Source organism: Sorghum bicolor, chromosome 3, assembly GCF_000003195.3.
Source record: "Sorghum bicolor cultivar BTx623 chromosome 3, Sorghum_bicolor_NCBIv3, whole genome shotgun sequence".
NCBI lineage: Eukaryota > Viridiplantae > Streptophyta > Magnoliopsida > Poales > Poaceae > Sorghum > Sorghum bicolor.
Window position 1 is genome coordinate 67,680,321 of NC_012872.2, and position 58,629 is coordinate 67,738,949.

At 45.3% G+C, this 58,629-nt stretch overlaps 5 protein-coding genes across 5 annotated transcripts; 3 read left to right on the forward strand and 2 right to left on the reverse strand.

Annotated features, from left to right (window-relative positions):
- On the forward strand, positions 3,099–6,359 carry LOC8058922 (pentatricopeptide repeat-containing protein At3g09060). The gene has a single exon (XM_002456603.2). The coding sequence runs from the start codon at positions 3,182–3,184 to the stop codon at positions 5,288–5,290; it is 2,109 nt and encodes a 702-aa protein (XP_002456648.1). The 5' UTR covers positions 3,099–3,181; the 3' UTR covers positions 5,291–6,359.
- LOC8060108 lies at positions 6,494–7,695 on the reverse strand. The gene is made up of 2 exons (XM_002458733.2): positions 7,214–7,695; positions 6,494–7,130 (listed from the first exon to the last, which is right to left on the reverse strand). The coding sequence occupies exons 1-2, from the start codon at positions 7,538–7,540 to the stop codon at positions 6,684–6,686; spliced, it is 774 nt and encodes a 257-aa protein (XP_002458778.1). The 5' UTR covers positions 7,541–7,695; the 3' UTR covers positions 6,494–6,683.
- On the forward strand, positions 13,335–16,948 carry LOC8058923 (coronatine-insensitive protein homolog 1a). Its single transcript, XM_002456604.2, has 3 exons — positions 13,335–14,264; positions 15,318–15,795; positions 15,912–16,948. The coding sequence occupies exons 1-3, from the start codon at positions 13,756–13,758 to the stop codon at positions 16,713–16,715; spliced, it is 1,791 nt and encodes a 596-aa protein (XP_002456649.1). The 5' UTR covers positions 13,335–13,755; the 3' UTR covers positions 16,716–16,948.
- LOC8060109 (transcription factor DIVARICATA) lies at positions 27,309–29,355 on the reverse strand. The gene is made up of 2 exons (XM_021457882.1): positions 28,473–29,355; positions 27,309–28,359 (listed from the first exon to the last, which is right to left on the reverse strand). The coding sequence occupies exons 1-2, from the start codon at positions 28,919–28,921 to the stop codon at positions 27,930–27,932; spliced, it is 879 nt and encodes a 292-aa protein (XP_021313557.1). The 5' UTR covers positions 28,922–29,355; the 3' UTR covers positions 27,309–27,929.
- On the forward strand, positions 38,648–40,159 carry LOC8058924 (extensin). The gene has a single exon (XM_002456605.2). The coding sequence runs from the start codon at positions 38,663–38,665 to the stop codon at positions 39,767–39,769; it is 1,107 nt and encodes a 368-aa protein (XP_002456650.2). The 5' UTR covers positions 38,648–38,662; the 3' UTR covers positions 39,770–40,159.

Genomic DNA, 58,629 nt, shown 5'->3' on the forward strand with positions numbered 1-58,629 from the left:
CGAGCCTCCTCCATGGATGGGATGGGGGATGGGCTGTCGTCGCCTGCTAGGTGGAGAAGACCACCACGCCGTTGGGTCTGCATCGTGCTCTATGGATCAACCACAAGGAGGCCACTGTTCCATGGATTCACCACGGGAAGGCCGCCATGGTTGCCATCGAGGTTGGGGAGGCGCGCTAGGGTGAAGGAGGCATGTCGGGCTCGAGATCCACTAGGGTGGATGGATGACGCCGCTATGGTGAGGGAAGCAAATGTTTAGGGGGGAGGAGGTAGGTGCGCCAGCCACCGGGGTGCATGAGGCTGTCGGTGGTGATGGGGAGGCAACCATGGCCATGCTCGGGTAAAGATGGCAACGGGGAATTCCCCGTCGGGGAATGCCTTCCCATCCCCGTCCCCGTGGGGGAGAAAATTTCCCATCCCCGCCCCCGTCAACGCTTACGGGGACAGGTTTTGTCCCATCCCCGTCCCCGCACGGGGATTTTGTCCCCGACGGAGTCCCAATCCCCACGAAGACGTCAGTCACAGTCGTAAAGATGGCAACGGGGAATTCCCCGTCGGGGAATGCCTTCCCATCTCCGTCCTCGTGGGGGAGAAAATTTCCCATCCCTGCCCCCGTCAACGCTTACGGGGACAGGTTTTGTCCCATCCCCATCCCCGCACGGGGATTTTGTCCCCGACGGAGTCCCCATCCCCGCGAAGACGTCAGTCACAGATCAAGATGGCAACGGGGCCCCGATCCCCGATTCCCCGCAGGGAATTCTTCTATTAGGGGATGTAAATGGGGCTAAATTATCCCCCATGGGGATTAATTTGGTCGAGATTTTGTCCCCGCCAGGAATGGCGGGGGCGGGGATGGTTGTTGTGTCCCCGTCCCCGTCCCCGGTCCCCGATCCCCGCCCCGTTGCAGGAATGTTGTCAATAATTGAGAGGACTGCGGCAACTTGACACAACGATTTAGGCCCATATAAAGGCCCAACAAAAGCGTTACTATATATACCTCACGCAAACCCTAAGACCCTGAGGCCGACCAAGTCCTCAGCTCAGCACCCCAAGCCGTCTATCAGCCGACAACCAACACTATCCATGCGACGCTCCTTCCTTCGTCTTCCTCCGTCCAGCAAGCTAGCAGTAGTCAGGGGCTACAGCTCAAGTCCGTCCTCCTACAAGCATTGGCAGCACCACAGCAGTCCGCTCACTCCATACTAGCATATCCCCACACATACACACCACTGCAGGAGCGCGCGAGACGGCCGCTGGTTGCTGGAGATTCAGATCGAGCACACAGCCCCACGACGACAAAGCCATAGAAGCTAGCTACGTATCCAAGATGGTAGCTACGGATCTATGACTAGTAGGTACAAGTTCAAAAATACCAGCACCACTTGGCTTAAATGCTTCATCTTCTGTGCTCTTTGGGTTTGATAGATTCACGACAAGGAAATTTCAGAAAGAGAAGTTGTGTTAAGGTGTCGTTGTTCTTATGCCATGGCTGTTGTGTTGAAAAGGGCTCAAATTTGATGATGTTTGCTAGATTAATGTAATTTTAGGATAATCTCCTTGATGTAACCGTGTTCTCTGTGACTGACGTCTTCGCTCCGTCGGGGACAAAATCCCCGTGCGGGGACGGGGATGGGACGAAACCTGTCCCCGTAAGCGTTGACGGGGGCGGAGATGGGAAATTTTCTCCCTCGCGGGGACGGAGATGGGAAGGCATTCCCCGACGGGGAATTCCCCGTTGCCATCTTTAGTCACAGAGAACACGGTTACATCAAGGGGATTATCCTAAAATTACATTAATCTAGCAAACATCATCAAATTTGAGCCCTTTTCAACACAACAGCCATAGCATAAGTACAACGACACCTTACAAGAAGTCAAACACAACTTCTCTTTCTGAAATTTCCTTGTCGTGAATCTATCGAACCCAAAGAGCATAGAAGATGAAACATTTAAGCCAAGTGGTGCTGGTATTTTCGAACCTGTACCTACTAGTCATAGATCCGTAGCTACCATCTTGGATACGTAGCTAGCTTCTATGGCTTTGTCGCCGTGGGGCTGTGTGCTCGATCTGAATCTCCAGCAACCAGCGGCCGTCTCGCACGCTCCCGCAGTGGTGTGTATGTGTGGGGATATGCTAGTATGGAGTGAGCGGACTGCTGTGGTGCTGCCAATGCTTGCAGGAGGACGGACTTGAGAGCTGTAGCCCCTGACTACTGCTAGCTTGCTGGACGGAGGAAGACGAAGGAAGGAGCGTCGAATGGATAGTGTTGGGTTGTCGGCTGATAGACGGCTTGGGGTGCTGAGCTGAGGACTTGGTCGGTCTCAGGGTCTTAGGGTTTGCGTGAGGTATATATAGTAACGCTTTTGTTGGGCCTTTATATGGGCCTAAATCGTTGTGTCAAGTTGCCGCAGTCCTCTCAATTATTGACAACATTCCTGCAACGGGGCGGGGATCGGGGACCGGGGACGGGGACACAACAACCATCCCCGCCCCCGCCATCCCCGACGGGGACAAAATATCGACCAAATTAATCCCCATGGGGGATAATTTAGCCCCATTTACATCCCCTAATAGAAGAATTCCCCGCGGGGAATCGAGGATCGGAGGCTTGTTGCCATCTTGATGCTCGGGTGTGGAGAGGAGGAGCCGAGGTGGGAGAGGATCAGCCGGTGGATAATGTGTGAGAGAGAAACACGAGAGTGGATGAGGATGGATCAAGAAAAATAAGATATGGTATGACGCATGCCACGTCTATCCGAAAAAAATAAGACACATTAGACGCTCTAATTACAGTATTACTATAATTTATATTATCAGAAAGATCTTTAAATTTAAAATTTTAATAAATTTATTTGGAAATATAAATAATGTACGTATTTTTTTATAAATCTAATTAAACTTACTATACAAACACTTAAAGTGATAGTTATTTTGGGACGAAATTAGATCTTTAGGCTCTAATATATGTACTCGGATTCACGTGGAAAATCCTCAACAAAACACCAGAAATCCACAGATACTGCATTCCTGGATGTAAACTCGAATTCACGTGGAAAATCCACCAGGTCCTCAAAACAACAAGGCACCGCCGTGCAGGGGCAGCCGGCAGTGCCCAGGTCAAAAACAGCCGCGCTCGATCGGAAGCCAAACGAGCACGAGGCGAGGGGCTCCTGACGGCGCGATGCCGCCGGCGCGGCCGGACCCTGAGCCGCCGCCCATCCACCGCCTGCTAGAGCTGATCAAGTCCGAGCGCGACCCTGCCAACGCGCTCTCCCACCTCGAGCTCCTTGTCTCCACCCGCCCGGCCTTCCCTCCGCCGCAGCCGCTCATCTTCCACCTCCTCCGCCGCCTCGCCACCTCCTCCCCGTCGCACCTCCCGAGGCTGCTGGGTCTCCTCCCGCGCATGCGCCATCGGCCGCGCTTCTCTGAGTCCGCGGCGCTCGTTGTTCTATCGGCCTTCTCCCGCGCCCTCATGCCCGACGCGGCCCTCGCCGCGTTCCGCGACCTCCCCTCCCTCCTCGGCTGCAACCCCGGCGTCCGCTCCCACAACACCCTCCTTGACGCGTTTGTCCGCGCTCGTCGGTACTCCGACGCTGACGCATTCTTCGCCTCTCTTTCCCACGGTGCCTTCGGCCGCCGCATCGCCCCCAACCTCCAGACCTACAACATCATTCTCCGCTCTCTTTGTGCCCGCGGAGACGTCGATCGAGCAGTGTCGCTCTTCAGTTCTTTGCGTCGTCGTGGAGTGGCCCCCGACAGAGTAACCTACTCCACCCTCATGTCGGGGCTGGCGAAACATGACCAGTTGGACAATGCACTTGACCTGCTCGACGAAATGCCGAACTATGGAGTGCAGGCTGATGCTGTTTGTTACAATGCGTTGCTTAGTGGGTGTTTCAGAACTGGCATGTTCGAGAAAGCCATGAAGGTCTGGGAGCAACTGGTGAGGGATCCTGGTGCAAGTCCTAACCTTGCCACATACAAAGTGATGCTTGATGGCCTGTGTAAACTTGGGAGGTTTAAGGAGGCGGGGGAGGTATGGAGTAGGATGATGGCTAATAATCACCAAGCAGACACTGTTACTTATGGGATCTTGATTCATGGGCTGTGCAGATCTGGGGATGTGGATTCTGCGGCACGGGTCTACTCAGACATGGTCAAGGCTGGGCTTGTTCTTGATGTCTCTGTGTATAATTCACTCATTAAGGGGTTCTGTGAAGTGGGAAGAACAGGTGAGGCTTGGAAATTCTGGGATTCCACAGGTTTCTCTGGCATTCGTCAAATAACAACCTATAATATAATGACGAAGGGGCTGTTGGACAGTGGAATGGTCAGTGAAGCTACAGAGTTGCTGAAACAATTGGAGAATGATGCTTCATGCTCCCCTGACAAGGTAACTTTTGGCACACTGATCCATGGTCTGTGTGAGAATGGCTATGCTAACAGGGCATTTGAAATCTTGGAGGACGCACGAAATAGTGGGGAAGAGTTAGATGTGTTCTCATACTCATCAATGATAAATAGATTTTGTAAGGATGGAAGAACACATGATGCAAATGAGGTATATAAGAATATGGTGAAGGATGGTTGCAAACCGAATTCTCATGTTTACAATGCACTAATAAATGGTTTCTGCCGAGTGAGCAAGATTAATGATGCTATTAAAATTTACATTGAAATGACCAGCAATGGTTGTTGCCCAACCATCATCACATATAACACACTAATAGATGGTTTGTGTAAGGCTGAAAAATATCAAGAAGCTTCAAGCTTAACAAAGGAAATGCTAGAGAGAGGTTTTAAACCAGATATCAGAACTTATGCCTCTTTGATTCGTGGCCTTTGTCGAGACAAGAAGGTTGATGTTGCCCTTCGTATTTGGGATGAAATTCTTGATGCGGGTCTTCAGGTTGATGTAATGGTGCACAACATCTTAATTCATGGTCTTTGTTCTGCTGGGAAAGTAGATGAAGCCTTTTGTATTTATTTGGAGATGAAAGAAAAGAACTGTTCCCCAAATCTAGTGACCTATAACACATTGATGGATGGATTTTATGAGATTGGTTCTATTGATAAAGCAGCATCCCTTTGGACTGCCATTTTAGATAATGGATTGAAACCAGATATTGTTACATACAATACAAGAATTAAGGGTCTGTGCTCTTGTAATAGGACACCTGAAGGAGTCCTCTTATTGAATGAGGTGCTTGCAACAGGTATTATGCCAACTGTCATTACCTGGAGCATATTAGTAAGAGCTGTAATCAAATATGGTCCAATTCAGATATGACACCTTGTAATTCTTCATGGTACGAAGACTTCTTGTGGATCTAACTAACCAAGGATTAGCATCATCATACTGAAAACGTATGCACTATATGGTTTTGTTTAACAAGGTATGAGCTTATGATAATTTTTTTTAATATCATGTGTATGTGTTTTCTACTCGCACCCATAATTTTGTCTTCAGAGGCATGTGTCTTTTCTTAAAATAGTATTCACTTTGGTTTAAATTAGGGTGGCATTTCTTTAACGTGTTGAGAATATAACACTTTTACCATGTTTTGGCTGCTGAAGCATAGCTCTGATGCAAGGTTAAACACAGCTTGAGTTTATCTGATCTCAGGATGGAGAAACCTGTGGTTTATTGGCCATACTACATGTTACTCTTGGATCCTGAAAATTGTATTGATATATATTTCTTTAATGCATCAAGAATGTAACATATGTTTTGACTGTTGAAACAATACATATCTGTGATGCAATATTATTAAAGACATCTTGATTTTATCAAATCTCAGGTTGGAGAAACCTGTGGTTTATTGGCCAAGCTACATGTTTAACATTTTTTTGGATTGGAAAAGTTGTATCAATATTTTTCTAACGCATCAAGAATGTAACACTGTTACTATGTTTTGGCTATAGCATTGCTGAAACATATCTCTGATGCAATATTGAAGACAGCTTGAGTTTATCAGATCTCAGGTTAGAGAAACCTGTGGTTTATTAGCCAAGCTACATGTTAAACAATTTTTTGGATTATAAAAAATGTACCATTTTTTTCTAACGCATCATGAATTTAATACTGCTACCATGTTTTGGCTATAACATTGCTGAAACATATCTCTGATGCAAGATTGAAGGCAGCTTGAGTTTATCAGATCTCAGGTTAGAGAAACCTGTGGTTTATTAGCCAAGCTACATGTTAAACAATTTTTTGGATTAGAAAAGTTGTATCATTTTTTTCTAATGCATCATGAATTTAACACTGCTACCATGTTTTGGCTATGACATTGCTGAAACATATCTCTGATGCAAGATTGAAGACAGCTTGAGTTTATCAGATCTCAGGTTAGAGAACCCTGTGGTTTATTGGCCAAGCTACATGTTAAACAACTTTTTGGATTATAAAAATTGTATCATATTTTTCTAACGCATCAAGAAGTTAACACTATTACCATGTTTTGGCTATAACATTGCTGAAACATATCTCTGATGCAAGATTGAAAACAGCTTGGGTTTATCAGATCTCAGGTTAGAGAAACCTGTTATTGGCCAAGCTACATGTTAAACAATTTCTCGGACTATTAATGACTAAAACATTGTATCCATTCATGCTACTTTATACAGTTTACATTGCCTGTGGAAGATTACATCCTACTGCTATGTCTGAAACTCCTTTTTTATTCTTCTTTTTTCTCTGTCTTCTCAGCTTTCGGTGGTGAGATATCCTGCTCGTAGATGATCTGAGCAACCAGGCCAATGAAAATTAGACCCAGAGCAGCAACCTTCCTCCACTCCACCTCTGCTGTTGCAAAGATGGCATTGGCAATTGTAATCCCGAGTATTCCCATCAGCCCCAGGTAAATGTTCATACGAGTTTTTGATCCTGCACTCTCTTTTGCAATCTCTTTGACCTTCTGTGCTTCCACCTTGGCTTTCACCTTTATTTCCTTTTTGTTCCGAGGCTTGACCTTGCCAAGGCTTTGGAAGAACATTCCTTGGTTTTTCTCCTTTTCAATCCAGTCTTCAAAGTCCTCTAACACCTTATCGTTCATTTCTATCTCTTGCCTTTGTACCTCAGCCGTCTCCTCGAATGCTTGCATCTTGCTGTCGAGCCTCTCCAATATCTGCTTCATCAGACACCGCAGTTCTTTGTCATACAGTGAATAGCAGTAGGCTGTTCAACTTTTGATTGCACAGAGATGCTCACCTGGTCACCAACCGCATCAAGTTCTTTCATAGCGTTCTGTCCAATCAGGTCGAACTCGGAGTCGGCGTCCTTGGCGAACTTGGTCAGGTAAGCAGAGCGCTCATCCAAGAAGTCTGTGATGCGCACCTTTTGCGCCTGAAGCATGGCGATCTGCGCAAGGACCTCCTGCTGGTGTTTGTCGCCACCAAGCGGCGGGGGGCTACCGGCTTCAGCATCTTCAGAACTGCTGGCACAAATGAAAGATCTCTTCCTGCCCAGCAGAGCACGCCGGAACAGAGAGGATCTGCGCAGCGAGGGGCATGACTGAATGGTATGGAGAGTAAGCATCTCCTATTCTCCTTGCAATTCTGTATAGTCGCTTTGCTGTTGCTGGTGTTGATTTGGCAAAAGTATCTTGCAAAGGGATTCTGCCTGCCTCTCGTCGCTGGAGCCCGGGAACCATATCTCTTCTGTTCCGTGACAAGACCAAAATGCCCTTGCGTGCCGGGTTTCCTCTCAGGTCCGTGTTCACTTTCTGCAGGAAGTGGACCCTTTGTTGTCCAGTAGTACTCCAGTTGTAGCCGCCGAAAATATCGAGCCCCACACCATGTCATTAATCGGGCCAAAATGGACGCAGTTGGCCATGATGGGCTCAATCAAGTATACTGAAAGATAGCTGGGCCGTAATGAATGACCACGTACAAGTCCCTGTCCGAGAAATACTACTGTAGATTCTTCTAAAAAAAAATACTACTACTATAGATCATGATTGAAGGCGCAAACTGCAAAGTCGTCCATACATCCACGGGCGACATTTTTTCTTTGGTATGGCATCATTCTTGGTTTGATGTAGACCTTAGTTTGATGTCACCACTTACCAATGCTACTATGAAATGAAATGGTAAGGTCGCACTTATTGCCATCACAGCATGAATTTTTCCACACGAATTAAAACCCGAATGATGAGTTATTGTTGGTGGGGGTGGACTTTCTTTGTTTGTCGCTTTTGATCCATGTGTTTGTGAAGTGGAAATGAGATGTGCCCTGGTACTGGCTGCTCCCTTTCCGTCTGCCAGGAGCTCCCTTGTTCAACGCAGTGATAATCTATCTATATATACTATACCCACATCATGTCACGACTAAATTTTTTTGACCTCATAACGTAATTCCGCAAAAACAAACGGAGCCTATAAAACTCGGAATCACGAGACGATATTCTCCCTCTGCAATGCAGTAGTGCTGCACACCACAGCCCACATGATGCGAATCCTTCTCCTTCAGGCTTCAGCAGAATCGTCGGGATCACACGTCGCATCCATTCTAGGTGAATTCCTCTGGCCCCCTGCAATCCCTCACATGCGCCCCTGCTGCCTGTGCTCGGGACACCAGAAACGGCCGCAGCAGCCCTGCACGGTCATGAGGCCTGGCGCGCTATGCCCATTGGCCATTGCCCTTCCCTCCGTCTGTCATGAGGGGCTCACCTGAAAGCACAAAGCAGGAGTAACGCCGCGAGCAGACGAACATGGCAACATGCAGATGCCAGCGACCAGCGAGCCGAGCGCAGCAACTTGCATGTGTCCCTGCTCCCTGGAGTCCTGGACTGGAAGAAGGCGCGAGCTTATCGGTTCCGGGGCTCAATGCCTGCCCGCCATTTGGACCGCCCGACGCGTCGCTGTCGACGCCACCAGGCGCCCAGCTCAGCGCAACGCACAGGCGCACAGCATCTTCTGCGGATGAACGACCAAGGCTCGTTTATTTTCAAAAAAAATTATAAACTTTTTCAAAATTTTCCATCACATCAAATTTTACGACGCATACATAAAACATTAAATTTAGATAAAAATAATTAAATATATAATTAGCTTATAATTTGCGAGATAAATCTTTTAAATCTAGTTAGTCTATGATTAAATAATCTTTATTAAATACAGACGAAAATAATACAGTGTCCATTTTTTTTAAAAAAATTGCAACTAAACACAGCCTGGACGCAACGGCTTGGAAGTTTGGATTCATCACTAACCGTAGATTCTCAGGTTTCTGAACTCGCCGGCGATGGTGGTGCTCGCGGGGCACGAAACTCCAAGCGTAATAAAAAAAAAGGTGTACGTACTGCGATGTGCGTCGCTGCAGTACGGGCTTTGCATAACACTGTGCTTGAGGTGCTGTTCATATCCGTGAGTACTCCTGTACTGCAGTGTCGTCACTAGCTGTGTTAGTACGGACTTACTCAAAAACCAAAAGCTTGTTAACCTTCTTCGTCATATCGAATCTTACACAGTTTACATAGTTTACTTGTAAATCGTGAAATGAATTTTTTAAATTTAGTTACTCTATAATTAAACAATATTTGTCAAATAAAAACGAAAGTGCTACAAATTCAAAAACTTTTTAGAGTTACGATTACGAAACGGCCAGCTGGGTTTATTCTCATCGAAATGGTCAGTTGGACTAATTTCCCTCGCGAAACGCGGTCACTTGGATTAATTTAAGGCCTGACCGTCATGTTCTTTCTTCCATACTAATAATGGCTCAAATAAAAATGTCAACGAAAAAATTGGTGTAAATACGTACGGACAATGCCCGCCGGCGCAGCAGCAGCCTATGATTCGTGGTGATATTGGACTTTTCAGAACCCGGAAATTCGGGTAAACACTTCGTACTAGTAAGTACGTTGTACTTGTAGCCGTAGCTGCCCTTTCACGACCAAAACCTTGCGTATTATAACTAGACAGACGTATCACATGAAGTCATATCTACAGTGTGCAGTGTGTAGATCTATATAGTGGTGGAACAAGCGATTTTGATTAAGGGTATGGACGGAGCCAGCGGTGGGGCTAGAGGGGCTCCAGCCCCCCTACCGCTGCTGCGCCAATGGAATTTCTAGTGATTTCCTTCTAATTGTAAACACAAATGTATAAGATAGGGTGGGCTGAGACCTTTATTTTTTATGATATATTTTGTGAACCTCATCCTTCATTGATATTTTCAATATAAAACTAATTCAAATTATTATATTTTTTCTATTGTGAAGGATTATAGTAGAGGTAAGTCAATGTAGTACTTTTGTTGAGCCCCTCCTATTTTTTTCCTGGCTTCGTCCCTAATTAAGGGGAATCGATTATACTTTTTAGTATGATAAAATATACATAATTATATGGTTGAAGAACTTTTTAAAAAATATTACACTATTTCTTACCAAAATCATCATATTTTAACAAAAAAATAAGTGAATTTGATATTTTATGCTATAAATATTAATATTTATATATGTACTTTAAGTAAAACACTGTGTTGGGGGGCACCGCCCCTGCTAGCCTCCTAGTTCCGCCAATTTATATATATTACTGCTGTTACTTAACACTTCATCTATTTTAAATTATCGGCCGTTCTGACTTTTTAGATAGTTGTTATTGTTCAGTATATATACATTGTATCTAGATATATATAATAACAACTACAAATTTAAAAATGCTAGATTAACTTAAATTTTGAAACAAATGGAGTGTTAAAGAGCAAAGTGATCAATCTATCTGTTATTTTACATTTTTAAAAAGTGCACGCGCATCTCTTGTGATCTATATTTGATATTTTTCTGCGAGTGATCTATATTAGATATGGACTCATGACTCATCTGGGTTAGAACCTGCATGTTTGTATGTCAAATGGCGCTACGCAATCAAATTCTAATACATATTGGAATAGACGACGCAACTGTTACAAAATCTTCCAGTATCAAGTCGTTAAGTTACTCATGCAACAAGGTGCATATTTCGTTACGATGGGCACGTTTGCTAGCTACGGACAATATGTGTTCTCTATGCTGTTTTCTTTGTTTGCTTGCACAACCGAATGATAAAGATATGCCATGATGATGAGCAGGAGTGCAAAGTCAGACCTCATCGAAGCGTATAGCACTTCACTAAATTCTGTGATTAGTCTACAGATATATATATTCCTAATTTGTCCTCTGAGAATCATGACCCGTTTGGAGAGAAACAACGAATTCTCAAAAGTAAATTCGCTTCAGGAAGAAAACCAGGGAACCTTTTCCCCATGTCTCAAACGGGCCTAATCGAACGCACATGAGGCCTTACTTAGTTACATCAAATTTTATGGCATATGCATAGAGCATTAAATATGGGTAAAAATAAAAACTAATTACATAGCTTGTCTGTAATTAAGATATGAAACTTTTAAGTCTAGTTAGTTTTTGATTAAACAATAATTGTCAAATAAAAACGAAAATATTATAATACTCAAAATCAAAAAAAATTCGAAACTAAACAAGGCCTAAAATAAGATGATAAAGATGTAAAATACCCTATAATATTCCACTTGATTCGTGGATCTCTGCAAACATTTGTTTCTTGCCTTTCACCTGAACCTGGCTGGTCCACTTGTCAGCCTACGTGAATGCTGACGACAAGGCCGTTGTTCGTAGAAGAGGCCTGACGCTGCGTTCACGTGGGCCGACCGGCGGCGATGGCAGGCTTAGGCAGAACGGCGGGGGGACCACCAGACTGTCGAGGTGGTTGGTGCGCCTGAGAAGTGACGCCGTTACTTACGTCAAAAAAAAAACAAGTGACGTCGTCTAGTGGATTGGATTCTCGCCAATCGAGGTCCGATTTCAACAAACCACGGACACTGCTTGAAGCAACAAGATATTTTGTGTAAAGATTTACAGCTTTCTATTGGTTGCAATGATGAATTTTTATACGATCAAGTTGTTGTTGGAGTATTTTCTTTAAAAAAAAATGAATTCACTTGCAACTTGTTTGGATCAAAAAAATATTTTGGATGAACTGAAATCTACTCCTTCTGTTTCTAATTATTAGATGTTTTTTCTAGATAAATTGTTTTTATTATATATTAGATATGTGTATATCTAAGTACGTAGCAAAAACTATTATATATATCTAAAAAAAATCAAAACATCTATAAATTGGAATGGAATGAGTACCAATTTATAGACTAAAATCCTATTTGGATTCATAGTGATAATAATTAGTTGCTAATAATTAGCTTTGTTGGATCAAAATGGGCCCAACTAATAGTCTAGCTAATTATTAGTTGGATACTAACTAACAACTATCACTATAGTTGTGCAAAAACTAACTAATAGTTAGCTACCTAATATTAGCTATGAGTTATTAGCTAGCTAACTATTAGTTGGATCTACACTATCTAGTTGGAATTTGACATTTCAAAACTTTTCAAAGTTTAGGTATAAACATGTCTTAAATTTAGGGGTAGGAGATAGAAATAGGTTATGTTGATTCTTATGCTATTTTGTACTCTGCAACTTATACCATACTCCCTCCGTCCCTTTTTAATTATCTCTTGCGCTTCCTGAAAAACAACTGCCAGCAATTATATATTTAAAAATATTAATATTTATAATACATAATTAGTATCATTAGAAAGATCTTTGAATATAGTTTTTTAACAAATTTATTTGGAGATACAAATGTTGCACGTATTTTCTATAAATCGAGTCAAACTTGTGGCACGCACACCAACAACGACAATTAAAAAAGGACAGACGGAGTACTCTTTAACACCCCCCCTCCCACCTAAAACATGGCAGTGTAACTTTTGTTGGATAAGTTAGGCGGCCATCTGAATACTTAGCGAGAGAACTATCACATAATAATGTGCTACTATATTGAATAATGTATAGGTGTTGGTACAAGTTAAATGCTTGATATCATCATCTCATAGCCTGTAGAGTGGTCTCCTCTAAGTTTTGTATTATCATTTTTAGCCATGGCGGTCTATAGAAAAGGACACCTCTAAATTAAACTTAGGTGGTCAGGCAACTAGATACATGCATGTAGAACAGGTCCAGACCAACGAAGGGGATCCATTGACAGCAGATGGTACACAGCGCAATCTTGCAGAAGAAAAGACGGGCTTATCTACTAATAATTGTATATTGCGAACCAAATCCATTGGCTGCTAGACATCATACCACATGATTAGTCATACCGATTGTTTTTTCCTCCTTGTCTTTTCCAAGTTTCACCCCCTGTAATTAGATTAGATTCGCACATAAAAACAAATTCAGTCGTTGCTACGGAATGGGCATACCGCATAGCATAATTGATTTTCTCACATCACAGACAGGAGAGACAGGCAGACACCAAGCTGGTTGTGGTGCAGCTCACTGAGCACTGTGCTGCGCCCCGCGGTCGACGCCATTTATCACCTCACCACCTCACCTCCTCCACCCGGGTGCTTACGTGGCGCGGCACCACCGGCTGATCGGCGCAGGAACGGAGTAAACGCTGGCAGCTCCAATCCCCGTCGCTGCTCTGCTCCTCCTCATCCCTCCCCCTTGCAGAGGCGACGCAGAGGCAGAGGCTGGTTTGCTTCTCCCTCCAATAATTCCCTTCCGCCTCTCCTCCCTCCCGTCCTCTCACAAGCTAGCCCACACACCCGCAGAAATCACAGCGGGAGGAGCAGCAAAAATCTCCATGCTCACCACGCTGGGCCTAGATCTCCGGCGAGCCGGCCTCGCGCGGTAGCCCGATCCGCTCCCCGATCCGCTCCCGGGCCCGATGGGCGGCGAGCTGCCGGAGCCGAGCCGGCTGAGACGCGCGCTCAGCTTCGGCTGCGGCGCCGTCCCCGAGGAGGCGCTGCACCTCGTGTTCGGCTACGTGGACGACCCGCGCGACCGGGAGGCGGCCTCGCTCGTGTGCCGCCGCTGGCACCGCATCGACGCGCTCTCGCGCAAGCACGTCACCGTCGGCTTCTGCTACGCCGTGGAGCCCGCGCGGCTGCTCGCCAGGTTCCCCAGGCTCGAGTCGCTCGCGCTCAAGGGGAGGCCCCGCGCCGCCATGTACGGCCTCATCCCCGAGGACTTCGGCGCCTACGCCGCGCCCTGGGTCGCCCAGCTCGCCGCGCCGCTCGACTGCCTCAAGGCGCTCCACCTGCGCCGCATGACCGTCACCGACGAGGACATCGCCGTGCTCGTCCGCGCGCGCGGCTACATGCTACAGGTGCTCAAGCTCGACAAGTGCTCCGGCTTCTCAACCGACGCCCTCCGCCTCGTCGCCCGCTCCTGCAGGTAATGGGTAACCTCCGTGTTTCTGTTCATCTGCTGATCTGCAACGCCGTGTTTCTTCAGCCTGCTTTCCCATTACGGTGTGCTGGGAAAGTCAGCTGGGTAGTTGCGCACTTGAGTACTTCATCTTTTCGTACTCCTAGAGAAATCATGATTGATCCGGCGGAGATGTTCCTAAAACGGAGTAACAGATAAGCTCGAGCCGTGTGTCAGTTTCTCCAAGTAGTCAGCTCGCCCGCTTTTGGATTCTCCTTCTCTCTTTTCTGACAAATTGGCATGGGCAAGCTCTGATGCGATCTTAGGTCATAACATGCAAGAATTTTCTTGACTGTAAATCTATAAGAGCTTTGCATATGCAAAAGACAAATTCATAATACTGCTGGGTTGATCACTAGTCCAGTGTTTTTTGTTTCCTTGAGAAGTCCCCAGAGGTGTCGACAAAATGGCTGGTGATATATCACTCCCAGGAGGGCCAGGAGTACTTATGTGCCACGTTGATTGGAACTGAACATGACTACTCTGTCCCCAATGAAACATATTTTTGACCAAAATTCAGTTGCAGCTTTGCGCGTTGTTGATTTCAGTTATCAATCAATTCAATCGTGAACACATCTCATATGGTACCATGTCTTGTATTTCAGGCAGCATCATTTCCCCTTCTCTCTTCTTCCCATAAGTCTTTCAGATGGTTTAATTTTTTATTTATTAGTTTGAATTCTGTAACGATGTTGTTGAATCGGTTGGCTAAGGAAGTTGAATAATAGATGTTCATGGAAGTTTTGTGTTTGATATATACATGAATACATCTCCATCTCAAATGTTTACTATTATTTTTTTGTGTGCTGAAGCTACTTTCCTTTTTTATACTGGAGGCAAGAAACCATGGCGGATGCTCTGTTGTAATTGCGAGTCATTTTTCCTCAGGAAAAAAATTGCTCCGGTTTCTTTAGCAAGTCTTTTTTACATATTATTTACTGACGCACGGTGAATTTATCATTCTAGTTGCTATGACTGCATGATATCACAACAGTAACATGCCATAAATCGTATTGACAGATCTCTGAGAACTTTGTTCCTGGAAGAATGTACAATTGCCGATGAAGGGAGTGAATGGCTCCATGAACTCGCTGTCAACAATTCTGTTCTGGTGACACTGAACTTCTACATGACAGATCTCAGAGTGGAGCCTGCTGATCTGGAACTTCTTGCAAAGAACTGTAAATCATTGATTTCTTTGAAGATGAGTGAGTGTGATCTTTCAGATCTGATTGGTTTTCTCCAAACCTCCAAAGGATTGCAAGAATTCGCTGGAGGTGCATTTTCTGAAGTTGGAGAGTACACCAAATACGAAAAGGTCAAGTTCCCACCTAGACTATGCTTCTTGGGGGGTCTTACCTTCATGAGTAAAAATGAGATGCAAGTTATCTTTCCATATTCTGCAATGCTTAAGAAACTGGACTTGCAGTACACTTGCCTCACCACTGAAGATCACTGTCAGCTTATTGCTAAATGCCCCAACCTACTGGTTCTCGAGGTAATGTTTTTATACATCTTTAATTATACTCATGTGTTCTTCCAAAAAAAATATACTTGCGTGTCTAAAATAAGTGAATATCTAATTTCAACTGACAAGATAGATGCTCTCGACAGGTGAGGAATGTGATTGGGGATAGAGGACTAGAAGTTGTTGGTGATACATGCAAGAAGCTACGAAGACTCAGAATTGAGCGGGGGGATGATGATCCCGGTCAAGAAGAGCAGGGAGGAGTCTCTCAGATAGGTTTGACAGCCGTAGCTGTTGGCTGCCGTGAACTGGAGTACATAGCTGCCTATGTATCTGATATCACAAATGGGGCGCTGGAATCCATTGGCACGTTCTGCAAGAATCTCTATGACTTCCGGCTTGTTCTGCTTGACAAACAGAACAAAATAGCAGATCTGCCACTTGACAACGGCGTCCGTGCTCTATTGAGGAATTGCACAAAACTTCGGAGGTTTGCCTTCTACCTGAGACCGGGAGGGCTTTCAGATGTAGGCCTTGGTTACATTGGACTGTACAGTGGAAACATCCAATACATGCTGCTCGGCAACGTTGGCGAATCTGACAATGGATTGATCCAATTTGCAATGGGATGCACCAACCTGCGGAAGCTCGAGCTGAGGAGCTGCTGCTTCAGCGAGCGAGCTCTGGCAGTGGCCGTGCTCCAGATGCCCTTGCTGAGGTACATATGGGTGCAGGGGTACAGAGCCTCTCAAACAGGTCAGGACCTCATGCTCATGGCCAGGCCATACTGGAACATTGAATTTGTGCCTCCCGGTCCCGAGAGCGCCTATCGTGTGATGGCAGATGGACAGCCTTGTGTTGACACCCATGCCCAGGTTCTTGCGTATTACTCCCTTGCTGGAAGGAGGCCGGACTGTCCTCAGTGGTTGGTTACTTTGCATCCTGCGTGACTGTAAATACATCAAGCTGTCCGAGTGTGGTTATTGTACCAGCTGCTTGTGTACCGTAATAAAACTCTAGTACTGTAGTGGAGGTGTAGTGCAATAAGTTGCAGTTGTTGCTTGTACTAGTATCTAATCCTAGGAGGATGTATACTAAGTTGTTCTATGCTTTCCTTTTCCCAGAATTGTATCTTGCTCCACTGTAAATATCAGAAATGGCCTACTAGTTTTGGACTTTTGACTGTGCTAGATACAGAAGTTGGAATCATGGATATCAGGTGCATTGCATGCACTAGAAAAGATGAGCCGAGAGCGACTACGTTTTGTCATTCTCAAGAATTGATAAAGAGGCAATGCATTTGGACGTGTACTAGAATGTCTGGACTCTGAAGCTCGAGTCCAGGTCCAGCACCAGGAAGACGACGGTCACTATGAAACGGATGGGTCCGTCCGTCCCTCACTGGCCACTTGGAGCCCCTACGTGAAGTAGTACGTGGTCTCGGTGGGCAGCGACATGGGCCGCCGAGTGGCGGGGGACCTGTCATCTGTGCCCACTGCCCACCCAGCCACCGCGGCACCGCGCCCAGAAGGGGATAGCGTCGCGTTTCCAGAGTAGAGCAACTCCAACCCACCTCACAAGTGTCTCTATTCTAAATCTAAAGACTTCATTCAAAAAAATTAACTCCAACCCACCTCCTACTTGGACTCTCATTTTCTATGCCCTTCTAAATTATAGTTTCAACCTCTCACATCTAGAACCTCCTATCCTACTTGTTTAGGAGGTGGGTTGGAGTTGGATCTTAATTTGAACTCCTATTTTTTTTATCATAACATGTAAATAAAAATTTAAAAGCTTAATTTAGGAATTTGGAGTTGGAGTTGCTCTGGTGCTCGGTGACTAGCAGTAATAATGGCTAGCGAACAAAAAAAAAAGTAGCCCCGCCGCTGAATCGACAACTGGGGGCGGCTTTCCTCGTCGGGAAAAGGACGTTTCTGTCAGCTTGCCCATGGATTCTGGGGCACCATTTCATGAAGAACCCGGTTGATCTGAACATGCCAAGAGCAGATACGGGGTTAGGAGCAGCTGCAGTCTGTTGTTACGTCCACTTTTGTAACATTCCAACTGAAAGATGTTTTATATAGTAATAATTTCCACCTAGGATTCTAGAATGTTACTCTATCGATACAAATCTTGAGAGTATAATATAGACGAGATGGAAGGATCTGGCTCTATCTGCTCCATGCAGGGAAAGCCGAATCTCAACAATGGCAAAAGTTGTGTTTGGTGTAAAATCAGAGAGGAATTAGAGAGAGTTCTGAATTTTGCACAGCGCATAAAAAGGTTAAAAGCATTCTATGTGCATGCCATATAGGCCTTGTTTGGATGCCCGGTAATTGGACCAAAACACCTGTAAATACAGACCCTATTTTATCTACGACACAGGCCTAAGTTCATTATTTGCCCACTTATTTTACATTTAATTTGGCCCAAAACCAGTGTAAAAGAAATGTCATCTCCTGGCGTCTACTCTCTCCATCGCAAAATATCGTTTTAGGTTTTCGTATCACAAATTTAATTAGATTTATAAAAAATACGTGAAACATTTATATCTCTAAATAAATTCATTATAAAACTAGATTTAAAAATCTTTCTGATGATACTAATTCATAAGTATTATTATTTTTAATGTATATTTAGTTAAAGTTATTTCTCGAAAAACGAGAACAACCTTAATTTTGCGAGGGAAGGAGTATCCTCGTGATACATTCACTACCACGGTGAAGCCGCGTGGATTCACGTGCCGTAACCCGCGACTAGACCCCCGTTCGCACGAGCGAGAGCCCCCACCCCAAAGCTCCTCCCGCATCCCCAACACTTAGCCCGAGCAGACGCGCACCGCCGCCGGCCGCCATGCACAACGTTCGCTTGAGCATATGAGCCGAATCTGCTGGCCATTCAACAGTTTTTTTCTCTCATAAGAAATCAGTCAACAATACTTTCTGTCATGGCTTATCAGCCAAATGAACAAGGCAACTAGTATTCGTGTCCCGTCCCCGGCGGCCTTCGACAATCCCTGTCCCACATCACCTTCGCCCAGCCACATGAAGCAGTGGATGATGCTAGAGTGGAGGCAAGGAAGTCGTCAAGCCGACATCCTCTCTAGGAGTCCCTCTCGAGCGGCCGCAATGCGCGAGATGCATCCGCGTCAACGTGAAAATACAAGATAAGACTTCTCTATATCAAAGGGGCCCGCATTGTGGGTGTAGATTAATCTTAGCAAGGAGCGGGACTTGCTGGAGCAGAGAGATCCAAGCTGTTGGCTTGAGATCTGCAGATGGTGCCCTCTTTGATCCTTTTTCTCTCTATCATTTGCAGGTATTGCTTGTTGTAGTTCAGTAGTGCATAAATAACCCCATGTTAGTTGAATTAAGGGGAATGATCTATTCGAGGATTTCATTGGTGCATTTTATTGAAGAGAATGATGATTTCTTAGGCTTCTTGGGAATCTGGCGATGAGCGCCGTGCCATCAGCATGTGTAGCCGAGGGCGTGACCCCCATGGTAGCAGAGCTCGGCCGTGGAACAACCCCACGACGACGGCCGAGCCGTGGTCGGCCAGGGAGCGCCCCCCGTGACGGCGGCACTTGGCCGGGGAGCATCTGCGTGCAACGATGGCGGGGCAGGCACGCTCGTGCCGCCAGGGGGTGCCTCTCCGCGATGGTGGCGAGCGATGGCACATCCGCGCATGTCATGGGCAAGCTCGTGTAGCAGCGGCGCATCTACGACTATGACAATTCCGCGCGGAGACGAGAACCAAGGAGTGAAGGAGGCGAGGATGACGATAATCAACATGGTCAGTGAGCGCATGGCCACTTCTAGCAGCGGCTGATGTTGCAAGCGCCTTGAACGTAAACCGTTTGCAAGCTCGCTACGCATGCTCGTAGTGCTGGTTGCTAGCTCGTCGTGCCGCTCTTTACCTCTCTGGCTAGCCATGCACGCTCGCCTCGCTCCAACCTCTAGGTCCTCGTTGCCCTCTGCCAACCGTGCTTGCCACACCCAGGCCCGCGCCGTCCGCACATGCTTGCCGCAGCGCTAGTCGCCGAGTGCAGCGCACCAAGCCCGCAACATCCGGTCACGCTCGCAGCAGCTCTTGCCGTGAGCTCCTACGTTGTCTTCATAGGAGAGAAGCCAAACCAGGTTGAAAACGACTGGAGCCCTTGATCTTGCATCGATGGAGATGTAATGAAAGTTACACCGTGAAGGGATCACACAGGAGCTCCGGATAGTGGAAAATCCTTTCTCAACGAGCTTACCATGTCCACGTACCACATTCGTCGTATCATACCTATATACCGAGAACTTTTGTGACTATGAGCACACGACATTAGTACCTCGGCTCGCCCCTACCGGATCTCCTTAGGTATTGATTTTTTTTCTTCTTCCACCTCCGTCCTCTCTAAGGCCTTGTTTAGTTCACCCTAAAAACCCAAATTTTTTTAAGATTCTCTGTCACATCGAATCTTGCGGCTATGCATGAAACATTAAATATAGATGAAATTAAAAATTAATTACACAGTTTGTCTGTAAATCGCGAGACGAATCTTTTAAGCCTAGTTACTCTATGATTGGACAATGTTTATCAAATAAAAATGAAAGTACTACAATATCGTTTTTTCAAAAAAAATTGAAACTAAACAAGGCCTAATACGGAATCTTACAGTTATTTTTCATGAACACTATTTAATTTGTTTAACACACAATTAATTGTCCATGTCAATACTAATTGGCAACGAGTACAGTATTTGCAGCTTTGTTTTCAACTGAATTTCAGTTAGAAAAGAAATACAACACTGGAAGAATGATAAATTACAAAAACTCAATTTAGAAATTGATTTATAGTTGACAAAATTTTTATTTGAAATTATTTTCAAGGAAAAATACGTAATATACGTCGGTCGATACCAATGTGGCCGGTTGGCCAATACGGCCCTCGGCCCAACCCAATTATCCCCTGCATGTGCGTCGCTCGCCCTGCTTGCCCCACGGCCCGGCCCCGGCCTTGTCACTACCGCGCCACGCCGCCGCCACGCCCGTCGGCGACGAGCCTCCGTGCCGCCTGAGAGAAACAGACGAGCAGAGTCCAGAAATGTCAGCTCAGATAAACAGGGCCCCGACACAGCCGTGCGCTGGCTCGCTGGCACCGCGCGTCCCACGCCACCTCCACACCACCGCCGCGCTTGCGGCCGAGTCGCAGACCCTCATCGCGCAGCTCCTCGCTTCGGGACTCACCGGCAGCGCTGACCTCTCCTTCAAGCTCCTCGTGCTGCACCTCGGATGGAATCATGGAACACTATGCATGCATGGTGGACTTGCTGGGTAGATTCGGAAGCGTGCGGCAGGCCTATGATTCATCCGAGGTATACCGGTGAGGCCAAACTCTGATGTGTGGGCCGCGCTGCTCGGGGCGGCTACATTGCAACATGGCCAACATTGCGTCGAGGGAGGTCTTCGAGCTGAGCCGTAAGGGGAGACCGGGCGCCTACATGGCATTCTCCAACACACTTGTGGCAGCCGGGAAGTGGGATGGCGTGCATGACGTTAGGGAGATGATGAAACAATGAGGCGTGCTGAAAGACACTGCCTGCAGCTGGGTTGGCTCTGAGAACCCGCGCCGCTTGTCGACTGATGTACAGGTAGAGTTTTTACCTACCCATACCATGTCAAATTTCTCCTGTAACATTCTAACATCAATCTATTGGACAACAATGCATTTTTGCAATTCATATGATATAGAATCTATGACAAGTGTCATGTTGCAGGCTTGCAACTGAGAAGTAACTTCTTTGTATTCTGATAATCAGTAAGTAGCTTTCCAGAAAAACCAGATAGCTCTGTTTGTTAACTTAGTATCTTAATTTCTCTTCCTTAATTGTGTTGGTTCTATTCATATCATATTCATACATCATGATCTCAATGAAATTAGTGAAGAAATTATTTTTATGCTTGATCATGTTACTGCATTGTGCAGGCTATGCCAGTTGATATATAGGATATATACTCATATAGTAGACTAACGATTTGTACAAGTCTGCAACAAATCTCTGCAACAAATCTGCAAACTGAATTTTCATGTGTTTCAACTTCATTCTTCATAATGCAATTATGTGTTCAATGTAATACAAGGATATATAGGGAACACTTGCGAATAATAGTCTGGTTGTGTCAGTAAGCTCAGTTTGTACACTTGCGTGCTCATGGAGAACCTGCAGGTACCTTACTGGCCGCTGCTCAAGTACTGGTAGTAGTAGGACTACGTGGCCGGTCTCGATGCCTTGTCTGATGCTTCATTTCTCTCTGTTGCGTGTGTTTTGATTTTTTAAGTCAAGTGCGCACTTCACTAGCTTGAGGATGCGATGCCATAACGTTTGCCTGGATAGGATATAGAGGTTGGGACACACTATCCAATATGATGTTAATCACTTTGCGGTAACTGAGAGAGACATGCCAAATACTGCAGCGTTTCTTTAATTCAGACATTTGGATAAGGACAGCATCACAGTAGGTTTATTTGTAGGGTTAGTATCTTGGAACCCTAAAATTTTCATTCAGACATGCGTGTTCTTACTGAATCCATTACAAAAAGGAAGGCTAATGTGCTACTGATATCTAGCTAGTAAAATCATTTTTTCCACAGCTACTAGCAGCTAAGGCTCTTGATCGACGCCGAAGAACAGCTAACTGTTCAGATGTTGTAATGCTAGCTGCTGCCGGCAGATCAAGCAAGCAAGCTACATATATTTCTGTTAGACTAGAACTTGTTGTTTGCTTGACCAGAGTACCCCACATGGCTCTGTTTGCTGCACCACCTACATTTTGTTCACCAGAGAGTCCAATTTATTTTCAGAAAGTGTTGCATTTTAATTTGTCCACATTTTCTAGAACTAGTAGACAAGCTCATTGCTTCTTTTGCTTATTTCTTTGCAATTTTGACAATGTTTCATGCTCAAATTTGTAATTTTGTGCTGCAGGTTAGAGGGTGCAAACATGTGAAGATCTTCAAGGTTATGCATCTATGTTGTTCGTGTGTTATCTCTGGTAGTGCTTAAATTATGGCATTGGCCAACTTTCTGCTGGTAACGCGATCCACTTTCTGACAAGATTTGAAAAGAGAAACTTTTACCTTATGATGAAACCAGTGTTTAACATGTAGGAGTAGGCTATTTACCACCATTTATCGCACAGATTTGTTGCACTTGTATGCCACCCTTTCACCCTCTTGTATACGTGGTTAACTTTAGCTGACGCTATGGGATGCTAGATGGCATTTATCATGTCCTTTTGATGGACCTCGTTTTCCCATTCCATTTCACGCTCGAAACTACTCCCTCCAGTAGTCCAGTTGCATTATTTACTATTTAGTTGTCATTTTGGACAAGCAAATTGACTTTCAATTAGTTCTGGCTTGCTGTCAGATACATCAAGTTCTCCTAACAGCAGAAAGTGATTTTGTTGTGCAGGCATCCAAATTAGCCAACCTGGGTATTCAGAAAGGTCGAACCTTTGATGATGACTAGCACAGTATCAGCTTCAACAGCTCTCATTGTATAATTCTTGCAAATTGCAGCTCTGAACTTTCAGCCATGTCAAAGGATGGTCTTCCGTGGACTGTGAATTATCAGACTTGAACTTGTGCAAATATTTATCTTTGTTGAAGGGATGACATCCAAATGTCAGTCGCGTCAATAGGAGGTGCTGAGTAAGGCCACATATTCCCCATCGAGCACCAGAAAACGAGCAGAACAGAAAAATGTCGAGGGGCGGTGCGGTAGACTAGTAGTTGAGTGGAATAATCTGATCCATGCTTGTATGTTTGTTCTTAAACACTGCGCCTGACCAGTTATCTTGTATGGTGAGACAAGTTCGAGCAATAAATAAAAACCATTCTTTTTTAACAAATATATGAACAAAACCATTCTGTTTGCACAACCCGGCAGGGAGCAGGAAGCTATTTCTACCTGCCCTGCTCAATAATTCTGCTGTTTGACGTTGTTTTGATGCGAAGAGTGCAATATTTAAGGTGCTCGCAAGTCGACCATGGAGAAGGGGAACATGTCAACTATGGTGGAAGTTCACAGTTCGCTGTAGTACCTGCTAAAGATGCTCTACCTGCTATACCAAATTGGAGCGCAGGTACACGCACCACTTCCTCAGATAACGGGCGTCAAAAAACGGGGGAAAAAAAAGGCGCTACCTCTCTACTAGTGCGCTCTAGGTATATATATAGGTAAAAACAATGTTGTTCAGCAATTCCACATGGTTACTCTTTCTTTATTTTTTTCCCTCTCGGTTATTGCGACAGGCACGTCTGGGTGGCCCAGCGCTACAAAGGGGGGGCTCGGAATCTGGAATCTCTGCCCTGCGCCTCTATTTCCTCAATTATATCGTCCATTTGCCGAATCCGAACATTTGCCTGCCTGAGGTGGAAAAAAAAAAGGCTAACGCGGACATGACGCCCGAAAGCTCCACGACCCCCCTGGACGCTTTGCCATGCCACCACTTTCACCCACGCCCAATGGCAGCGTAAAGACCGGAAAGGAGCAGCACTAGCAACGCCGGCCGGCCGGGCGCCTTGCTTTCACCTGGCACGAGCAAAAGTCGCCGGAGCAGGGCGCAAAGCAGAAGCAGCAGGCGAATCGCAAGTGCTGGCTGCGACCCCCCGTTGCCGTCTCCCGGGACGAGGGAGAGGACGTCCTACTCCTACGCCGGAATGGAATTGGGGTGGTGAAAGTGAAAGAGAAAGCGACCGCGCGCAAGTGCAAAGCTTCCGGGCGCAACGGGAGGCGCCCAACGCAGCAACGGCACAAGCAGCAGGCGCACTTGGCCCGGCCCCCGGCCGGCGTCGCGTTGGATTCGCATGAATCTTGCGTGTGCCCGAGCCCGAGTGCTCCCGGGGCCCCGCGGCTACTTCAGCCCCACTGCCGCTGCCTGCGCCGCGGCAAGTTGCGCGGCCACAGCAGCCTGGCTCTGGCCCTCGGCGTGTGGCTGGAGCCAGCTCTGTGTAGCGTAGTAGTGTGCATGGGACAGGGCACGCCACGGCAATAAAGGCGAGCGCGGTTAAACAAAACGGGGGTGGTTAGCGGCCGGGGGACACCAGCCACCATCGTCAGATTCAGAGATGCTCATGTGGTAGCATCAGTGTGTGGAGCACCCGGGATTTTATTTTATTTTATTTTATTTTATAGATTTCAGGCGCTTTTACGCTTTTGTCCTGAGACCAGACGAGACAGCCCATTTGCCGGCTCAGGGCTATCAGAACAGTGCGATCTGGGCACTGAATCGCAAGCGAAACTGGAGTGGGAGCGAGATGATGATTCGTGGCGGGAGAAAGTAGACTGGTCAGGTCAGGCGCCGGCGAACGGTGGTGACATGACACAACTGCAATTTCCGTTGCGAAGGCCGAGTCAGACGCCACATGAGGCAAGTGCCACGGACACCCCTTTGCTTCTCAGAGAAACAGGTGGAACATAACGTACCGATCGGCCATGGTGTTTTGGCTTCCATACTACCGCATATAATAACAATGGTAGAATACACTAGTACTACCGCATATAATAACGGCAACAATCGAGCAATGCCTCGCTTTTCTTGTTTTTAGCATCTGGTTGCAGTTTCCCACTGCTGGGAATGGAATGAGCCGGCTTCACAGATCACAGTGTGCGCCACTGAACACTCAAGCCACGAGTGGATCCGCACGTCTGGCGACGGTCATGTGCTGGCGTGTGTGTGAATGATCTTGAAACGAGCTGCTGGCTGCACTGTGTGCGCCCACTGAGAATGTTGCAGGAAGGTACTAGTAGTACTTCCACAGGGGCCAGATCATGCATCCATGTCTTTGCTTTCGGAAATGAAATAAGACCTTGTTTAGTTGCTCCGAAAGACAAACTTTTTAAGGTTTTTTATGCATTAAATATAGATAAAAAATAATTAATTATATAGTTTGCTTATAATTTACGAGATAAATCTTTTAAACCTAATTAATTTATTAAACAGTAATTACTATATGAGCTCTTTTACAGTGGTTGGGGGTACTTCTTGGTTCCTATAGGTTCCTAAATAAATTATTAGCACTAATTAATTTTATGAGTGGAAGGTTAGGATTGTAATTGTGGCTCCCCCGCACCCCTCTCTGCGCACAGACACACCCGAAAGACGTATCGCCGCGGCCTTGCCTCGCCCTCTCCATCACGCATCGTGCACGCATCGCAGCCGCCTCGCCATCGCGCATCACTGCCGCCTCGCCCTCATCCTCGCACGGCACCACCGTCGGCCTACCCCCAGCCTTGTGCAGAGTGTCGCTACCAGCCTGCCTCGGCAGATCGCCACCGCCGGCCTGCCCTCGGCTTGCCTCCCGACCACTATCGCCGCCGCGCGCACCAGCGTCCTATCCCGCCGCTGGTGCGGCCTGTGGAACTGCGTCCCGGCGCTCTCTTTCCACGTGGGAGCACGGACGCCGCCGGATCTCGCCTCCAACAAAGACTTCACGGGATGTACGCGGTGCCGCCGTTCGCAGAGGACTGCAGAGGATGGATCGCGTGCCCTGGATGCCGCAACCCTGCCCTTGCGCTCGCCCTTGCCCTGGCAGCCGGCGCCGCAGCAGCACGGACTCACAGTTCACAGTGAGAAGGGAGAAGAGAGATGAGAGAGTGGCTAGATCGAGGAGGTAGAGAAAACATGCGACTTCAATTCAATCAATCATCCCTATACTAGTTTCTAGTATAATGTTTACCATTCTACCCTTAATTATATAAATAAATCTTAAAAATAGAATTATCCTAATGAGTTTCTTCTACTAATTTTAGTATACACTTAGTGCATATGGCCCCACTGTTTAGTATGCACTTGGTGCCTCTTCGATTGGTTCCTCTTGGTTCCTTTGCCTTTTTAGCCGTCGGATCGGCTCTCGTGGACCGTCCATTTTTCGACAACCATTGTAAAAAATCTCTTACTATATATATAAACAAAAATATTACAGTAGTCGAACGAGATTATTGGGGAATGTGAGTGATGCCGGTGGACCTCCAACTCAGCGCCTACTACTACTGCGTGCCAACCACTCACTATCAGGCAACCACAAGGCGCTTCTTGGTTCTTGCGAGTTGCGACCTTCACTACATGTTTTCTTCACACTCATGAGTTCTTCTAGCTGAGCTGGAGAAATCAATCAAACCTTCCGGCTTCGATGCTGCGACTGGCCAATCTGGAGCCAGATCGGGGGAGTTTCACAGAGCCAGGGAGAGGGGAAACATATGCGCATGGGCACAAGAGCAAGATGCATGCCTCCGAATATTTTATTTGAAGATTAAACCGGGAGGAGCAGTAGGTCACATGCATGGCAAGTACGGTACTTCCACACGGAGGAGGAGACGACACGAGGTTGACAAGGGAGGAGTTAACTATAGCCGCCCAGGCAGACTTCACGGCGAGACGAGAGTGAGACCGACCAATCTCCAGTTTCTGTTGCTTCTCCAGCGACGGCAAGCAACACACGAAAGCTTGAGAAGTCATCAGGCAGAGGCCCTCAGGGCCGATCAGCCGAGCACATCTAAACTTTCTTTTTACTGTAGAAGTGTCGAACAACATATCTAAACTTCGAGGAGTAACTGGCAAAGCAAACAAATGGCGGACAAAAACCTTGCGAGACCCTACAAGCATCACACTACAAGTGTTACATACCCCCATCTGGTTGGAGATGTTGCACACCAAAAATACACTACACAAATCTTCTGCCCCCGTATGTGATCGATCCTGTGGATCCCTAATCCAAAGCCGCCACTGCCGGTGACGCTGGAAAAGGCTTTTTATGGAATGCTTTATTATTCGGTACCGACGTACCGTGCAAGTTCTTGGGCTCTGTACGTACTTGTTGGATTATGTACACGGAACTGAAATGGACGCTGCAACGGCACGCCCATGGCCTCTTGTTCTCCATGAACACAGTCACTCGGAGCTGCCGCGAGGTGACGGGCAGCTGAACGCCGAGACCGTGCCACTCTTCATCCTCACACGGGACGTGCCAGCCATCTGATTGATAGGAGTAGTACACCTGAAGCACGAGCACGACGACCTCCCGCCTGCGAGATGCCCGGAGTCGACCGGAGATGAGGCCGGCGGTGTTGAGATGCATGGGAGGAGCGGTTCTCGCCGCAAGAACCGCCCGACCCGTCACAACTGCCCGCAATGCATCTGCAGGAAGACGGAGTCGTCGAAGCCCAGGCCGAGGCCGGCCACGAGCGAGCTCTTGGGCTCCAGCTTCACGTTGACGTAGGGGTGCGTCACGCCGCCGAGCGCGCCAGCTGGGAGCGGCGCCATGAAGGGCTTCACGTCCACCAGGGCGGCGACGGAGGGGTTGGCGGCGGTGACCGCGGACGGCGGCGAGGGCGGCGTGGCGTTGCCGCGGTCTTCGTCGGGGAGGTTCACGGTGGTGATGTCGTGGATGCTGGACCGGCGCTTGTCCTTGCCGCCAGAGTTGAGCCGGATGAAGTACTTCTGCGCGTGGCTGGCCACCTGCGTCGGCGTCCGGGTCGTCACGTACTTGCGCGAGATGTTCCGCCAGTCCCCTCTCCCGTACTTCTTCAGTCCCATCAAGAAAAGCCTGAGAGACGAAACGAAATGAATTCGCCATTTTTAGCAGATGGAAAGAAGAAAACACAAGGCGAGCCGGATCCATCGACGACGGTACCGGTTCTGGTGGGCGTTGTTGCTTACTTGTGCTCCTCCTCCGTCCAGGGGACACCCTTCTTCCGCTCCTGGTCCGACCCGCGCGAGCGCTTGAGGCAGTAGCCGCCGCGCCTGAACCCGCCGCCGCCGCCGCCGTACGCGTCCCAGTCCTCGAGGGTGAACCCGGACGACGGGACCGAGCTGCTGTAGTGCGGGAACGGCACGAGCCCGGCCTCGATGTAGCCGACGTCGTTCTCGAGGTCGTGGTAGTGGTTCCTCACGTCGTCGGCCGTCTTCCTGGGCAGCAGCTCCGCCACCTTCTCCCACCGGTCGGGCGCGTTCCGGTCGATCAGCGCCAGCGCCTTCTCGAACTTCTTGTTCTCCTCCGCCGTCCACGCGTCTCCTCTCCGCCAAAAAACCGGGTGCGTGTCAGGCTGCCAGAAACAGGGCACCGTCGGCGGAAACAGCACCGGCGTCCACGCTGCCTCCGCCATCATCTTGGCCGCTGCGTGTCTGCCCACCTGAGCTGGAGCTGTCTGGCTGGCGGCGAAGAAAGACGAGGGAGAGAATTAGGGGGAGGTGGAAGGTAGCGTGAGTATATAGTGGAGAGAAGAATCAAATTCCCCGGCGGATGCCGAAGTGGCCGGAGTTTATTCCGGCTCCACCGTTGGAGGCCTTAAAGAAAAGGCGAGCAACTGAGCAAGGCAGTGGATGCTTGTGATTGGGTCTTGGACTCTTGGTGGAGTTCGTGGCCTCTCAACTCTCAACCATGGCCGCTTTCTCATTGTAGATCCCTGGTAAATTCGATATTTTTACTTCAGTTGCTTTGCTTGGACTTCACTGATCTTGATTCTCTGTTTTGGGTCGCCAAGCTTTGGCGTAGTTGCAGATGGTGTTGCGTTCTTGCTTTTGTTTATTGGCCTCGCCAGCTGCTTCTCTCTCATGCTTGCTTTTCTTTATTAATCCTTGTTCTAGAGTTTCTTATTTATCATTGTCATAGCTAGTTTAGCATTTTTTATTTATTTGTGTTTTTCTTTTTGCAAATGGAAGTAAGGAGTGAGAAGAAAGCTATTGTTTGTGTCCAAAGAAGAAAAAAAAAAGAGACTCTGAATGCCTTATTCCCCGAGGTACTTTTGCATTTTACTAACTTTGCATGTTGATGTTCTGTATATGTAGGAGTAAGCCAAAGAAAGCGCTACACAAATTTTAGGTGTAGGAAAAATGTTTTTCATCAAAATAATCACCATAAGTTTAGCACAAGTCTAAATCCAGTATAAATTGGTAGCAACTAAAACTATAGTGTTTCTGCTTCTAATATAGTTTGGCACCAGAATTTTTCTACCCCGACACAAACAAATCTGAGTAGCCAATTTTTTGAGTAAGTGGGGTACAAAAGTGTGGAGAAGAATATAACTTTTCCATTATATAGCCTTAAGGCTGTGCAAGGGGCGGGTTTGCTGCGAGTTAGAGTGTTTAAGTTCGAAATACAAGCTCATAGAGTACCTATAACCTGATAAAAGCAGCAACAGACAAAATAAGGAAGCTCTACATATATAGTCAGCTAAAATGTGCATCATACGAAAATATAAAAAATTAAGTATTATCCAAAAAATTTCTTTGACGTAAACACGATAATAGTTTGTAGTTTGACCTGGGGATTTAGCTTCAGTAATGGTTTTCTCCTGTGGTAGCTAGTACTCGATTCATTGAATTGCATATTATTACTAGATTCTTCACACCCACCCCGAGAGAATTCAGGAAATAGCACTGATTTCAATCGGAAAATAGCACTCTTGAAGCTTGTGAATTCACAAAACAGCACTGGTTTGACCAAATGATATATGAAAACAACAGATCAGGTTCCACACCAAAAAAAAAACACTCCAGCTACCTTTTCCAAACTGCCTCTGAACAAACTATGGCTCCCTTTTACCATTTTAAGCACATATACAACACATGCACAAAACCTAACATGTTGAAGCAAATTAGGACGCTTAGCAATAATAAATGCATATTTTCTTAGAATTCGTAATTATTATCATAGGTATGCTCAACAAACTAAATACATACTTTATTCTGAATTTCACATGACAAATGGCTCTCATCAGGGTACATACCCAATATTTTGTTGCCTCTCACGTGTGGAGGCACAAAGGGAAAGACGCGGCATGATTTAAGTGTAGTCATAGATTTTATTTTGTGTACGTGTGTGTAGAATTGGTGTGATCTGGACATGAGTAGATATTACTGTTGTACCTAGACGAAAAATGTAAAAAAGCACCCTCTAACTGATACGTGGAAGGGTAGGAAGAGGAAGGGTACAATTCTTAACGTCCATGCATGTGAAGCTTTTAGAATGTTGTGTGCAGTGCAGCGGGCGCGAGTTCGAATCTCAAGAATCGCACTTGTGGCTCTCATTAGGGTACATGCCCAATATTTTGTTTCCTCTCACGTGTGGAGGCACAAAGGGAAGGACGCGGTATGATTTAAGTGTAGCCATAGATTTATTTTGTGTATGTGTGTGTAGGATTGGTAACTAAGTGTAGCCATAGATTTATTTTGTTTATGAGAGTAACTACGCGTACGTGTACAAAGGAATTTCCCTCTCTCTCTCTCTCTATATATATATATATATATATATACTATTGAGAGCATAGGGCTTCCAATAATTAGAGGGAGCCTTAGCCCAAATCATATGTACATGGTTTCACCCAACCAACATTGCTCGACCTGTCCCTGTGCGTGGTCATAGCCCCAACCCAAACCTAGCGCTCAAATTTATTTGAATCTTGTTTTTTCTCTCTCCTCTTTGTCCTCTCACACCACGGGAGCAGCGAGATCCAATCGTGCTCGCCGACCTCCTGTGGCGGCGCCTCCCGGCCACCCCGGTCGCAAATCAGCATCGAGTGGTGACGGCGATGGCCCTATGCATAAGGCGGCCCTGGGCGGCGGTGCAGCTCGCCTTGCGAGCGCGGTGGTCGGCCAGCCGTGTGGCCCCAGGTGTCGGCGCGGCCAGGTGCCTGCGTCTGCTCTTCCTACATGCGGAACCGACGGGGACCTGACATACGGCTGCCTCCATCCAGCGAAGTGAGCTGCAAGTGCAGGATCTCTGCAGAACGGTGAGCAGCAAGATTCCGATGGTGTTGATTTGTTGGATTTTGGTGCAGATGCAGCACCACTGCTCCAGGACGCATCCATCGTCAGCCCTGGTGTAGCCCTGACGCATCCGTCGGCGGCGACGGTGAGGCCCATCCGGCTGAAGGTTGAAGACAGTACGGTAAGTGATTTCTGGTTATCAGTTATAGGGCCTGCTTTACAGTTTCAGTATTTGACTGTTTATCTTACTTCAATTTGCTCTCCAACCTTGTAATCCAATCCATATGGCTTGAGGCTATCGGGCATGAATGATCCATGTAGGCCGTAGGTAGCAAGTAATCAAGGACTAATTTTCTAAGGATTGAGATGACCCTGCACACCGTTGCCTCTTCGACTAAGGATTTGGTGAGTAATTGCTGCCTCGATGACATGCGCTGCTGGTGTTCGATAAATTGACTTGCTGCTGATCTACTAGATGTTTGCAGGATGGCTGCTTGCTCTGATTGCCTCTTGAATAGTAATAGCTTATAAAAAATTATTTTCCTTTCAATTGCAAGCTGCAACATGGCATTGTGTCCAGGCCAAGGAGGCCACCGTTTTGCAGCAATCTGTCCTTGCATGTTCAGTTATTCATACTTCTTTTTATACATTGTTCAAAAAAATTCTATATATTATCAGAGCATATTTCTATACATTATTGAACCACATTTCTATACATTATCGGAGCACATTATGACCTGATTATAACAAAAATTTATATCGTTAACTATTCAGGTCAAGGAGGCTATCGCTACGGTCCTTAAGGACGTCCTCCTCGACGACGACGACGACACTGAGGACCAATCTAGCAAAGGTAGCAAGATGTTGCGTCCAGGCCATCATCGTGCAGCAATCTTTCACGGCTCATTGTAAGTTATTCATACTTATTTTTATACATCATTGAAACAAATTTGTATGCATTATCAGAGTACATTTCTATACAAGAACAACATGGTTTTCTATTTGGTTGCTGCCTTACAGGAACAACATGGTTTTCTATGCAATATTGAAACAAAGTTGTTTCTGTGCTTGCATACATAACTTTCTATGCATATCAATGATTTGACAATCTGACTAAATAAAATATTTTTTGATGCATAGAGATTTTTGGGTGCATAGAAATAGATGCATAGAAATTTTTGGGTGCATAGAAATTAAAATCTTTAATACTATGTTTCTATGCCTTTCTTACCATTGCCCCCGAAGCTTCTTCATATCTAGTGCCTAGCAGGCTACTCTCGCTTCCATGCTACCTCACATGCTGCAAGCCACTGAAGCCACTACAGGATTTTGTATTTATTGACTTTTTTAATCTATTTAAAGCACTACAAGATTTTATGCAATTTAGGTACGACCATTCAGCTGTTTGCTTGTTTCCAGGTAAGTTCTTGCAGTTTAGGCACAAGATTATGGTCGATTACAATTGACTTATTACTGCAGTTCTATATATTATTGGAGCAGCTATCTATGCACTTCTATATACACTTCTATGCATTGTTTACATTCTTAAAACACTTTAGCATATATTTCTACGCATACAGATCTGTGTTTGTAGACCTAGTAAAAAACTTGTATGTATGTTTCTATGCACCCACACACAACTCAGGGAGAGGATTCTAGCCTTCTAGGCTTGTTTCTAGGCTCCTCTCGACGTGTGTATTTGGAGATTGTAGCTTGTACATCGATTAATCTGCATAAAAATTATGGCCCAATCTAGATCTTTTGCGAGCTCCATTAGTCCAGTTTACTTATTGATTAACATGCATAAACAATTGTTCCTAGTTTTTTATGCATTCTAATTTAGGATCCGACCCTAGCGATGTCATGTGTGGTCCAACAGCATGCTCCGTGTGGCGAGAGGATCCGTGCACGAGGAGGGGGCTGCTTGCTTGTTTCCAGGTAAGTTCATGCATTCTTCTTTGTAAATCCCAATTTCAAACCAATTTTCATTCCTTTTCTATTCTGATCATTCCACTCTAGGACAATCAACTAATCATTGCTTGAACTGGAGCAACAAGAACAAGAGGAAGAAGCAAGACACACTGAATAGAAGGAAATTGAAATCTTATTTTAGGATGCATAGAAGTTAAAATCTTAATTTTTTTATGCATAGACATAGACTTCCTTTTCATCTAAGCTTGAGCCTTTTTTCTATGCTTAGGCCTTGTTTAGTTCACCCCCAAAATAAAAAACTTTTCAAGATTAGTTATCCATGTTTCTTTTTATTTATTATTAGAACTGATTTCTATGTAATATTAGAGTACATTTTTATACATTATCTGAGCATATTTCTATACGTTATTGTTAGCTTCTTTCTATGCATTCTTAGAATAATTATCTGTATACTTCTACATAATTCTATACTTTGCTGGTACACAGTTCTATATATTGTTCTATACATTGTTTAGGTTGGGGTTGTCACAATGATGGTACAATATCGCCTAGAAGGGAGGTTATTTTGGGTTCTATGTGTTGATTCTCTATTATTTATACGTCCCCCAGAGTGACAATAATGGTTTGGATTGGGGTTGTCACAGTTATGAATGAAATATCTCCCACAGGGTAGGGTTTTATTAGATGTTTTACATTATTTTGTGCCTGCAAAAACATATTTATATGTGTTTCTTGTAGTTGTATGGTTTTCGCGCATAACAAAATATGTTTCTATACATTTCTTTGTCACCATAAGGTTTTTGCGCCCGCTCAAACATGTTTCTATGCTTTTGTTGTGGTGTAGGATGGTTGGAAGGATTTCTCTATTTGGTGTGAGGTCAATGGTGGCTTGGACATCATAGGACATGGCTTGCGACATCCGCAACTTCCTTAGCTTGTGACAGTTGCGTAGTGTGATCTTCGATATAGTTGATGGGTTAATGTAAAAAGTTGTTTTTCCATATGTTGCGTTGATATGCTTGGATGATATGAGCGAAACTATTGGTTTCTATGTAACCTCTGTTGGGGTTCAATATTTGGTTGATTGAGTGTCTATGTATATTATGAGTTGGAAAAATAATAGATAGTCCACATATAGTGTGCAGTGTTTTGAATGTTTCATCCTCTAGAGGGAAGCATTGTGTAAGGTTTCTATGCATTATTACTCTACTAAATAAACATATCCTGGTGAAAAGCATGGTGTGGGTATGGGTAGTAACAGTGTTGGCTGTAATAGGCCCCCATAGCAAGAAGCATGATGTTATAGACAATCATGTTATGTTAGGTGGAATGTCCATCTTGTGGAGAGGTTTTTACGTAGCAACAAAGTTAATTTTTATTCATTCAACCACTAATTTATAAAACTTTTATGCGCATCTTGACTATTGATTTTATATACCTAATCGGTCATCACATGCCAGCATTTAAATTTCAAATTTTAAAGAAGATAAGGTCATCTCCATATTGAGATGTTTTTACGCGGTAACAAAATTAATTTTTATTCATCTAACCACTAATTTCTATTCAACATTGGCGCCAAAAACTTTTCTACGCATTTTGATCCGTGATTCTATGCATCCAATTGGCCATTACGTGTCACGATTCAAATTTCAAATTTTGAAAAACATGAGGTCATCTCCATGTTTCTTGCTCATAAGATCTTTTCTTAGATGGATGCATAAAATTATGTCTCATAATGCGCAAAATTATGAATTTTATTTTTTTTCAAAAATATATTCACAACAGATCTTAAATCATGCACAAAAATGTTAGGAGTTCAATAGTGAAAACCGTTTTTGAATCAGATGTTTCGTTGAGAAATTATCGTGAAAAAATAGAAGAGATTAGAGTGGACACACGTATGCAGGTATGTGTCAGTATGTGTCAGGCTATGTCAGCTATTGTTAGATGTAACGTTCAGATTACAGAGAGATTTTTACGCAGTAACAAATTAATTTTTATTCATGCAACTACTATATTTTATGCAATGTCGCAATAAAAATCTTTCTGTGCAGTCTGACGTAAGATTTTATGCATCCGATCGTTTAGGTCTCCACAGATCTCCCACCTGCGCGCGTGTCAGCTTTGTGAGGGCAAGGTGGGATGGCACAGGTCCCCCACTTGCGCGTGTGTCAGCTCTGTGAGGGTTGGGTGGAGTGGTTGGTTGGGGCTTCCAATACCTATGTGTAGCCCTGGGCTCCCAATATACCAACTATATATATATATATATATATATATATATATATAGGGATATTCCTTTGTACACGTACGTGTAGTTACTCTCATCTTCAATAACTACATTATGTATGTATTCATACTTGTTTATCAGTTTGAGTATGTTTATATACTCATATTAAGATACTCTAGATGTTACCACGCGAAAATTTTTCAAAAAAAAATATATTTTAACTATATTACTAAAATGCCACTACTATATTATATACAATAAGTATAACCATATACTCTATGTATGTATGCATACTTAACATACATATCACTCTAGATGGTCTAGTATGATCATATACTTTGTCTATATACATTTCGTCCGGTCATATACACCTTAAATCTAGAGATACATAGATGAGAGTAACTACACGCACGTGTAAAAGAAACGCGTCCTATATATATATATATATATATATATATATATATATATATATATATATATATATATAAAGAGGCGAGTACGCGTCGGCATCTATTTAGCAAACCTAACTGATGGACCATCTTAACAGTGCACATAAATGATTTGCATTGGTGCCTTGCAGTTGCAGGAAGGAAATTGTTTCTCGTCGAGCCTCTCGCCCTCTTATGGTATTATCGTGATGCTTTGTGTCACTGTATGCAACCAATAAAAGATTCTTTAGACACTACTGTCGTTCGCGCAAGTGGTAATATTCAAGTATAAGATACATTGGATTATTTTGCTAATGGCGTGTTTTGAATCCAGCCGGTTCAAATGTTCCTTTTCTAGGAGCTCTGTTCGGCTGGGAGCCGCCTCCTGGAGCTATTCGTAACTGGATTGCTTTATATAAATGTTTCATCAGCTAAAATGATTCCTGGAGCAATCCAGGCTAATCGAACAAAAGAAGCCACCAAGCGAAAACTCTGCTTTAACAAGTTAGTAGGTGGATCCGCTTGTGTCATTGAACAACTACACAGACGTGCGGTTTTTCTATTGGCCCCACACTCTAAACACACAAACATGTATTAGCGAGACACTCTTATAAGAGTTTGATCTCATGAGCTAACCGTAACTTAATTTGTTAGGTTTTTATGATGGAAGCTACTGTATTCATTCAAATCTAAGGTTCTGATTTAATAGAAGTGGTTGTACGTATTTATTTATTTGAGGCTAATATTCTTTTAGTGGTACTATGTTATGTGCTCATTCAACAGGGAAAAATCTACAAGATTTTAGAGATTTATTGGCCACTCATAGAGATAAGCTCTGTATGCTGATGAGTTTATAAGAGCGAGTGTGAATACATACGTACAGTAAGTAGCATTTGCGTATGTTTGTTAGGCCTTGTTTAGATGCAAAAAATTTTAGAATTTTGACAATGTAGCACTTTTGTCTGTATTTTTAAAATAGTGTCCAATAATAGATTAATTAGGCTTAAAAGATTTATCTCACAATTTACAGACAAACTGTACGATTAATTATTTTTTATCTATATTTAATACTTCATATATGTGCCGTAAGATTCGATATGACATAAAATCTTATAAACTTTTGAAATTTCAAAGAAATCTAAACAAGCCCTTAATCGAAAAAGAGAGTACGTTTGAGCTCAGCACATTGTTTCGGAGCCTTGGAAGAATCGGCATCGAACAAACTACCACCCACAACGGGTCCATGCGCCTCTATATTCTGGCACCGACCTCGCAACGCCCGCCCGGAATGTCTATCCACTCCGCGACGACGATAAAATCGACGTTCCTTTCAGTCACCTGTCACGGCAATTCTTAACGCTGCAGCTGCAGAGTATAGATACTCATCAGGTAAAACCCAACGCAACCCCAATGATGGAATATTGATGAGAACAATCGCTAAGGTCTGCACCAACCAAAGTTGGGCGAGACAAACGTTTGAAATGGCAGCAAGAGACTATCCTGCAACAGTAGGGTTTTGGGTAGTTATGGTAAAGCAAAGCGGCGGCGGGTGACGAATGGCGAGTTGGCGACGTGATTCTTGGCCTTGCCTTGCTGCTTGCGACCGCCGAGTTGGGGTCCGGGACTGCGCCACCGTACCAACGTGCGGAGCTCGACCCCTCGCTGTCACGGCCCACGCATCGCGGGAGACCCCGGCCGAAACTGATGTGACCAAGTACCACCCACCCTTCCCTTAAAAAAAAAAGAAGTACCACCCACCCCGAGTCCCGGGTCCCGACCCTCGCATTCGCGCGCTCGCTGACGCGGTGCGGGCCTCTACCCTCAGCTAAACTCGTCCGCCCCCCGCGTGTGTCGGGTAGAGATTGGGGCGCCAGCAGCTGACATGCGACCTACGATTTGACGAGGACCTGTTTTGTCCGGTTATTATAAGCGGTTCTGGCTCAAAATCACGACAAGCTCCACCAGCGCACATCATGCGAGAAAAAACCACATAAAACCGATACACTCTTCGATCGCGTTTTCATTCATCTTGTTTCCAACTTCATTCCTTGCTCTTGTCTGTTGTAAAAAAAAAAACCTTCATCCCTTGCTCCTTCCTCTGATGAGCACACTCACGCAGTCACGCATCACATAATCTATTTTTTATGTTTTATTTGTACGAAGTGTTCTGACTTTTCAATTTTGCTCGACTGTTAGTTTAGCTTGCAAGATGCCGGCCTCTGGTCACGGCTCCAGTCTGCACAGCACCAACTTGCTCTCGGCTGCGTCAACAATTTCATTCATTTTTTTTGTGCCCGTAGCAACACAATTTCATTTTTTTAGTACATTACATTGCCCGTAGCAAAATATTTTTGAGAACTAAACAGGCCTAAATAATCACAAATGGAGAAGAAACAGAGGGCCTCAATACGATGCTTGCCACTAGTAGAAAAGTAATGGGCCTTTGAAATGGGCCCTTCCGTGCACCGGCTTTGCCGGGATCAATGGAATCTTAAGAAAAAATGGGCCCTGCTCTCAAATCTTCATGGTTGCGGGCTTGTAGCAGATATTTAGGGATGCTGGGACGCGGCACGATCCGTCAATCGTCGCCCACACTCGCCCTCACCCACCCGGCCACCCGACCTGCCTGCAAAAGTGCCAACTGCCACCCACTGCCGCGCCGCCGCGCCATGGCTTCCCCGTCCCCCTCCTCGCCCCTCCACCCGCACCAGCACCAGCACCAGCACCCGCCGCCTCCGAATCCTCACCACCAATTCCAATCCCCACCACCTTCGATGCCACCGCCGCCGTCAGCGGCGCTGCCTAAGGCGTTCGACCTGGAGGTTACTGTCGTCTCCGGGAAGCACCTGAAGAATGTCAACTGGCGCCGCGGCGACCTCCGTGCCTACGCCGTGGTCTACCTCGACCCCTCCCGCCGCGCCGCCACCCGCCCCGACGATGGCGGCGGGTGCAAACCAACCTGGAACGAGCGCCTCGTCCTCCCGCTTCCGCCCCACCTCTCCCCGCACGACCCCTCCATCCTCCTGTCCCTCGACGTTTTCCACTCTAAGCCCTCCGATTCGCCCAAGCCGCTCGTCGGATCCGCCCGCTCTCCTCTCCGCGACCTCCTCTACCCCGCAAACCCTAACCCTAGCCACGATCCCGCAGCCTCCGCTCTCGTCAGCCTGCCTCTCCTCCGCCCTTCCGGCCGTCCACAGGGAAAGATCCGCGTCCGCGTCGCCATCCGCGAGCGCTCGCCGCCTCCTCCTGAGCCGCAATACCCTCCGCCTTCCAGCTCCCCATACTACTTTCCACCGCCTCCTCCCGCCTACTCGGCCCCGCCGCAGTACGGATCCGACCAGTACTATCGCCCCAGTGGGTACTACTCTGCACCTGCACCTCCACCACCTCAGTATGAGTACACTGGAGGGCCCTCTGCACCGGTGGACTACAACAGGCAATATGAGCAGAGAGGGAGGACTGGGGGCGGTGGTAGTGGCAGTGGGAATGGAAGGTATGGAGTAGGCACTGGGCTTGCGGTCGGTGCTGTGGCTGGAGCTCTCGGGGGTCTAGCAATTGATGAAGCTGTGAAGTATAAGGAGGAGAAGGCTGCAGAGCGGGTGGAAGAGAAGGTTGTACCTGCTGGGAGGGATGATTACAGCGAGTATCGTGGTGACTATTGAATGGAAGTTTGTGTGAGTGTGGCATTAAGAAAGCACTGTGAGTTGATTCTTCTTCCATGCATATGTGGGAATAAAGTCACAGTGTTATAGTCTATGGTTTGCTCCATGTATGTATATATATTTGTGATGTTTTGGATTATTCTGATACCTATAACCTACAAGGTTTTATGATGACAGATTTTGTGTGTAACATAAAGGTCTCACGGTTTGCTTTGATGGTGTACTTGTGTATTGTTGTCTTGATGTTGGGTGTTATCTTTTCCAGCAATTGTATTGTACTGCTCTGTTTTCCTTTTATTTGGTGTGTTGAAATTGTTGTATACTCATCAAAGGCAGCATTGCTTTGTAGTAAATTCAAAGTTGGATATAAACATTTGTTTGTACAGCAAACTACATATGACTATGACTCCTGTGAGCTTATTTCTTATTTGATTGATGTGCTTCTGCAACCAGGAAATGAGCTGGTACATGTCAACTGAAAGTTTGGAAAAACTCGGTCATACATTGTAGGGGGTATGATCCAAATTTGGGCAGAGACTAGGCATAAGCTACAAGGATTTATTTATTTATTACCAAAAAAACATGTTTTTCATATACCTTCGAAACACATATCCGTGCACTATTCAGGAATTTCCTTATGTTCTTTTCAATTATTTTTTTAATTACCCATTCCAAGTGCTAATAAATCGTGGTTTCACTGAGCCTCAATGCCAAATAACTATGCAGTATGCATTTATTAAGCTTCGGTGGCACTGTTTGGAGCTAAAACAAATCAATAGGTCTTTGTTCTTTAGTTGCTGGATGGCCTTTGTAGTTTGCATATTGCAAGCTTCGCAGCTTAGTGCTGCAAATTATTTCAAAGGATCTTCATACACTTTTGCTCAAAATAGTTGCTGGCGTGTATAAGGGTTTGTTTGGTAGGGCTCCTCCGGAGGAGCACTGCAAACAACCCCTAACATAAAAAAAAAATCTGTCAATGATCATTTTTATGTGTGCTGTTTTTGTTTGAGTTTTTAGACAATCATTTGGACATAAGGAACTAAGTACTGGCAATGCTAACACTCAACTTAGTATGCATCAATGCTTCTAGACGGTGGTGTTCTAACGTTTCTGGGCCACTTGCAGCCTTAGACCCTGCATATGTTTTCCATTTATTTTTTTTCTTTGAGTGATAGTGTGATACAAAATGGGAAACTTTAACACTACTTACTGGTCTTGGTATTTCAGCTTATGATTCCCGAACTTCTCAGTTAATATGTGTAAATTAATAAAACAGGAAGCTAATTTGTGTTCGGTTCGTGATGGACACCTTTGTTTATGGTGTAATTGTGGTTGTTATGGTGTTAGTTTTTTTGGTCTGTATTTCTCTTTTTTTAATATGCAGATCGGCAGTTAACCAGTCAGCTTCTCTTTAAAAAAGGTGTAATTAAGCACATTCAACTGTAAGATAAAAAGGTAGATATTTTTAGTTAAATTTCCTGCATGCTTTCAATTTACAATTGCTATGGCCCTATTTGGCACAGCTCTAGCTCTGAGCTCTCTCAGATCTGGAGTCTATTTCGCTAGGCCAAACAACTCTGTACCAACTGTTCCCAAAAAAAAAAAAACTCTGTACCAACAACTCCATATTCTCAGATTTCTGGAGCTAGGAGTACCCAGCTCAAGAATTCTGCGAGCCACAAATTTCTTGGATCTGGAGCTCTGCGAAACAGATCTATATATCTGGGAAAAACCACAAGTTATTTCTGTGATCCGAATGACTACAATGGCTGAGGGTATTAGAAAGATACATGTCACCATTGGGAAACAGCACGATGTTTTGTTCTTGCAGTCTTCTTCCAGTCCACTCATACAATAGTTTGCTCTTCACTATTAATACATTGCCCATTTATCTCTCTCACGAAGTTTTTTTGGTTCTTGTGCCTAAGCTGGCTAAGGTTACAGTCTGCTTATCCTCTCTCTCATTCCTTCTCTTCTCCATCTCAGCATTTAGCCAGCTTACGACCCACTATAATACTTGCTCTAACTGGAAACTAATGCATGGATGAGTTACTACTACAATCCGTAAAATTTGTAGTTAGCATTTAATAATCCACGACTGCAGACTAGGAGCCTAGGAAGATCTCCCTGCCAACCTTTGAGGGCCTGAGTAAGGGCTTGTTGGACTAGTGTTTTTTACTTGAGCTCTTAAATTTTTGGTTTAGGGGTCTGTTAGTTATGTAGGATGTGTTTGGTTCGTGTTTTAGATTTGGCCGGGCTAGGAAACTAAAAGTCATTCACAGTCTATGCTTGGATTAGAAATGACATGTTTGGTTGGCTACTTTTTTTTTTTCATCTAATCATTGCGTCTTTCAGTTGGTATGGTTACCCCCTTTAGGGGCATTTTGTCGAACACTTGGTAGGCAAGGAGCTCCTTGTCCTCTCGCCATGGCCGCTCCCTGCGATGGCACCATCCATCCCCTTGCCATGGCTGCACCCTGCGGTGCTCCTCGTCTGCCTCTGCTCGCCCTAATCGGTGAAGTAGTGACGATGCGAGTAGGAGACGGACGTCGGGACGTGTGCTCGGCAAGGAGACAGTGGGCGCGGACCTCCGACGAGGATCTCCAAGGACGATGCGAGCTTGTGTGGACTTCCTACGAGGACCTCTGACTCTCTGAGGACGACGCGAGTGCGAGCGGGTGTACGACGAGGAACCACGAACCAGGAGGTGATGTGACGAGGGCCTCTGTCATGCCGGTGTCCAGCTTGCTGCGTTCGATGGGTTCGTTGCGGTCACCGAGAGGTCACAGGTGGGCTTTGTCACGGTCACCAGGAGGTTGCTTCGCTCCACCGCGTCTGCCTCGCTCCAACGCGCCCTCTCGCTCCCTCTCGCTGCAGCCTGAGCCTGCGCTGACAATGGCAAGGAGCAGCGCGAGCCCATGCATCGCCGGCGGAAGGTGGCGTGAGCCCGCATGGCCGGACCGGCGGCAACGGGGAACGGCGCGAGTCGGTGAAGAGAGGTGACACGATTCCCCCTGTTGCTTTGGCTAAGCCTGGCTACGAGAGAACGATCACATTTTACATTTCCAGTAAGCCTGGCTAAGGGGCTCTCTCTGCACTAGCTAAGCCGGCGGTCTTGTTCGCATGAGTTGAGTTTATTAGCCGAATCTATCAGCTATTTAGTAGGTATTTTTTCTTACAATAAATCAGCTAACAGTAGGCAACCAAACATCTGATAGCTGCATCTAGCATGTCTGGTTAGAAGCTAAGCCACCAAACCAAACACACTCGTAGAGAGTAAGAGTATTTTAAGACCTTTACATAAGTAGTTCGATGCGACGAAGAAACGACTTTCTTAATGAGTAAATCAACTATTTAATCTATTTTTCGACTCCGGCGGTCCGGCCTCTACATCTACCGGCTGCTAACGACACGGTTTCTATTCAATTGGTTTGGTTTCCCCCCCTTTTTCTTAGCTACTGTATATAACTAATGCAGGCCCATGCTTGGTATTCACTTGCAATATGCTGCCGTGGCTCGCATGCAGTCGTCAGTCGTCACACACACAGCCCGGCGTGGCGCGGCCATCGTCGCGGATAAAAGAAAAATACTTTTTTTAATACAGCCATATGGGCCGACCTGTTTTATGGTTTGACGACGACCGTATGGCCCAGTCTGTCGATTATTCCGGCGTCGACACGTCGGCCGGGGAGCTCCTGATAAGCACCACTCCCCCTGCATCCATTTCTCCCTCACAAATGATGACGCACGTGACCTTTTCATGCCAAGAAATGAAAGAGAAATCGACGTCTTTGCGTGTCCGATTCTGGCGGATCTTATCCCCCAGCCCCTTTTCGCCTTTTCCCTCGGCAACCTGCACCACCCCCTTGCTGCTGCTAGAGCTACGGGTAAGGGTAACCGGAAACGTTCAGTGAACCTGTCGTTCCCATCCCAGGCGCGACGTTGCACGTACGGCTGCACCTGCACGCTCGGTCGCTCGCTGATGCTACTGCGCTAGTCGACTGGAGTGCTGTGCTGATACGACGCTGCTCGCTGCACCACACGCGCGTCGGGTTTGACCGAAAAGGAGCGGACGCGCAGAGAGCACGAGCACGACCCAGCCGTCGACTTCGAGATGAGACGACGACGGGCGATCGAGCGACGTGAGACCGTTATACTACGGCCGATTCGTTTCGCGCGCCCGAAAGCGCCTCGCGTCGGCTCAATAATTTCGCAAGTGGACCGGCGTTTGGCTGGTTCCGGTGCTACCCACGACGCCGCGACGGGCCTGATCACGCTCCCATACGCCCGATCGCCGGCTCTTGTTGTGCGCCTCTACAGGCGGTCAGGCCGGCCATCGACTGCTACTGTACCAAGTGCTCGTCCAGAAAATGATTTAAGCGCTGTTTGGATCCCTCCGAATTTTACTAGTTTTTAAGAATTTAGTTTTTGGAAATTGTGTGGGATCTAGACAGGCTAGATTTTACTAGCAGTTTTTACCAGATTCTTAAAAACCAAAAATCTGTTGATCACTCGTTTTTGCTAGTTTTTTTTTTTGAACGAAAGCTTTTGCTAGTTTGAATGACCCATATAGAGCAATAAATAAAGTTAGATTTTATTGCATTTGATTCCACCTCCACCGTGGCCTTGTCTAGCCTGACTCATCCTAGGGGCTGCGGGCACAACCTTTGAAACATTTTTTAAGGCGCAGCTGTATTTTTAGTGTTGGTGTGGGTTTCGGTAATCCTTGAATTACCATAACTTCACACTGACTGTAACAAAAATTTTTATTCTGCTTAATGAAAAACATGCTAAAGCCCCTAAAGATGTGTATTTTTGTGAAAGATAGTAATATAAGGCGTTGGAAGCCAACTTATGTAGATAGAGCGAGGGGCGAAGCTACGTAGTAGCTTGTGGGTGTCCAGGCATCCACAAAATTTTGAAAAACCACTACTAGAAACACATTTTTACCATAGTTGTGGATTAAATTTTTACACATATAAAAGAGAGGCACCCCCATCTAATTCGTTCTAGCTTCGCCGCTGGATATAGGCATGCACATTTGCGATGGTGGTGTCGTGAAGCGCCCCTGGTAAACCAGGAACTCAAATGTGATACAATACTAGTCCCAGGAGGCTAGTAACACATTTATTACATCAGATAAGTTTCAGCGCAGTAGTCTTGGAAAGCGTGGACAAGGAAGGCACGCTATAATAATAAGACACCAAAATACAACACAGGTCCAAAGGACCCAGAAACAAACGATATCGCCATCGAACATCTGACGAGTCCCAATGCCACAGGCTTAGTTGGGTGCAGACACGACCTTACTCGAACGCCACTTCGGGATCGAAGTCCGGATCTTCCTCTGTTTAATAAAGCAAGGGTGAGTACAAAGTACTCAGCAAATCCAACTTTACCCTACGGAAGGGGATAACAGTATATATGCATATGGTTAAATCAAGGATGAGGCTTAGTTTTATTTGCATAAAGCTATCTTTTTACACATGCAAGGTTTCATTTCACAAATACTGTTGTAAAAGAGCTCCTTTTCCACATATGATAGTATTTCTAAAAATGGGGGTTTAATCATAATTTTAAGTGTTGTTGAACCCTTGTTCCCACAACACCATGGCAGTCAACCATTTATTTCCAAAATCACACTCTCTCACATGTTTTCACTCATCCCAACCCATCTAGTTGTTGAAACCAAACCATAACCTGTCCGAGACCGCGGACACGGCTATCCAGATAGATTTATACTCTGCAGAGGTTGTACACTTTTCCCACAAGTAGGATACCATAACTTACACCGTCGTGCAAGCACAGATCCATCAAAGTCATTACCCTCCATAGCTAAGTAATGGCGCTCACCACGGGAACACTAAGGCCACATCTCATGATACCACAATAATTCACAAAGCTCTTTTCATATATTTCCACAATTTCACATACATCACTTAGTGTCTCGTTGCACACCTGTCTCCAGGTGATTGCCATACTAACTAGAGGGATTTAGACTAAGCCTTTCCCATGCAAGGCGAGTGGTTGTACGATAAATGAGTTAGGCAAGATGAATCATCAACTCAGTCCTTAATCGAGACAAGGCGGATATCTTCACGCTTAACCCCGCAAGGTATAAGCCACAACACCAGGGCATCCCCAAAAGAGATCCCATCCGCCCCATCTCCATAGTAATCACATCTATAACTTGTTCATTAACCCTTTCACAATACCCACAATTTATTTTCACCACTCACACCTTTTACTTTTAAAATCATTATATTTGATAAAATATAGCGATGAGTATCCAGGATGAGTAATAAGTCCTAAGCATACTAAATAATAATATTTCTGTCATAGCATATTATTTGTTCCTAGGTTCGAACAAGACAATTATCGGGTAATATCAATTCAAGGATGGCTATTCAACAGGTTTTAACTAAGCAGCGAAAATACTTCGTACATATATCGTACATGCAATATTTAAAACGGCTTCTACGGGTTGTGTTTAAAAATAGGATCAATATGCATCAAAGGGGATCGGTTGGACTTGCCTCCGTCGGCGTCCTTGGCAAACTCCTGCTGACAGTCCGGGTCCTCGGCGTCAAACTCGCGGTACTCGTCTCCAATGTTCTCGTTCTCTGGCTCGTTCACTCCGTCAACTAAAATACGCGACGAACGATACAGACAACAGGCACAGATAAATAATCATATAAATTCAAATGAGCTCCAAAAATCATGAAATTAATATGGGAGGTAGATCATGATTTTAGATGAATTTAGGAAAAAGAATTATTAAAATCAGAGTTAGCATGTGGCATTTGTGAAATGGCCGGAATTTAATCATGCGAAAAAGGCTAACGATGATTAAGGAATTGATGCTTCACGTGGGCATTTGTTTGGCTGGTAGTGCATGTTGCATGCATGCATGTACTATTTGGAGTTAATGCTTGGCCCACACATGCATGTTTAGAGAGAAATTAGCAGGGGTCATTAGAACTCTTCTGTATGTCATGGTTCTATTCGTGGAGTTCTTGACAGTGAACCGGTACAGACAAATACATGGAAAAATACAGAAAAATACTACAGAAAGACAGAGAAGAGCAAGGAGATGCTCATGAGCTGCTCACCTCGTCTTGCGACGACAGTCGAGCTCGGCTTGTGCGTATGGCCGTATACGGTATACGCGAAGTGAGAGCGAGTGAGCGAGTGAGTGAATGTGTTTCTCGGGTGGTGAGAGTGAGCACCCGAGGCTGGCTTTTTATAGGCCGAAGGAGTGAGGTTATGCCTCTGGTGCTCAGCTTCGTGCCATTAGAATTGCTACTGTAGTGCATGGCTACACAGGACGACAGGACGGTGGACGGTGCCTAATTTTCATGCAAATGGCAATGTCTCATTTGCATGCACGTTGCATGCAAATGGACGGTGCCTAATCACCATGTCCTTTGCATGCAGGTGCATGCAAATGGACGGTGGCATGCTTGTCCTGCATGCATGCATGTATGAGATATATATTCGTGTAGGTGCACTGATATGTTTTCTCGCATGTAAGCTTGTTGGTACTTGCTATCTTTTTGTACAGCAAAAGAGGCGCGGGAAAAGGCAAGAGGTGGGGCCCGCATGCCGCGGTGCGCGCGCGAGCGAGTGCGCTCGGCGAGGGGGCCGGGCGTGAGTGCGCTGCGGCGCTGATGGTGGTGGGGTCGGCGCACGCGCCGTTGCCGGGTATCGGGCAGAGCGAGCGAGCAAGAGGGATAAGTAGCGGACATATGATGCTCATGCCATGCGGTGCAGGTTATATTTAAAGATGGATAATTAGAATGGATGGAAAAAGAATTAGATGGAGATACTATAGAGCTCAAATGATTTATAGTTTTTGAAATATATTTTGAAAATAATTTTTTAATGCGAGTGATTTTTGAATGTGAATTTTTGGGATGTTACATGTCGTCCATCGGCCACATAGGCACGTACAACTAGCACTGAGTTAATACTGAGCACAATGATCAACCAGGCATCTTGTTATCTAAAATTTTACTTGGTACGAGAGTAACACTGAACAAACACAACGTTGTGGCCAAGGCGGCAGTGGCAAGTCTGGTGGCCGCAGGATTCGAAGACGCGGTCTAGTTGGAGCTGCGGCCAAAGAGCTGAGACTAGAGGATATTCATACTTTACAGGTTTGGGAGAAGACACAAGATATTTCGTAAGGACAGTTTCATCATTTTGGCTTCATTTTGGTTTTTGTGTCCAAACTTAGATGTGCAAATATTTGTTGGACGGAGGGAGTACTCCGAAACCACTTGCCTCAAAGATTATATTTTCTACTAGTATTTTTCTTGCCAACTCAAACAACCTAGTTTGGCTCTCTAGCCCTAGCAAGACAAGCCTTGTCCAACCAGGCAAGGCAAGCAATGCCAGCTGACAAATCAAACATGTCGTAAGTCAGTTTAGCTCTCTCATAGAAACAAGAGAAATCTTGCCTATATTGGTTTGAAGGTACTCGGGTAAAGGAACGGAACACTCAAAACTTGCTTAGAATCCTCGCTCGACTAGGTAACATAGTACCAAGCAAAGGAACCAAACAAGCCTTTAATATTACTGGTATCTATGGCTTCGAGTTCCTCGTGCATCTGTTTTATCTACTAGAGATAACGACCCATCTACAACGTGAATGTATTAATTTGGTCCGTTGTATAAGATCCGATGGCCACAAAGTAGTCGCCTAATGTCAAGAGTCATCCTTATGGACCTTACTGCTTGTTTGGTTCAGCTTATGCAAGAGGGATAAGTAGCGGACATATGATGCTCATGCCATGCGGTGCAGGTTATATTTAAAGATGGATAATTAGAATGGATGGAAAAAGAATTAGATGGAGATACTATAGAGCTCAAATGATTTATAGTTTTTGAAATATATTTTGAAAATAATTTTTTAATGCGAGTGATTTTTGAATGTGAATTTTTGGGATGTTACAAACCTACCCCACTTAAAAGGAATCTCGTCCTCGAGATTCGGCTGGGTCCTAAATAGATGGGGAAACTCTTTTCTCAGGGCATCCTCTCTTTCCCATGTTGCTTCTGCTTCTGTGTGTCTACTCCATTGAACACGACAAATTCGGACTGTGGTCGTTCGAGTTTGCTTGGTGACTGTGTCTAGGATTTTTATTGGCACTTCTTGATATCTTAGGTCATCTTGTAAATCAACTGTATCTGGCGATATTTGTTCCTCTGGTACTCTGAGACATTTCTTCAATTGGGAGACATGAAACACATTGTGTATATCTGACATTTCTTCAGGTAGCTGAACACGATAGGCTACAGCTCCAATCCTCTGTAATACTTGATATGGTCCAATATACCGTGGTGCTAGCTTGCCTCTAACTTGGAACCTTCGAGTTCCTCGAATAGGAGAGACTTTGACATACACAAAATCTCCAACTGCAAAACTTAACTCCCGCCTTCTTTTATCAGAATAGCTCTTTTGACGTGATTGTGCCTCTTTCAATTTTTCTCTGATTTCAGCTACACGATCTTCTGCTTCTTTTATAAGGGCTGGTCCAAGCAAAGTTCGTTCTCCAACTTCTGACCACATCAATGGGGTTCTACATTTTCTTCCATATAGGGCCTCAAAAGGTGACATGCCCAAACTAGCTTGGTAACTATTATTATAGGAGAACTCTGCATAAGTTTGGCTTTTCTCCCAATCTTTACCATACGTGAGCACACATGCTCTTAGCATATCTTCCATAATCTGATTTATTCTTTCAGTCTGACCATCTGTTTGAGGATGATAAGCTGAGCTAAAATCTAGCTTGGTTCCCATAGCTTCATGCAAACTTTTCGAGAACTTAGAGGTAAATTGGGTACCTCGGTCAGATACAATCCTACTTGGCACACCATGCAATTTGACTATGTTATCCACATATAGCTGGGCTAACTTGTCTCCACTATATTTGGTGCGTACAGGTATGAAGTGAGCAACCTTGGTAAGGCGGTCCACTATTACCCATATTGAATCATTTCCTTTCAGAGTTTTGGGTAATCCATTCACAAAATCCATGCCTATCTCATCCCATTTCCAAACAGGAATAGGCAATGGCTGAAGCAAGTCTGCTGGTTTCTGATGCTCTGCTTTAACCCTTTGGCATACATCACATTGTGCAACAAATCGTGCCACATCAGCTTTCATGCCATTCCACCAATATCTTTCTTTTAGGTCCATGTACATCTTGGTGGCACCAGGGTGGATAGAATAAGCTGAGTTATGGGCTTCATCAAGGATTAATTCTTGAAACTTTCTCTCCTTGGGCACACAAATCCTGTTTTTATACCACAATACTCCTTTGTTATCCACTCTAAAGTATGGAGCTTTATTTTCTCCAGTTTGCTCACGAATCTTCATCAGATCCTTATCCTTATGTTGTGTCTGCTTGATTTCTTCCACAAGAGTTGGCTGCACCATTAGACTGCCATTTTGAGGTTGGCGTACTATATGCATGTTCAATTGTGCTATCTCTTCTTGTAGGTGAGTGTTCTTAGGCACCAACTGCTGACCATATGACTTTCTGCTTAGGGCATCTGCTACCACGTTGGCCTTTCCTGGGTGGTAATGAATCTCAAGGTTATAGTCCTTGATTAATTCTAACCATCTTCTTTGCCTTAGGTTCAAGTCTGGCTGTGTGAAGATGTACTTCAAACTCTTGTGATCAGTGTAGATTTCACACTTGTTTCCAATGAGGTAGTGTCTCCAAATCTTGAGAGCATGTACTATAGCTGCTAACTCCAAATCATGGGTAGGGTAATTTTGCTCATGAGGTCTAAGCTGACGAGATGCATAAGCAACCACTTTTCCTCCTTGCATGAGAACACATCCTAAACCTTGTCTTGAGGCATCACAGTATATGATGAAATCTTGGTGAATGTCTGGCAAGGTTAACACTGGTGCTGTTGTTAGTCTCTTCTTCAACTCTTGGAAACTCTTCTCACATGATTCTGTCCAAGTGAATTTCTTATCCTTCCTAAGAAGCTTTGTCATGGGTCTGGCTATCTTGGAAAATCCTTCTATAAACCTTCGATAATATCCAGCTAATCCAAGAAAACTTCGAACCTCACTCACATTGGTGGGTTGCTGCCAATGGGAGACAGCTTCTACTTTCTCAAGGTCAACTGCAACTCCTTCAGCTGTCAAGATATGGCCTAGAAATGCAACCTTCTCAAGCCAAAATTCACACTTGCTGAATTTAGCATACAACTTATGTCTTCTTAGCTTTTCCAACACTACTCTCAAGTGTTGCCCATGTTCTTCAGCACTCTTAGAGTAGATAAGTATGTCATCAATGAAGACTACAACAAACTTATCTAACTCTTCCATGAATACCTTATTCATGAGGTTCATGAAATAGGCAGGGGCATTGGTTAATCCAAAGGACATCACTGTAAACTCATATTGTCCATATCTGGTTACAAAAGCTGTCTTGGGAACATCACTATTCTTGATCTTGAGCTGGTGATAACCCGATCTCAAATCAATCTTAGAGAAATACTTGGCTCCTTTAAGCTGATCAAAAAGGTCATCTATCCTTGGCAGGGGATACTTATTCTTGATGGTGACTTCATTTAGGGACCTATAATCCACACACATCCTCATACTTCCATCTTTCTTCTTTACAAACAAGACTGGGGCTCCCCATGGTGAAGAACTAGGTCTAATATAACCTTTCTGCTGCAAGTCTCTTAGCTGCTCTTTCAGTTCAGCTAACTCTGCCGGAGCCATTCTGTAAGGTCTCTTGGCTATGGGGGCAGTCCCGGGGATAAGATCAATGATGAACTCTATATCCCTGTCTGGTGGCATTCCAGATAGTTCCTCAGGGAATACATCAGGGTATTCTTGCACTATTGGTACTTCCTCTATGGTCCTTGCATCCAAGTTGAAGACCATTGGATTAACTTTAGACCCTCGGGTTTGGCATTTCACTTTAATCCCTTCATGGTCAACTAATGATACTTCCTTGGTTGCACAACTAATAATTCCATTATGTCTGGTTAACCAATCCATTCCAAGGATAACATCTATTCCTTTAGACTTGAGCACTACTAAGTCTGCTAAGAAAACTACCCCACTTAGAATGATCCTTACATTTGAACAACCTAGATGACATTTGATGTCAGACCCAGGTGTTCGGGTTATTAGGGGTATCTTTAGTAGTACTGTGGGTATTTGATGCTTCTCAACAAAACTTGATGATATGAATGAATGTGATGCTCTAGAATCAAATAATACTGTTGCAAGTACTGAATCGACTAAGAACTCACCAAGTACCACTCCTGAAGCAGTCTGAGCATCCTGAGCATGAATATGGTTGACACGGGCTCTACCATAGGATTGTTGAGGTTGCTTCATCATCTGGCTATTATTGTTGGTGTTGCTATTGTTGCGAGGGAAACCACGGTTGACTCCAGACACTGCAGGTCTTGGTCCATTAACAGTGTGGGACTGAGTGGATACTGCTGGTGGGTTGTTCTTGTAGGGACAGTTGGCGATGTAGTGTCCAGTCTCATGGCAATTAAAGCAAGTCCTAACATTGTTTGTGACTTGACCAATGCTGTTCTGTTGAGTCTTGCCATAAGTTTGATTCTGATAGGTTGTCTTGGGCTGATATGATGACTGCATTTGGTTATTGGAGACACTAGCAGGAGAGCGAAACTGCATTGGGGCTTGAGTCCGCTGGCTTGGTTGGCTAAAGGTTTTCAGCCTCTGGGATCTAGCACCATCTTGAACCTTGCGCTCTAGAAATTTGCGCTTGTTCTCTTTCCTTTCTTCAGTCTTGGCCACATCAGTCAGAATGGTCCTGTTCATCAAGGTGTTGAAGTCTGGATAGATCTGTGGGGTCATGAGGGTTCTAAGCTCACAGGTCAATCCTTCTATGAACTTTGTCTGCTTCTTAGCATCAGTGTTGACCAATTCTGGGGCATAGCGAGACAACTCAGTGAATTGGAAGATGTATTCACTCAGGGTTTTATTTCCTTGCTTCAAGTTGCGAAATTCATCAGCCTTTAGCTTCATGATTCCATCTGGAATGTGGTACCGGCGGAATTCATCCACAAATTCTTCCCATGTGATCGTGTTGGCATTGTCCACAGCTCCACTATAGGCTTCCCACCAAGAAAGGGCAGTTCCTGTCAGCTGATGAGATGCTAGCAGAACTCTATCCCTTCCATCACAGTGGATTGTGTCCAACTTTCTTTCAATCACCTTAAGCCAATCATCTGCTTCCATGGGGTTGTCAGATCCAATAAAGGTGGGTGGCTTAAGCCTCATGAACTCAGTCATCTTGTCTTGGACTCCGGCTCCACGGTTGTTCCTAGGGCGGTTCATGCCTTGAGCCAAGGTCTCCAGAAGGCGAGTCTGAGTTGCCATGACTTGTGCCAAGTCAATTACTGGAGGAGGGGGCAAGTCATCTCCTTCATTATGGTTCCTAGTCTAACTCACTTCATCTTCATGAATACCATCCACATTTGCATTGGCTTGACTTCCATTTGGATTTTGGCTTTGTCTACTAGCTTCACGACCACTTGGTTGAGAGCGGGTAGCTGGTTTGGGAGGCATCTGTTGGTTAAGATGAGAAAGCATTAGATAAGGGTTAGATCTATTGAGTGATGTTGTTTTTTTTTGTTAAGGCGTTATATTTTAAAAAGGTGCAAGTCTTAAGACTTGCTATCCCGTAAGGGAACAACATAGAGCACTCAATTATTTAGCACAACCAACAAGCACAAATATATATTTTGAATAAGAGGGCGGTTTACAACATAGTAATGGAGGAAATAAGCGTACTACAATACGGTTCATCTACTTTGGGGGTTGAACAAAAGTGAAGTAAACTTCACTTCCCCAAGACATAAGGAGGAACTAGGTGTTACTATTCTTCAACTTCTTCGGACAGAACGGCTTCATTCCCTTGGTGTTGAGGAGGATCATGCTTCCGGCATTTGTGGTTCTTCTTTTGGACTAAGAGGTGGGTCACCGTCTTCCTTTGGTGGTGGCTGGGTGAGGAGGGGAAATCCTTCTTCCTTACTGGGCTCCAACTCTAAAGCTTCATGAGAGGCTTCTGTGGGTGGGGGAGCTGATGGTCCTTCTATGTCCATCTTGCTTTTGGTTTTTAGGGACATGATTGGGATACCTTTTGTAACACCCTAGGTGTTAAGCATGCACTTAGTCTCACCAAAGTCATGCATAAGCATTCCATCAAGCATAAGCATCATGAGCATGACACTCTTGCCAAATTATGATTTTATGTGCATCATCCCATGTGTTTTAAATATGGTAAAAATATGATACTTGCTTCTAAAATTGTGAAAAATTCAAATTAGGTTGATTTATGTGTGAGAAGAATTTAGAATATTTTTGTGCAATTTTTGGAGCTATGGAATTTGAGAAATGGAATTTATACATAAATATCCAAAAAGAATTTAATTAAAACCTAGAACTGAGTTTTAACTTGTAATTCAAATTCTGTTTGGAATTTGGTTTTGCTTGTTAAAACAAAGTGGTAGAGTTTTTGTTTTGGAACAACTTTGTTTTTGGGAGCAAGAGGTGAAAATGATTTTTAAAGTGGTCCAAATTAATTTATGAGAGAAATTGAGAAAAGAAATTCAAAAAAAAAAATGGAAAAAGGAGAAAGGGGGCGCTAGCAGGCCGCGGCCTCGCTTCTGGCCCACTGGCCGAAGCCGGCTCGGCCCGCCCGCGCTCTCCCCTCCCCCTTCCCCGCGCTCGCGCCCGCGTCCGCGCGCGGACAGCGCTCGCCGCGACGCCGTGGCACGCCGGCAGGGCTCGGCCGCCGCGTGGCGGGCATGCGACGGCGTGGAGACGCCCTGGTCGGCCACCAGGTGCCCCCGGTCGCGCTCGCCTCCGCCCCCGCTCCCATTTGCGCCCCTCAGCTCTCTCTCTCCCTCGCTCTCTCGCTCTCGCGCAGCGCTCGCCGCTCCGCCGCACGCCATAGCCGCCGACGGCTCGGAGCTCCTCTCCCGGCCAGCTCCGGCCCTCTTCTTCCCCTTCGTGACCACCACCGGCTCCGCCTCGCCCTTCCGCGTCGCGTGCTCGCGCTCTTCCGCGCTTGGTAAGCCCGGCGTGTCCGCTAGAGCTCACCGGAGTAAGTCGGAGCTCCGGCGACCTCTCGGCTCGCGCGGTTCTCCCTCTCCTCTCTGTCTCTGCTTGCGCTCGTAGGTGCTTTGGGTCCGCCTTGACCTCGCGCACCTTTTCCCGTTAGTGGCTCGCGCTCTACCGCCGTGAAACGGCCGGACCACGGCGAGCAGCGCCGCCGCGTCCGCCATTCACGACGGCGAGGTAGTTCCGGTGCTCGTCCGGTGCCAAAGAGGGTACGGCTGGACTCGTCTCGTTCGCGCGAAGCCGTAGGTGCTCACAGTGTCGCCGGAAACCTCACCGGCGGCGAGATTCCGGCCGATCTTCGGCCGCGGGGTCCCGGGGTGGATGACAGGTGGGGTCCTCTGACTCGCGTGTCCCGCCTGTCAGTGACTCCGAGGGAATGGATCCGGGTGCGTTTAGCGTTTTAGGTGGTTTTTCGTTTTAAAAGTTTTTCCAGAAAATGATTTAAATGTTCAAAAATCCATATCTTGATGAATATAGCTCCAAAAATGGTGAAATAAATTTTGATGTGTTCCTTATTTCCAGATCTATATCCTAGTATGATTGCATGTCATGTTTGAGTGACTTTTCTGTGTAAGTATAATTAATCCATGTTTTTGTTAAACTTGGAAAATGCATAGTAAATGAAATATGGCTCAGAAAAATGTGAAACTTGTTTTGCTGGCTCTGCATGTGTGTTTACTCACTGAGAAAATATTGTTACATATTATTTGGTGTATAAATGAATTTATGGTAATTTAAATGCTTGCATGGCAGTACTTTATGATTTTTAATAATTAATTAAGTCATGCAATAAATCTGGAAAATTTTGTGGATGTTTCTTATGATATTAGACAAATTGTAAAAATATGAAATCTGTTGTTTGACACTTATTTCACAGTAGGGTGATTATACTTGCCTTATCCATTAATCTTGTGATTTTTGTGGCTCAAAATAAGTAACCAAAAATTATGAAAAATTTACAGTGAACTTTGTGATTAACTAGTAGTCTCCTGTAATTTTTCTGGAATTTATTGATGAACAGAATTGTATGTGATTTTTAATGGGCTTAGAAATGAATAAAGAAAAATGATGAATGGTTATGTATATAAGTTGAATGGAATAAGTTGGGTTTGGTGTATCTTTGAAGCATCATAGAGGTTGCTGGTTGCATTTAAAAAAAAAATAATGATAGAAGAGAATGTAATAGGTGTTTGATTCAATTGTTTATTCTTGGGTGATGTTGACTACCTTGTAATAAGCATGACCAAGTGCATTACCTATGCATCATAACATGACTCCTTTGGTACTCTCTCATATAAGCATCCACTCGGGCATCTCGCACTCCACTCATGAGCATATATGCATCATACAGGCTCGCAGGAGAACGAAGTGGGACTCGAGGAACCCGAGGAGATACAGGAGCAGGAACCTCCGGAAGCACAGGAAACCGGAGAGGAATTACAAGAGTGTCCGAATCACCAACCCAGCACCTTTGAGAAAGGCAAGCCCCGGAGCATTCTAAGTCTCCCTATTCTCGCTAACTTACTATATATATTACACTGGTTCCACTATATTGCATATAAGTAATAGGAGTTGCCTGATACCGCTGCTGCATGAGTACTCCTTGTTATTCCTACTCATTCAACTACCTTGTCCTATGTAGACAGGTACGGAGTCTATGCTTAGCTTGCTTAGTCCGGTAGAAGTCGGGTGATTCCCTGTCACCTGCGAGATATAGGTGGATACCTGCTTGATTAAGCATTGGTTGCTCGGGGAAAAGAATAACCCAGGGTGGAATGAATTTGGAGACCGGGCAGAGACTTATGGTGGGTTGACCATAGTGCCCCTGTCTGTGTCGATTAAGGACCGATCGTTGACGGCCCTCTTGTCATGTTGAACGCATGCCCCACATTTAGCTGGAAGGATAAGTCGTTCCGACCGCGAAGCCTGAGCACTATCCGGGCCGGGAATCGGCCCGATGTACGCGCTGTATTGGTGAGGGTCGAGGAGAATGACGAGGGCGCGGCGCGCAACCTTGGTATACCTTGGATACCTCGGTCGCCGGAACGGTCCTCGGGTACGGGCGGTGCCTGTCGAACCCGCGAATTGGTCCTGGATAGTGCAACACGGTGACCTGTAGCTCACTTGATCAGTGAGTGTGGTTTGTGTGGGGAATAAAGTCGCCAGCTGGTTAGAAATCGATTCGAATCGCCATCGCTCCTGGATAGTGAGCACTTGACATGAGCTTCGTCCTCGTAGTAAGGACTATGGAACACTTGGGTTTTAATGAAATGGGTTTATGACTGCTGTGATGAGGTACTATCATAGTCTCATACTTGCTTTTAATAGCACAAAGCAAACCTAGATAATAGATAATGATACTTTCAACTTGAGCAGGTTAAAAGAAGAAAAGATTTATGTAGGTTCGGGCAATAAAACCTTGCGGTCTTTGCAAAATGGTTGTCAGCTACCCCACTAAATAGCCTTCATGATCCTTGACGAGTCTTTATTTTAAGTTTATGACGGGTAAGTCTAGCTGAGTACCTTCTCGTACTCAGGGTTCTATTCCCATGTTGTTTTGCAGATGGTCAGATGTACTATGGTTATTGCATCCTCTGTCTGTACCCAGCTATGGGTGATGACTAGACCAAGGGCGATGGTCACTCTGTCTCTTCTTTTGCTTTTGTGGGAATGACCGAACTATGGCACTGTATCAGACTTATCGTGTGTGTTGTATTTTCGAAATATGAAGCTTCCGCTACTTAAAGAACTTGGTTTGTAATAACTATAAGCACTCCGATGTGTTTCCTGAATGTTGTAATTTGGATGTACTCGTGGATGGCGACCGCTAAACTTATTACGATCTTGGCTGTATGCGATGTGTGGTTTGAAATCCTTCGAGATTTCACGGACTACTGGGATTATATGGGCTTAAGCGTGATGGTTCGACTATGCAAATGGTCACTATTAGGCTTAATCTCTTATAATTTGGTCGGTTCTGTTACAGCTGGCATCGGAGCAAGGTTTAGCGAGTTACTGTTCATAAGTACGTTTTAAACAAAAGTCTAAACCGGTTTAGTAAAAGATTTTATTAATTAATTAATAATGATCAAGGTGTTAAACTAAGTTTTGGGAAAATTATCTAGTGTGCCATGGTCATATCCTTTATGCCCAGTTAAGGACTCTAAGGTGGCTAGCTAAGTACTGACTTGGGGGTTAATGTATCATATTTTTATTTCGTCGCTCATACGGCGTGCAATGGTATGAGTGCCATTCATTTGAGTGGTAATGTATGGATCAATTCTTCCTCTACGCCATGGTAAGTGGGAGTTGTGAGAGCATGATCGGATACACTGCCGGTCTAGGGAAGTGTTGTCAGGCGCTGTGTCATGCACACATGTTGGTGTGTCTTGGGAACAGTACCGCATGCTGGGAATTCCGTCCTGAGAGGCGATGCCGTCAATAGGGCGATGATGTGGGTAGTGGCACGTCACATGCATGGACGGGTGTCTGTGTGTGTGAAGTGCATGGTTTTAAATTCTTACTCTGCATGATCACATTGTGGGTGGGCTGAAATGAATTTTCTGCAGGTACACTAACCACGTTCTCGCTTAGAACGCTAGTTACGTTATGAGAGAACGTTGTATGCCACCGCGTATACCGCTTAGTGTTAACCTTTGTTTTCTAAAGTTTGTGAGATCGTAAGTTCGTGCATGCGTATGCATACTACTCAGGA

Coding starts and splice junctions, on each gene's coding strand:
- LOC8058922 (XM_002456603.2), top strand. CDS start 3,182: ATGCCGCCGGCGCGGCCGGACCCTGAGCCGCCGCCCATCCACCGCCTG.
- LOC8060108 (XM_002458733.2), bottom strand. CDS start 7,540: ATGCTTACTCTCCATACCATTCAGTCATGCCCCTCGCTGCGCAGATCC. Junction 7,131..7,213: donor TTGATGCGGTTGGTGACCAG/GTGAGCATCTCT, acceptor CTGATGAAGCAG/ATATTGGAGAGGCTCGACAG.
- LOC8058923 (XM_002456604.2), top strand. CDS start 13,756: ATGGGCGGCGAGCTGCCGGAGCCGAGCCGGCTGAGACGCGCGCTCAGC. Junction 14,265..15,317: donor CTCGTCGCCCGCTCCTGCAG/GTAATGGGTAAC, acceptor TCGTATTGACAG/ATCTCTGAGAACTTTGTTCC. Junction 15,796..15,911: donor CCAACCTACTGGTTCTCGAG/GTAATGTTTTTA, acceptor TGCTCTCGACAG/GTGAGGAATGTGATTGGGGA.
- LOC8060109 (XM_021457882.1), bottom strand. CDS start 28,921: ATGATGGCGGAGGCAGCGTGGACGCCGGTGCTGTTTCCGCCGACGGTG. Junction 28,360..28,472: donor TGGACGGAGGAGGAGCACAA/GTAAGCAACAAC, acceptor TTCGTCTCTCAG/GCTTTTCTTGATGGGACTGA.
- LOC8058924 (XM_002456605.2), top strand. CDS start 38,663: ATGCTGGGACGCGGCACGATCCGTCAATCGTCGCCCACACTCGCCCTC.